At 43.3% G+C, this 59,841-nt stretch overlaps 1 protein-coding gene across 1 annotated transcript; it reads right to left on the bottom strand.

Annotated features, from left to right (window-relative positions):
* Window positions 1-15,515: 15,515 nt before the first annotated feature.
* On the bottom strand, window positions 15,516-58,701 carry LOC121286323 (interferon regulatory factor 6-like). Its single transcript, XM_041203398.1, has 9 exons — window positions 58,368-58,701; window positions 36,570-36,770; window positions 35,062-35,266; window positions 30,677-30,714; window positions 29,726-29,765; window positions 27,328-27,618; window positions 25,238-25,630; window positions 17,164-17,282; window positions 15,516-16,643 (listed from the first exon to the last, which is right to left on the bottom strand). Exons 2-9 carry the CDS (start codon window positions 36,744-36,746, stop codon window positions 16,446-16,448), a joined length of 1,461 nt encoding a protein of 486 aa, XP_041059332.1. The 5' UTR covers window positions 36,747-36,770; window positions 58,368-58,701; the 3' UTR covers window positions 15,516-16,445.
* Between the last annotated feature and the right edge of the window lie 1,140 nt (window positions 58,702-59,841).

The raw sequence follows: 59,841 nt of genomic DNA, 5'->3' as shown, positions 1-59,841 counted from the left end.
CTGTCTGTTCCTTTGTATCTCATGTACTTATCCAGCTTACCCTTAATTGCACCTATGCTATTTGCATCAACTGCTTCATGTGGGAGCAAAGTTCACATTCTCACCGCTCTGGCTAAAGAGTTTTAAGAAGCTTCCTAATGCGACCTTGCAGCTCCTGGCTGGGCCTGGGCCTTGCAACATTAGTTTCAAACTCCATTGACTCACTCGCAAGATTCATTGAAGGCTGCACCACTCTCCCCAATCTATGTTGAAGTAGGACAGTTGGGAAATCCTCCTTCCCCAATGTGTGAATCCATTTGGGAGAGAGAAAAAGCTAAATTGGGGCTGTGCCAAGGGAAGAGCCTCTGTAAGGGCACTTCATATACCCCCCTTCCAGGGCACTTCATACACCAGACTTGCTCATGAGTCACTGAACTGGTAAAGGGAGTCTCCTTCCTTCAGATCAACATCAGGCAATTCACTTGGTACTTCCTTATGACAGCAATTTCACTTATCTGTTTTAATTTCTATTACTTTGGCAAGGTATAAGCTGGCTCTTCAGCAATGTTAAGACTTTTCTTAAACAGGAAGGGCAGTGAAAGAAACTAAGATTTTGAGTATTTAAGATAAATGTTATCCCATTGTCTTTCTAGTAGTAAGTCCTGAAGGAAAGTTGAACTTGTTTTCTTTGGCGAAGGGGAGATTATAGAGAGGGTCTGTCTGGTTGTTGCGGTAGGTCAATCATTGTGATTTCACCCATGGGACTTAGATTCCATCAAACTGAAATAGGCTTGAATCTAAGATTTCTCTCTCTGCTGGCTGTAGTGATTGTGTTTATGATAAATTGGGGATGGTCTGAACCCTATTCCTCATAGAGGCACAGTCTCTTATACAATGGGTAGAGATGCATCTGAGCTGCATGAGAAGAGTGGTGGGGTCTTTAATTGGGAGGAAAGGGTCTGGTGCAGAGGATAAGTGGTGACGTGATACTAAGTAAAAAGAAAAGACTGGAAATACTTGGTTGAATAGGGCAGCATCTGTGGAGAGAGAAACTGTTAATGTTACACATCTGTGACCATTCCCCTGAACTGAAAAATGTTTCAGATATAACCGATTTTAAGCAGGTGCAGAGGCAGAAAAAGGTAGAGGAGCAAAAACAAAAGTGATTTAAATAACAAAAGACAATATGTTGCAAGGTAAAAGGAGGTGGTAATAAGTAAAGAAACAAAAGATAAGTCTTGAAGTCAAAAAGCAAAATCACTACCAGCACCTGCTATCTGAAAAAAATGGGAACACTGATCATGACCTGGAATTATTGAATTCAGTGTTAAGTCTGGAAGGCTGTAAAGTGCTGGATTGAAAGAAGAGAACCTCTTCCTTGAGCTTTGTTGAAACGATGTAGGAACTGAGGATAGAGAATTTAGGATGACAAACGACTGGAAGCTCAGGGTCACACTTGGGGGCTGAACAGAAGTGTTCAGCAAAGCAATCACCCAATGCGTTTGATCTCGCCCAGGGTGAGGAGACTGCATTGTATGCAACAAATACAGCATACTGAACTGAAATAAATACAAGTAAATTGCTGTTTTTCCCGAAAGGAGCATTTGGGGCCTGGAGCAATGGAAAGGGCAAAGGTAAAAGGGCAGGTGTTACATCTCCTGAGCTTGCATGGGAAGGTGCTGTGGGAAAGGGAGCGGTTGATGGAAGATTGAACCAAGATGTCACAGAAGGAACAGTCCCATCGGAATGCTAAATGGGATGGGGTAGGGAAGATGTGTCAGATGTTAGTGAACATGAACATTTTTAAATTTTTTTAAATACAACCCCCGCCCCCTTTGCAGGTTCCTACTGAGGTTTTGGTTCTGCAAAAGCTGGAATCCTGTAGTATTCAAACTTGTGTTCTTTCTTCCTGTGTGATCTGAGGCAACATTTTTTGTGTGTGGAGGGTAGGTGGGCTGGCTATTTGACCTCAGGGATATCACATTTAAGCCTGATTCAGTCCACCCCTACATATACGCATCTGACAGCTCAGTGGAGCAGGAGCCCAATTGTGGTATGCTGCTGCATTGCTAACTGCACAAGACCGAGATTGTAACCTTCCTATCCACTAGGCTCATGAGCATACTGGACATTTATAAGAATGAAATGCATCAATGTAAACCAAGCGGTAACATGAGTGTGTATTAATAGGCAGGGCTTCAGTTCATGTTCTTTGAACTAGTCACCTTGTTTAATGTAGATGCAGTTTATGGTGTTAGGATGAGGAGATGGATGTTCACCGACTTAATTTTTTTTGTTCTGTTGAGCTACATTTACCCGCTGTGATCTTCTCTTCCATGGCTAGCAGTACATGAGGTAGCCCATTTCTTTCCACATGGCAGACCTTTGCTCTGGGTTGTTTCCATAGCAAAATCCTTTAAAAGAAAGCTTACATCTATATGCCGCCTCAGAGAGCCTCAGGACATTTCAAAGTACTTTACAAAAAACACTTAATTAGATGTAATGTAGTCACTGTTGTAGGTAATGCAACAGCCAATTTGTGCACAGCAAGTTCCCACAAAGAGCAATGCGGTTGAGAGATAAATATTGTCCAGGGCCCTGGGGCTAAGTCCCTAGTTGCCCTTTGAAGAGTGTAATGAGATCTTTTACATGCACCTTCGAAGGCAGCTGGAACCTCAGTTTCTTGTCTCGTGTGAAAGATGGAACCCCTTGAGTGCAGTGTTCCATCTACTGCACTGGGAGTGTTGGCCTAGATTTTTGTGTTTGAGTTTCAGGAGTGGAAATTGAACCCACAATCTTCAGGTGGAAAAGCTACCAATTGAGCCATAGCTGCCACACCTTGGAACAGGTTGTTAGTCCGACTCTCCCTGCCAAGAGCAACTGCTGGATCAAACTCATTGTTCAGAGCCGGGAGCTTTTGTCTTGCTCATTCAGAAACTGGAACCCCTGTCTCCGCTCAATGGATCTACTTGGAGCGGAGTTCAAATTCTGCACCTGTCTCAGGCCGAAATATAACCCCTACACTGAGGATTACTCAATTGTCAGGTCTACCTGATAGCGTTTGAATGAAGTGAAGCCAAGTCATTGAGATATTGAAAATCATTGCCTGTCAGGCTGATGTCTAATGCTCTGAACCATTCCTGTACTCTTTCTGTGGAGTAATGTCTCTGATAATGGTTTTCCTTGTACTTATTGCCACTGGTTGAATACAATTCCCTGGAGATAATCTGCAGGTTTGGAGTGGCAGCAGGCTAATCCACCTGGCTTGGTTTGTACAGGGGAGTGGTGGTTGGGAAGGGAGGATACAGGTATACCAGATCATGTGCTCACCAAATATACACATACGCAAAAAGAGTAATGCAGCCAGGGACCTTCACACTATGCAAATCAGATCACATTGGTTTCTCCAGAGCTTTCTGGACGTGTCCTTTTATCCTTTCAGAATCAAAACAACCTGACTATGCTGCTCAACACTTATCCTGTTCTTTAAGAACAACAGTTGATTAATTTTCAATTCAATGCAAGTAATCGGTGTAATTTTGAATTTTATAATAGTGAGCTAGGATGTGAAGTCTGACACACCTTCCCTGCTTATCGACAACTAATTTCTTCCAGGGACCTTTCAATAGCCATTAGTCCCCCAATTAATTCCAATTAGATAAAAACAAAAAACTGCGGATGCTGGAAATCCAAAACAAAATCAGAATTACCTGGAAAAACTCAGCAGGTCTGGCAGCATCGGCGGAGAAGAAAAGAGTTGACGTTTCGGGTCCTCATGACCCTTCCACAGAGTTCTGTTTTTGTTTTTAACTCCAATTAGATGTCTACCTGGGATAGCTAAAATAATAACCAATGCTTTTTTTGATGTGCTTTGTAAAAAAAGAGTGCATTGAGTACCAATTTGTACCCCACCATTAATAGCCATGCCTTCAAATACCTAGGCCTCATGCTGTGTGTTTCTTTCCCTAACCATCCCTCCCCTTCTTCTAATATCCTCTTTGCTGTCCCCTATCCATGTCTCTACAATCGTTCTTACAGCGAGAAGCCAGCAATCACATGTCAAACCCAAGCCATATCTGCAAAAGCTCCTCCTTGGGGATGTTAACTTGTGGGTAAATGAGGGATGAATGGCTCCCTTACGGCACTACTGTATAGTAATTATGTACAGTCCTCAGGGTGTGATAATACTGCACTTGTTTCAGCAGGTTAATATGTGTATAAATAGGGGGCAGTTGGCTGGCTAACAACTAGACAGTCGCATTCCTGTCTTTTTGTCTGTCAGATCATTGTCAAAAACTTTATTTTAATCACTGATCAAACCTGAAATACAAGAGGTGCCTGTTGCTGTCACAAGACTAATTCATTGCCCAAGGCAATGCTGAGGCCCTGTTCCTCAGCTAGTTAGATATTTTATGAAGTTCAGACAATATTTATTTTGCATCTTGCAGCTGGGAACCTGCAGGATGATAATCTTCAGTGACATCCCATCCACCCCGAAAATTCACAATAACATCATGCAACCCTGGATCAGGCAGGGACTGTCAATCACCCTGTTGAAGCTAATGAAGAATAAATCAGTCAATCCAATCGCTTCAGTCCCCTGATGGGAGGATTAAGTTAAAATTGTCTACACACGTTGCACTGAGTAATGAACATTCCACACTGCTGTAATATTGGACAGCAATGGACCAAACAAGTCAGCAGAAAAGCGACTGCACTGTGTCCAACTCTGCAAAATGGGAGTCCCTTAGATAGAATAGTTTGCACCACATAACAGTCTCCTCGCAAAGTAGCTAACCTTGCAAAAGAGTAAGTAGGATAGAATGGGTCACACTATGTAACCGTCTGCAGTGTTCTCCCGAATTACAGTTTTTACTCTAGAATCTTTCAAATGGGATAGCAGTACAGGTCAAAACAAAACAGATTAGAAGAATCCTTTTTTTAACTCGTACCCAAAAAGAGAAAGGGAAAAAGGACCTGATACATAACACACTGGCTTAAAAAAGAGGAAGTTAAGAATTCCCCAAATGCAAAACAGATTTGAGTGAATTGACATTACAATGTTACTGGGTGGACAACTGCAAACATGTGTAAGCTGAAACTATGTGCTTAAAGGCAGAGTCAGGTTTAGAGGGAAAGTGAACAATTTAGATTTAAATAGTTTTTTGCTTTTATCTTTTTTGTTTTAGATTTAAATAGTTGTTTGGTAGTGCAGAACTTGAGTCTTCCTGAAAAAAAGACATGTCGAAGATTTTTGTCTTGCACTCATCAATACACTTTGCAAGAATACCAATATAAACAACAATTTATACTATGAGAAGAGTATGCTGATTGGTAGAGACATTGCCATGGAGAACACCAATGATGGTGAGGGACAGTTAACTGCCAAGAATTGTTCGAAATTTAAACCAGGGAGCTTGACCCTGATTGGTCGAGGCATTGCCCTGAGAAATGAGTCAGCGAATGGCTGTCACTCATTTTGTTTAGCTGAAACAGGTGTACATGTTCTTTCTGTCTGCAAAGAACAGGACTTTGAATTAATATATTCGGCTTCCCGTACACGCAAATTAACCACACTGCAAGGCTGCCTGACAATCTTAAATTGGTTATCAGCTTAATTCTTAGCACACTGAGGATTATTTAGCTAATGTCCAATTGAGGAATCACATCTAATGTGACACTGTGTTTTGAGTTTTGCAAGCACGGGCTGGTTGGGTACGGTCTACCATGCTTGCGAACAGCGGCTGGGACATGCTGTTTGATACGATCTGCCAGTCTTTGGGACGTATGGCCTACATATCTAGCATCACACTGTCCATTTGCCAACCAATTAGCACTCTATTCTCATACAGTATAAATTGTTGTTTTCCCCTTAGCAGCAGGCCATTAGCAGTGAGGAGAGTGTGAGAAGCAGCAGAGCCATTAAAAGTGAGAGAGTGAGAGGAGCAGCATGGCCTTTAACAGTGAGGGAGTGCAAAAAGCAGTAGGGCCATTAACAGTGAGAGAGTGAGAGAAGAGTGAGAGACCATTAAAGAGCGTGGAGAGAGAGGCGAGAGACCATTAAAGAGCATGGAAAGCAGCTGATTGGTCAGTATTTCTAGTCTTTAAAGTAAAAATAAGGTCTTTAGTTTGTGTTAGGTCTCTTTCCTTTTTCTTAAAAATAGCTTAAGTATCAGATCGATACTGGTATGTAAAAAAAATTACCAAGTGTTACAAAGTGGGGGATTCTTCGAGTCTAAAGAGCAGGGACACAAGAGTAATTAATTAAGTAATTAAATAAAATACGATAGCGATGGCAGGATGGGTGATGTGTTGCTGCTGCAGCTTGTGGGACCTGCTGGACACCAAGGTGATCCAGACTGAACACATCTGTAGTAAGTATTTGCAGCTCTAAGAACTTTGGATCCAAGTTAAGGAGCTGGAGTCCGAGCTGTAGACATTGCACCACATCAGGGAGGGGGAAAGTTACCTGGACGCTTTGCTCCAGGAGATGGTCACACCCCTTAGATTAAGTAATTCAAATTTGGTCTGTGATCAGAGACAGGAGGGTGTGACTGCAGATGAAAAAGGAATGGGGACCCAGGGGGTAGTGTTTGAGGAGCCTCAGCCCCAGCAACTGTCCAACAGTTACGAGATTCTTGAAAGCTGTGTGGACGAGAGTGGAGACTACAGGGAGAATGAGCGAACTGATCACAGCACTGTGGTACAGGGAGCCATTCAAGTCGGGAGAGGGAATAGGAACGTAGAAGTGGCAGGGGAAGTATAATTAGGGGGATAGATACTGTTCTCTGCAGCCATGAGTGTGAATCCCAAAGGCTGTGTTGCCTGCCCGGTCCTCAGGGCTGGAGAGGAACTTGGAGTGGGAGGGGAGGGATTCAGTTGTCGACAGGACTAGAAAGGAGGTTCTGCTGAAAGAATTTGAACAGTTAGGAGCTAAATTGAAAAGCAGAACCTCCAAGGTAATAGTCTCAGGATTACTATGTGAGCCACGGGCAAACTGGCATAGGGTAAATAAGCGTGGCTCAAAGATTTGTGTGGGAGGAATGTGTGGGGCATTGGCACCAGTACTGGGGTAGAAAGGAGCTGTTACAGTGTGACAGGCTTCACTTGAACTGTGTTGGGACCAGTGTCCTGGCAAATCGAAAAACCAGGGCTGTAGAACAGGCTTTAAACTAAACGGAGGGAGGGTTCTGAAGAGGGGATATGTAGGCTAACAAAGCCAAAGGATATGGCAGCATTGCAGGGCAGCTATTTAGGTAATGATACCCAGAGTGTGACAGAAAGGGACAGAATGCACAAACATAAAAAGCAGCAGCAAATAGTGTCAGAGGGGAAAAATGATAAAAAGGCAAAATTAATGGCTCTTTACTTAAATGCACATAGAATTCGGAACAAAATAAATGAATTAATGGCACAAATAGAGATTAATGGGTATGATCTCATAGCCATTACGGAGACATGATTACAAGGAGATCAAAGCTGGGATCTAAATATTCAGGGGTATGTGACTTTTCGAAAGGACAGGCAGGAAGGAAAGGGTGGTGGGGTAGCTTTGTTAGTACAAGATGGAATAAATGATCTTGGATTGGAAGATGTAGAATCTATATGGGTGGAGGTAAGAAATAACAAGGGAAAGAAGACACTGGTGGGTGTAGTATATAGGCCGCAAAACAGTAGCTATACTGTAGGACAGAGAATAAATTGGGATAATGAGGGCATGTAAAAAAGGCAGCAGTTTAATCATGGGTGACTTTAATCTTCATGTAGATTGGGAAAACCAGAGGTAGCCACGATCAAGAATTCATAGAGTGTATTGGGTCCAGTTTCTTAGAACAATGTGTTGTGGATCCAACCAGGGATCAGGCTATTTTGGATCTGATAATGTGTAATGAGGCAAGCTTAATAAATGGTCTCAGAGTAAAAGATCCCCTAGGAAACAGTGACCATAACATGGTAGAATTTAGCATTCAGTTTGAGAGTGAGAAACTTGGGTCAGAAGCAACTAAACTTAAAATAAGGGTACTTACAAATGAGTGAGGGCAGAGTTGGCTGGAGTGGGCTGGGAAAGGAGCTGAGCAGAAAAGACAGTTGGCGAACAAGGGCAGACGTTTAAGAACATAGTCCATGACTCACAACAAAGGTATATCCCAGTGGTAATTAAGGGTTGTATGTTTTTTCTTTCAATTTGATACTATATGGCAAAAATTAGTGGTAAGCCAGGGGATTGGGGGAGTTTTAAGAACCAACAAAAGATGACCCAAAAATAGTAAAGAGGGAGAAGATAAACATTGAGGGTAAACTAGCAAGTAATATAAAAACGGACAGTAAAAGCTTCTTTAAATATTCTTTAAAGGAAGAGAGAGGCCAAAGTGAACATAGGCCCCTTCGAGAATGAGGCTGGGGAAATAATAATGGGGAACCAGGAAATGGCAGAGGAGTTGAATAAATACTTTGCATCAGTCTTCACAGTAGAAGATACTAATAGCCTTCCAAAAATACTAAATAATCAATGTAAAAGGGTGGGGGCGGGGGGAGGAAATAAATACAGTAACTATCACTAGAGAAAAGTACTAGGGAAACTAATGGGGTTAAAGGGCATTAAGCCACCTGGACCTGATGGGTTGCATCCTAGAATATTAAAGGAAGCAGCCATACAAATAGTGGATATACTGGTAGTAATCTTCCAAGAATCCTTAGATTTTGGAAAAGTCCCTGAAGATTGGAAAACTGCCAATGTAATGCCCTTATTCACAAAAAAAACCAGTTATCTATAGGCCAGTTAGCTTAACATCCATAATTGGGAAAATGTTGAAGTCTAATATAAAGGATGTAATAGCAGAGCATTTAGAAAGGCATAATATAATCAAGCAGAGTCAACGTGGCTCTATGAAGGGGAAATCATGCCTGACAAATTTATTAGAATTTTTTGAGGAGATAACAAGCAGGATACATAAAGGGGAACCAGTAGATGTAATATATTTGGATTTCTAAAAGGTGTTCAATAAGGCACCGCACATAAGGCTACTCAATAAAATAAGAGTCCCTGGTGGTGGGGGTAATATATTAGCATCGATAGAGGATTAGCTAACTAATAGAAGACAGAGTTGGGATAAGGGGGGCATTTTCAGGATGGCAACCTGTAACTAGTGGAGTGCCACAGGGATCAATGCTGGGACCACAATTATTTGTAATATATATGAATGACTTAGGTGAAGGAAGTGAATGTACTATCACCAAGTTTGTGGATGACACAAAAATAGATGGGAAGGCAAATGGTGAGGATGACACAAAGAGTCTACAGAGGGATATAGACAGGTTAAGTGAGTGGGCAAAAACTTGGCAAATGGAATATAATGTGGTAAAATGTGAGGTTATGCATTTTTGCCGGACGAAGAGGAGCTGAATATTATTTAATTGCAGAAAGACTGCAGAAAGCTGCAGCACAGAGGTATTTGGGAGATCTTGTGCAAGAATCCCAAAAAAAGGGAACATACAAGTTCAGCAGATAATAGGGAAATGGAATGTTGGCCTTTATTTCAAAGGGAATGGAGTATAAAAATAGGGAAGTCTTGCTAAAACTGTACAAGGCACTAGTTAGACCACACGTAGAATACTGTGAACAGCTTTGGTCCCCTTATCTAAGGAAAGGTATGGTGGCATTAGAGGCAGTCCAGAGAAGGTTCACTAGGATGATCCCAGGTATGGAAGGCTTTTCTTAGGAGAGGTTGAGTAAGCCTGTACTCATTGGAATTTAGAAGAATGAGAGACGACCTTATTGAACCATACAAAATTTTTAGGGGGCTTGACAGGGTAGATGCTTAGAGGTTGTTTCCCCTTGAGGGAGAGTCTAGGACCAGAGGCATAATCTCAGAGTAAGGGGTCGCCCATTTAAGACAGAGATGAGGAGGAATTTCTTCTCTAAGAGGGTAGTGAATCTGTGGAATTCTTTACCGCAGAGGACTGTGAGGGTGGATTGTTAAATATATTCAAGGTTGAGATAGACAGATTTTTAATCAGTAAGGGAATCAAGGGTTATGGGAAAAAGGCAGGAAAGTGGACTTGAGGATTATCAGATCAGACATGATCTCATTGAATGACGGAGCAGACTCGATCGGCTGGATGGCCTACTTCTGCTCCTATGTCTTATGGTATTCTTGCGAAGTGTCCCGATGAATGCAAGACGAAAAGCTTTGACGTCTTTTTTCAGTAATACTCAAGTTTATATTTAACTACTTTACGCAGAGTGTGGGGAATGTGCATAGTCAGTCATAATCTAATTGAATGGTGTAATAGGCTGGAGGGGCTGAGTGGCCTCCTGTTCCCATCTAAGAAGGAGCTTCTAGTGAAAGCAGGATATGTGATGGAGTATAGTATGGGATTCCTTGAAACAGCACTGGTCCCTTCCAGGCTTGCGTATCACTATACAAAAAAGCTATTTGGCCCATCGAGCCAATGTAGCATCTGCACAGTTAACACTTCACCCCCATTATATTACCACAGGATAGAAAACTCCAGGGAGTTTGCTGATGCAGACAAGATCAGGCCCCACTCTGTCAGAAAGGAAGGAAGAATGCCACTCCACTGGTCGAGATTAATTTGCTTTGTTTCAATCCAGCTCCAAGTATCCTGTCTACAGAAATAAGCAATGGGAAGCCTACAAGGAGGAGATAAAGCCATGTAAATCACTGGTAAGGGCTCAGCTGGAGCAGTGTATTCAATTCTGGGCACCAGACTTTATGAAGGATATTAAAACCTTGGAGATGACACACAAGATATTTACTAGAATGGAACAGAGCTGAGGGAGCTGGAGCTATCTGTACTATACCTCACTGTTATACAGTGCCAAGACCTGCACCCACATCATACAGTGAAAGAACTGTACCCACTAGTAGTGTATCCCAGTGTTACACAAAGATAGATCTGTACTCACCAATACTGTACCCCAGTGTTGCACAATGACTAACTTGTATTCATCAGTACTGTATCCAAGTGTTATACAGCTCAAAGTGCTCCCTCCAGACACATCCCAGATTGGAAGGACAGGATCACAAACTATTCTGTGACTGAGCCTCACCGTTCAAGTAGTGCCACTGACAGCATCCATTCCCTGAAAGGCAGGTCAGCCGAGCAAGTACTAAATGTCAGTGAGCTGCATCTTCCAGCCCCCACAGCCCTAATTCCCCATACATTCACCTTGGAGTGCGAATTAATCCATTTTTCTGCGTCCGTGTGTACTGGGTAAGCTAGCAGCCTGTGGAGATTGTAACATTTAATGTGCAGGATGCTCCAATGCTTGTTACATTTGTTCCTGTCTAGTAACAAAGGTGGGACCCTTTGGGAAAGTTTTGATAACTCACCCAGATCAGTTCAAGAGTCAGTTCTTTTGTTAGTCAGGCACAGTTAGTCAGATACAGTTGAAAAATAAGGTGTCTATCTCCATACAGCTGAAGTGCTGTTGTTAGCTCTGAGGAGCTGAGTTGGCAGGCTCCAGGTAAAGAAAGCTCGGGAGAAGCGCTGGAGAGCTGAAATTATACCAGCAGTTAAAGGCTGGAGTGCAGACACGGGAATCCAGGGGAACGTAGTCTAGGGAAGACAAGATTGAAACCCTGGGAGGTATTGTCATTGAGGAAGTCCCAATCATTGCGACTTTGAGGGAGTTTTGAGGCTAGATCATTGGAAGTGCAGAAGTGGAATCCCTTGTGAAGGAGACAGATTTTTAAATGAGATTTTGTGACTGTGTCCCTGACATCTGGGTGGGTTGCTGAGAAATCCAATGGATCTGTCTTAACCACATCTGGCATTTGATGTGTACTGTGGGGCGTTCAACCACATTTTGTCTGTTAACTCATATGTACCCCATTAATTCTGAATGTTAGAGCATATGCTATATATATTGTAGATGGTTTTACTTTTCTAACTTTGTAAAGTTTATTTTGTTTATTCAAAACCCGTGGAATCTTGTTCCTTTAATCTCTTAGCAACAGTCTTGCATCTTAAACTTTGCCTACTTTAAACAAAAGTTACTGGTCCCTAACTGGATAATACCAAAAACTCGGGGAGTCTAGTCCAAGATTTTACCATAAAATTGGAATTTTGAATCCACAGACAGGTACAAGTGCTGGTACTTGCTGAGGCCAAGGTTGATAAGCTTTCCATAGTAACTTTGACTATACTGATTGAAAATCAGAATAGTTTTGTCAATTGCTCAGACTTTTCTGGAGAGAGATTTACCCCTGAATGATTTGCAACAATTAACCAAGGCTAGGTCAATTGCATTTGCAGAATGGTTAGAGTTAAAAGTAGGGGCTAGGAAAACAGACATAATTGAGGTAATAGCACAGCATTTGGGAATGGAAGAAGGAAAAGTTAATCTGGATAGCAATTCAGTTGAGTTAGCTAGGATTCAGTTGCAGATGAAACAGCTCAAGATAGAATGAGATAGAGAAATGAAAGCACGAACTTGAAAAAGAGAAAGGTGAAAGCTTTGATCTTGAGCTCCAGGGAGAGAAAGAGATCAGACAGTATGAACTGGCTAAAGAAAGGCTCATGCTAAGTGGTTTAAGAGAAGCCAGTCCAGTCAATCAATATGATATCGTGGAGGATAAAAGTGATGTAAAAAAACCAGTATATTTTTATTGCCATAAGGCAGGATGTCTCAAAGCCAATTGTCGGAAGCTGGACGGTAAACCAATGGCACTAATAGGGATCCTTAAGGAGAATTCAGAAAAGGAAATGGGTGTTAAAACAATGGCAATAGTATAAGTGAAACGTGTTCCCTCAGAACCTACTAGAATGGTGAATGTGGCTCAGGATAGTCAGGGGATTCTTCCTTGAATGCTGCTAAAGTGAGCCAGGTTTCTGGAGATTTTAGAGGTTTTGTCTCGAAGAGGGAAATGTTCCTTTACTCCTCCAACAAAGCAAGTAAATAAATTAATATTTTGAGAGCTGCTGGGGCAGATCAGTCATTGATGGTAGCTGATGATATGATTTGTGTTCCAGCTGGTTTGCTGAAAGGGAAAGTAATAGGAACTTATGAACCTGTTCCCTTTGTGTTTACAAAGTGACTTAATAAATGGAATTGTTACGGTGTGAATTGTTTCTAGTTTATCAAGGAAGGCATAGATTTTGTACTGAGTAATGATTTGAAATTCTTAGCATCTCCGAGAGTTTCCAGAGGGCCAACTGAGATGAGAGACACAGATTTGCAGGAGGAACATCCTGAATTGCACAGTAGCTACAGTCCAAGCTTGTAAGGACAGACTGGATGAAGTGGAAAAACCGCTAGCTCAGGACCAAGAAAAATTAATATCCGAAATGCAAGAATGTCAAAGGCTGAGAGAGGAATTAGGCTAAGGAAAAACTCATCAGTGTAGAGACCCAACTTTCACACACTAAAGATTAAGTTGCTAATGAAAATCAAAAACTGGTGAGAACATTTGGTCACAAGAAGTAGAACACTTGAATGAGGACTTGAAAAGTCTAAATGATACATTTGTAGAAGCAAATTCAACAAAGACAGATCTTCAAATAAAACTTGAGAAACTTCAAGTATTAGAAGCCTCTATTAAGTATCGTGAAAAATGCCTGGAACAGGAAAAGGGGTTGCTGATGAATCAGAAAAGTTGGCTGAATGTCAAATTAAAAACCAAGGTTGATGAACTGTTGGAACTTTGTCATGAAAAGTGCAGTGAAATTTTGAACTTGGATGCAATCTGAAGAACAAAAAGGAAGAGATATGTGGTATGGAAGAGCAGATCCAGACTTCTAAAGGTAGTTAATGAAAATTTTAAGAAACAAATTGAGGATCTAATGACTGAATTGGAAAAGTCTATGGAGCAGTCGGTAACCATGGAGGAAAGATTCTGAAATGAGTGAATGCCCATGTGCAGTTTTCAAAATTGTATAAAGGTTCTACAGATGACTCTAACAAAGACAACTGAATTCAACAAAATAGTTGCTGAGATGAATGAAAAGATTAATCAACTTGGAAAATGATAATAAACAAATATTTGGATAAAATTGTAAAAGAAATGGAGACGTAGGTTCCACTTTTCAAGAATCAAGAAGAACATGAACATATGCAGAAGGCTGTGGCTCATCTCTTGCATATGCTGGAAAATGATGAGTAAAGGGAGTAAAATTCCCTCAGTGCAGGTTTATTTATCTGGTGTTGATCAAAACAATGAAACAAGAAAACATATTCTGAAGGAAGTGATTGAAGAAGATAATTTTGAGGCTCATTATCATATGGTTTTTGTGGCAAACTTAAAGGACACATTGAAGGCATGTTTCTATCAACAGATAAGAGTAATATGGAAGAACATAGAGTTTTTCTTAAAGTTGTGAAACTTATGTGAAAGCTATTTGTATTACATAGCGTGTCTAATATGCATCCAGATGTGAAAAGGGAAAGTCTGCCAGAGTGTTGGTTGGCAGTTATACCAGAAAGGTTGAAAAACCCATGATACAAAATAGAAATACAATTTGGTCAAGATGTTTTCAAAGAGAACTTTAATATGTCTTCACTATCCTTGGTTGATTATGAAAAGATTAGGGGAAACAACCATATAATTATTGGTGTTCTAATCAGACTTTAAAGAAAGTGTGTGGGAGAAAAGGCAGGTTCTGAGTTCTGTTAGCACTATGCTGTTTAAATCCTGCTAATCCCGATTGTGTATAAATGAAAAGGTTAGCTATACAGTCTGTACTAAGTTATTTGTTGGAAGATGATGATAAGAACTTGTATTTTCAAAGCCATTTTAAAGAAACCTTCACTATAGTGAAGCTTTCTTTCTTCCAAGGAAAATTATGTGATAGAATCCATTTTTCTCTAATCATGTGTGCTGAGTAAGCTAGCAGCCTGTGGAGATTGTAACATTTAAAATACAGGATGCTCCATTGCTTGTTATATTTGTTCCTGAGTAGTAATTTGGGAGAATTTTGATAGGTCACCCAGATCAATCCAAAAGTAGGTATTTTTTAGTCAGGCACAGTCGAAAAAGAAGTTGTCTACCCCCATACAGCTGAAGTGCTGTTGTTAGCTCGGAGTTGGCAGGCTCCAGGTAGAGAGGGCTTGGGAGAAGACCTGGAGAGCTGAAATTATACCAGTAGTTAAAGGCTGGCGGGCAGATTCAGGAATCCAGGGGAACGTAGTCTTGGAAGAGGAGATTGAAACCCTGGGAGGTGAGCAGTTGTTGAGGTAGTCCAAGTTGGAGTGACTTTGAGGGAGTTTCAAGGCTAGATGTTTGAAAGTGCAGAAATGGAATCCTTTGTGAAGGAGAAAGATTTTTAAATGAGTTTTGGTGACTCACAGTGTCCCTGGTGTCTGGGTGTATTGCTGAGAAATCTATGGAATCTGTCTTAGCCACATCTCTACTTTGATGGGTACTGTGGAGTGTTTGATCACAGTTTGTCTGTTAACTCATATGTATCGCATGTTAATTCTGAATGTTAGAGCATAAGCTATACATATTGTAAATTGCTTTACTTTTCTAACTTTGTATAGTAAAGTTTATTTTGATAATTCAAAATCCATGGAATTTTATGCCTTTATTCTCTTAGCAAGCCTCTTGGATCTCAAACTTAGCCTGCTTTAAACCTTTAAACAAAAAGTTATTGGTCCCTAACCAGATCATACCAAAAACTTGGGAGTCTGGTCCAGGGTCATAATACAAGACACAAATAATCCAGAAGTTCTAAATTTACCAATAGACTAATCTAAAAATGAGTGTACAAAACACTTAAAAAACCAAAAGATTTATATATCAGGAACATTCCAAACAAAATATGGAGAACATAGGGGGTTGGTACCATGGAGAGACACAGAGAAAACTGGATGGTTCCTGATTCTGCTGTTATCAACTTTGCAAGTTCTGAAATCCAAACCAAACCAGTGATCATAACAGTAGCAACCACCGTTGGTTACACAAGGAGTGATATACAGGGAATCCCCTCTGGAGGATACAGTCAGCGTCCTGTGATGTGAAATCTACTCTCCTCATCATCCTCAAAGTTTAAAAGATTGCAATATGTACACACAGTGAGATCTGATCTCTAAACAAAAAGGAATTGGTCATCTCTAGACACAATCCTAGGCCTTAAAACCATTGACAGGTGCTTTTTATTAAAGTTAGGATTAAGAATGAGTTGTCTCTGAACAGTTGTTATGCCGTCCAATCTGATAGAAGCAGGGTGAAGCAGCCCTTAATTCTTTAAAGAGAAGGCAATAATAAAAAGGCAAATGCACAAATCATGCTGAAGAAATAAGAAGAGCTCAGTCGTCCTGTACACTCCCACTCCGAGTTCTGCATTAAGAGCAGAAAGCTCGAGGGTTTGCCTCACTGTCTGCCTGCGCTCGATCTCGGTCTCTTCCTCAAAGGATGTCAGCAGCAGATTTAGAGCCAGGGCCTGAGAATTATGGCAGCATTCTGGGTAGTTTACTTCCTCTTGCTGTGCGCTTTGTAACCTCACTGTAGGTTGGCAGGCTGCATCGGCCATTGGCCCTGGCCCTGTTGGGACTGAAGTAACCGATGGAGTTCTTTAAACTGAAACACCACGTTGTCCTTGAGGTCCGGGTTTGAGATCTGCAGACGGATGCTTGTACTGTCGAAAGACAACTCCCCGGAAAACATCTCGAACATCATCCGTGCCACAACTGGAATCACCTGAACCATGCCAGAGAAAGGGAAAAGATCGAGTGTCAAATCATCATATTGTATATTGAAAAGGAAATTCACAACCAAAAGACGGATTCTGCATCAGGACATCTTTTGCAGTAGGAATCTCACCATTGGGACATCCCAGAATGGCTAATTCACCATCACAGCACCTCTATAAATAGCAAAATCTTTTGGGACGAAGATCTTTTCTTTGAGGAGTGTCTTTAAACAAGGGCCCCCTCATGGCAAGAGCATCCGGACATGGGGATCCCTCACAGGCAGAGTCTAGATCTCAGGATGCTCCCTGGGAAGGGTGTCCACATAGTGGAATCCCTCATGGGGAGAGTGGGATCCTCCCCAGGGAGGTGTCCACTCTAAGATGACAGCAGCCTCCCGATACCCCACCCAAGGGTCCGTTCTTTGTGTACGTGCCCAGAGATGTCAGCAAGCTCCAATAGGATCCGCAGGGTTCCAAGCTCAGAGAATCTGACCACCCACCCTGCCCCATCCCATCTTGCCCTGTTACCTGCACCATGATCAGCTTCTTTTCCTTGGGTTTACCATCTGGCCATTCCTCACCAAAGCAAAGCTGGATCTCGTAGAGCGGGGCAACACTAGTCTGTCCTTTCTGGTACATTATCAATTCTGTGTAAGGAAGGGACAACATTGAAAGGAGAAAAAATGTTTTAAAAATGTGCTCTTTCACTTTTAAAATTCTCATCTTTGTTTTCAAATTCCATTATGGTTTGTCCATCCCCAATCTCAGTAACATACTCTACCCTACAACCTTCTGAGATCTTTGTGCTCCACTGATTCTGTCTCCTTGTGCACCCCCAATCTTAATTGTTCCAACATCGGTGGCCATGCCTTCAGCTGTTTGAGCCTTAAGCTCTGGAATCCTCTCCCTAGACCCCCTTTCCTCCTTCAGACACACTAAGTCCTGCCTCTGAACAAGCTTATCATCATTTGTCATTTGTAAGAGATCCTAGGAGCGTGTCAATATTTGCTGGGGGCGAGGATGACGATGAGGAAGAGAAAGACAAATTGTATTTATATAGTGCCTTTAACATGATAAAACATCCCAAGGCACCTCAAAGGATTGTTATGAAACAAAATTTGACACCAAGCCACATAAGGCAATATTACAGCAGACGGACAAAAGCTTGCTCAAAGACGCAGGTTTAAAGAATTGCCTTAAAGGAGGAAAGAGAGGCAGGCAGGTTTAGGGAGGAGATTCCAGAGCTAGGGCCTAGGCAGCTGAAAACATGGCTGCTAATAGTGCAGCAATTAAAATTGGGGGTGCTGAAGAAACCAGAACTATAGGAGTGTCGCCATCTTGGAGGTTTGTGGAACTGGAGGGGCAAGGCCAAATAAGGATTTGAAAACAAGGATGAAAATTTTAAAATCCAGGTGTTGTTTAACTGGGAGCCAATGTAGGTCAGCAAGCACAGGGGTGATGTGTGAACTAGACTTCTTGCGAGGTAGAACATGGGCAGCAGAGCTTTGGATTACCTCAAGTTTATGGAGGATAGAATATGGGAGGCTAGCCAGAATTGCATTGAAATAGTCAATCTGGAGTTAACAAAGGCTTGGATGAGGGTTTCAGTGGCAGATGAGCTGAGGCAGGGGTGAAGTCAGGTGATGTTACAGAGGATGTGGCTGGAAGCTCATCACAGGGTTGAATATGCAAATAGTCTAGTTCAGGCTCTGACAGTTGCCAGAGAGAAAGATGGAGTCAGTGGCTAGAGAACCGAGTTTCTAATGGAGACCGAAGACAATAGGCGAGATTTTAAGTAATTAAAGAACCCATCCACTTGCACAGAGTTAAAAATCGGGCTCAATGGTTTTGGTTTTCCCAATATTTAATTGGAAGAAATTTCTGATTATCTGGATGCCAAACAGACAACTTAGCAATGGTGGAGGAATTGGAGAGAAATGGTGAAGTAGAGCTGGGTGTTGCCAGTGTGCATTTGAAAACTAACTTACCCTTTCCCTGCCTCTACACTTGCATTAAACCTGTTACATCTCCAACTTTTCCCAGTTCCGAAGAAAAGTCATTGACCTGAAACATTAACTCTCTCCACAGACCTGCTGACTATTTCCAGAATATTCTATTCTGTGAAAATGTACGTTGTAATTTTAGATGGTGTCACCAAGGGGATAGCATGTGGATGAGAAATCAAGGATATTTCCTTGGGAGACATCAGAGGTAATGGTGTAGAAGCAGGAAGAGAAACCACTGCAAGTGATACTCTGGCTATGATTAGATAGAGAACCATGTAAGAACAGTCCTTCCCAGCTGCATGACAGCAGAGAGCGGTTTGGAGGAGGATGGTAGAATCAACCATTTTGAAGGCTGCAGGCAGCTCCAGAGGAGGAAGAAGAATAGTTTGCCTTTGTCACAGTTGCACAGAATGTCATTTATGAGTTTGATAAATATTGTTTTAATACAATGGCAGAATCCTTGGGAGTGAGTCCATATTTGCAGGAGATCCTTAGGAGTGAGACCATATTTGCAGGGGTTCCCAGGATTGAGTCAGTGTTTACAGAAGATCCCTGGTAGTGAATCAATATTTACAGGACATTGCTAGGAGTGAGTCTATATTTGCAGGGGATCCCCAGGAACGAGTCGATACTTGCAGGGGATCCCCGGAGTGAGTCAATATTTGCAGAGAGTATCTAGGAACCTGTCAATATTGGAAAATAAGATTTCCTGTAACCCTAACTCTCTTCCACATTTCTTATAAACATGAAATTTATTGCCACAGGGAGACTCTTGATTGGAGCATCCTCCCTGTTTGCTGCTGTGAGATTGTAAGGTTACCTGGAAAAATGACCTTTGTACTGTGTTGAAGGTGTAACCCCACCATGCTGCTGCTCTTGCACCTATGGCCATGCTTTCCTACCCAGAGTCAGAAGGTCGTGAATTTTCTAGTTCAGAAATTTAAGCACAAAATCTAGACAGGCATTCCCCATGCAGGACTGAGGGAGCAACTCAGTTTTAAAATTCTCATCTGTGTTCAAATCCCTCCATGGTATTGCCACTTCCAATCTCTGCAACTTCCTCCAGCCCTAAAATCCTCCAATATTTCTGTGCTCCACCAGTTTTGGTCCCTATGCATCTCCAATTTTCTTTGATCCATCATTGTTGGGTGTGCTTTCAGCTGTCTTGGCCCTAAGCTCTGAAATTCTCTCACAAAAACTCTCAGTCCATTTATCTCCCTCCTGTCCTTTAAGATGCTCCCCAAAGCCTACTTTTTGACCAAGTTCTACCTTAATATTTTCCTTATATGGCAGAATGTTAAATTTTTTGTAGTAATTGCTCCAGTGAGATGCCTTGGGATGTTTTACTATGTTAAAGGTTTCCATATAAACATTGTTGCCATCTTTCAGATGAGGCCCTATCTGTATGTCCAAGTGAAAGTAAAAGATCCAATGGCACTTTTCAAAGTAGAGAAGGTGAGTTCTCTCCAGTGGTCTGGCCAATATTTATCCCTCAACCACCATAACTAAAAAGCAGATTATCTTTTCATTGTCACATTGCTGTTTGCAAAACCTTGCTATAAGAAAATTGGTTGTTGTGCTTTCTACATTACAACATTGGCTACACTTCGAAATAAGTACTTCATTGGCTAGAAAGCACTTTGGGACATCCTGATGTTGTGTGAAGTGCTAGGTATACTGATTCATTTGGGAACATTCTTCTGAGATTGGGGCTAAAGTAAGTTGTTAGGATGAATGACAGTGATGTTTACGTTGCATTTAATCACATTATACCTGAGACGGAAGTGTTTGACATAGATACTGAGTGCCCAAAATGGGAAATATTCAATTATCAACACCGTGTCCCTTGTCAATGTATAAATAATCACACTGCATGGTAATCACCTTGTTAAAGACAATTGCTAGTTAAACAGGTGATGGGCATTGATTATCCCACCTAGATAGAATAAAAAGATACAGCTGGAACACTTTGTGTGGAAGCTACTTGCACTGAGGAGCTGTCTTGAAAATAAACCAGCTTGAACCAAAAGACCAGCCTGGATTAATTCTTCCACTTATTGTGACTAACACAGTAGCAGAGGATAAACTTTAAGCTTTGGTGATTGATTGCTGTGTATGAAGTTTTTTGTCTCAATTCTCTGAGGGGAGAAGGAGTGTACTGTTGCTGACAATTTAAGTTAAGGAATGGCTGAAGAACGGTGTAAAATCGCAAACTTTGACCATCCACCAATTTTTTTCTGAGTCTGAACCTTATCAGCAATGGAAGGCTGAAGTTGAGATGTGGACCTGGGTTATTTCATTACCCCGGAAGAAGCAAGGTATGGCATTGATGTTTTCATTACCAGCCAAAAGTAAGATAAGGAGTAAGGTATTTTTGGAGTGGAAAGTGAATGATTTGGATCATGAAAAGGGATTGAACCTTCTGCAACAATTTTTGGATAAGTTTTACAAAAAGGATGAGTTATTGGAAACATATGAAGCTTGGACCATCTTTGATAGGTTTAGGAAATCAAATGATCAGTCCGTAGAAGAATATATCATGGATTTTGATAAATGATCCAGGAGACTACAGGGAATTGAGCTCAAAATTCCAGAATCGGTATTGGTGTTTAAATTACTGGACTGTGCTAGCATTTCCCACGTCAATGATCTTTTACTACTAACAGGGGTTCAGTGCCGGAGGAGAGAATCTCTCCTAGATCAAATGGCTGCTGCCCTAAAAAATTTCTGGGGTAACAGTCGTTCCCAGCCACTTTCTTAGCAAATGCAAACAACTATTCTGTGAAACAAAGGGTAGAGGTTTCAATGGTAGCCAAATTTTGAGGTCGACCAAATATTAGATGAAGATTCCAATACAAAGATGGGGTTAATGACAGGAGGTCTGAAAATGATCGTTACCCTAGCCATTTTGAGAGACGGGACAAAAAGCATGTCTGGGATGGTGACCATAGGTGTTTAAACACAAAAAATGCACGGGAAATGGTTAATCGGTGTTCCAGTGTGATTCCCAGTATCATTTACACGACGAACTGCCAACTATATTTTTGAAGTTATCCACAAGATGGATTCATCTGAAACTGAAAATGATGATGGTGACTGCCATGATGGAATTGTATTGATCAGAGTTTGAATCAGTGATGAGTATCTTGATGGTAGGTTCCTTCAACTGTGCAGTTCTGGACAGTGGTTGCACTTCCACAGTCTGTGGCATAGACTGGCTTGACTGCTAACTGGAGTCTCTTGAGGCAGATCGGTGGAAGGTCACGGAGTATGAAAGCTCTACCTGCTTCAGGTTTGGAGATGACAATACATTAACATCCTCCAAACGGGTGGTCCTCCCTTGTAAGATAACAGGGATTAATTTGTTTATCAGTACTGATGTGGTTTCTAGTGAGATACTGCTAATGTTAAGTTGATCTGTGGTGAAGACGACTTGGATGATGTTGGATATGAAGAATGATAGAGCAGTCATGTTTGGAAAAAATACGGATCTATATTTTACTTGGTCAAGCCATTACTGCTTGCCACTAAGGAAGCCAAAGATTTCTCATCAAAGAGTTCATGAAGTTTTGTTAACTGCTGAGAATAAGAATTTGGTGGACAAAAAGATCATTTGGAAATTACATAAACAGTTTGCACATCTGGCACCACAGAAACTGAAGACGCTACTTCAAGGTGTGGGAGTGGTCGATAAAGGATATGATGATCTTATTAAACAAATCACTGCTCAGTGTGAAATTTGTCTTAAATATTGTAAGACACCACCATGTCCTATTGTGAGCTTGCCACTAGCCAGAGAGTTTAACGATGCAGTGATGATGGACTTGAAAGTTTGGGACAAGGATGGAGGTTTTTTTTTAACTACACTTCATAGATATGGCAACCAGATTTAACCTATCCATTATAATACATAGTAAAGATGAAAGGAACATTGTCGATAAAGTCATGGAGAAATTGGAAGGAACAAGTTTAGGAACACCAACGAAGTTCTTCACAGATAATGGTGGGGAACTTGCCAATGATGAATTTTGAGATAAGTATGAAAATTTAAACATCATAGTTATGCACACTGCAGCTGAGAACCCATTTAGTAATGGGCTTGCAAAAGAAACCATGCAGTAATAGACATGTTACATAAAATATTGGCTGATCAACCAGATTGTAAATTGTGAATGGCGCTAGCATGAGCAGTGCATGCAAAGAACTCTTTGCAAATGGTTGAGGAGTACAGTCTGCATCAGTTGATGTATGGAAGAAATCCAAGTTGCCTTTGGTGTTGTCAGATTCTACCCCTGCTCTAGAAGGGACTAGCACTAGCTCCACCTTTTTTCTGCTCATCTGGATGCTTTGCATGAGGGCTGAAAAGTTTTCATTAAAGCTGAGGTTTCGGAGAAAATTCGGCGATCTCAACACCGCATAATAACATCGGGAATACAGTTTAGACAAGCAGACATGGTATATTATAAAAGGGAAGGCCGGAACGAGTGGAAAGGACCTGGCAAGGTAATGGGGAGTGATGGGAAAGCAGTAATTGTACAACATTCCAACAAACTGTTAGGGTACATTCTTCGTGGTTAATCAGTACTGACTATACCTTTACAGGTTCTGAACAGGATATAGAAAGCAAGGAGGCATGATGCACTACACACACGCACACACGGTAGTTATGAGGAGCAGATGATGGCAGATACAGGGTTGATTATGAACAAAGTAACACAGATACAGGATAACACAATTTGTCCAAAATGGCAACTACCCAAAGTAGGAACAAAGGTAACATACATGCCACCATCATAGGGAGAGCAGGAAAGACCACTGGTAAATACAACCGTTGGCTAAATGTGCAGGATGAAGGACAGGAGACAAGACCTACCGATTGACGAACCGAGGTAAAGATGTGGAAACCCAGAAAGCGCTGTATGAGTTCTGACAGTGGACCAGAAGGTGGTCGTGACCCTAGAAAAAAATGACAGACTTGCGAACGGGGTTCTGTTCGCATGGGAGAAAGATCATATAGTAGTATTCCAGAAAGGGAGAGGAATGTGAGTAGAGGCCGTAGCTTAACAAGGACTGGAGAGCAAGCTAGGAATCTCAATGGAAGTAGAGGTCTTTATAAACTGAAATAAGCTGATAAGGAAACTAAATGGAAAGAATTAGAAAGTTGGAAGGAATTTGGGTTTTTTCTGAAAATACCTGAGAGGACAGCCAGCTTTATCTCTCAGATGGATCTGTACAGAAAAGGTATTTCCAGACGGCACAAATAAGGCCAAAGTGACATTAGTAGCTCAAGGCTCTGAAGAGAGACTAGGGGATCAGGATGTCAGAATGGACTCGCCTACTGCGGGAAAGTGAGTTTGAAGATTTTTTAAGCTATTTTGGCATCATATTGCTGGGAGTGCTAATCGATTGATTATAAAGGCTGTGTTTTTGCAGGGTGAGAAATTTCAAAGCAAAGTTTTTTTTTTAAACTGCCCAAAGAAGCTGGTGATGTAGAAGGAAAGCTGTGGAAATTAATGACTCGACCTGACGCTAGTTATGATGTATTTGGAGCTGAGTACCATGATGAAACATGCTACAGTTGAGGAAGTTCTAAGAGCAAATACAACACTAAAAAAAATTAAACTTGTGTGCTCAAGTCTCCAGCCTTGGGTGAACCAGAAGGTATGAGGTTAGTCATTTTTAGCAATGCTTCACATGCCAATCTCCCAGCCGGGTACTCTAGCACAGCAGGGTTTATCATATTCTTGATGGGAAAGAATGAAAAATGTTGCCCGCTCGCTTGGGAGGCCAAGAAAATAAAAAGGGTAATGAAAAGCATCTTAGCTGCTGAAGCGCTGGCATTAGTAGAAGCAATAGAAACAGGGGTTTACTTATCCAATCTACTGACAGAAATATTATATAAGGGGCAACGTGGGAAAGTTTGCCCATAGAATGTTATGTTGATAACCAGTCTCTTTGAGACAATGTTCATTTGACAAAAAGTGTCACTGGAAAAAAAGGCTAAGAATAGACCTAGCCAGCATAAAGGAAATGTTAGAGATGAGAGATCTAATGGACTGATATAATGGATTGACACAAGTCACCAACCATCAGGCTGTTTTGCAAAAAGAAGTGCCTGCCTAAAGAAATTTATTAAATGTATTGGAAGAGGGGCATCTTATGCTATAATGATATATATATATTTGGTAAAGGAAATACAGCAGCTATAGATGTGGAAATACATTGTTTCCTTCTGTTTGTTTCAAACTGAATTTTTTTTTCAAAGCTTTAATTTAAAAAAAAGGGGAATCTGTCAATATATAAATAATCACACTGCATGGCAATCACCTTGTTAAAGACAATTGCTAGTTAAACAGGTGATGGGCATTGATTATCCCACCTAAACAGAGTAAGAAGTTACAGCTGGAACACTTTGTGTGGAAGCTATTTAGAAGTCAGTAACACTGAGGAGCTGTCTTGAAAATAAACCGCTTTAACCAAAAGACCAGCCTGGATTAATTCTTCTACAACAACCACTTATTGTGACTAGCATCCCTGACCTTTTTTCAGACACACAAAATAAAATTAACAATTTTTTGAAAAATTGGCCAACTCACCACTGAGGAAGTTTTCCAAACTGAAGAGTTTGATCTTCTTCTCCCTCTCAAGAGGGTTAGGTCCTGGTGCTCCAATAGCGCAGGGCCCAGACCAGTACACTTTACACTGGCACAGGCGGATGGCATAAATGTCCTGCCCATGGATCTCCAGGATCAGACCTCGGTCCATGACATCCAGCAAGTGATTGGTGTAAAATCGCTGTTTCTCGTGAGAGACCTGGTCCGTGCTGGGGAAACGGACCTGCTCCAGGGTGATGGGTCCGAAGAGCTCCACTTGGTCTGGGATAGGGCCTAGGTCCCCATAATACAGGCGGCAGCCATGAGGGTTGCTGACGGTGATCAACGATCCCATCTGTTTGCCCCGGTATTGGAACTTCACATCCAGGTCAGTCACTGCCCCAGAGGAAGAGACAGAACCTTGGTTAGACTACACTTGGATTACCGTAAACAGTTCTGGTCTCCATATTATAAAAAGAATATAGAGGCACTGGAGAAAAGATTAATGTTACCAGAACTGAGAGGTTATATCTATCTGGAAAAATTGAACAGGTTGGGTCCCTTTCTCTAGAAAAGAGAAGGCTGAGGGTTGACCTGATGGAGGTCCTTAAGATTATGAATTGGTTTGATAGGGTAGATATGGAGATATTTCCATGTTGGGGAGACCCCAGTCTAGAGACCATAAAAACAAGGTAGTCACTAATAGATCTAATAGGGATTTCAGGAGAAACTTCTTTACCCAAAGATTCATGAGAATGTGCTATCACATGGGGTAGTTAATGCAAATAGCATAGCATTTAAGGAGAAACTAGATAAACGCATTAAGGGGAAAGATGTAGAAGGTTACGCCTGTTGGGGTTAAGAGGAGTAGGAGGCTCGTGAGGAGCATATACAGTGGTATGGGTCAGTTGAGCCAAATGGCCTGTTTCTGTGCTGGGAGGTGGTGGCATAGTGGTATTGTCACTAGACTAGTATTCCAGAGACCCAGGGCAATCCTCTGGGGACCCAGGTTTGAAACCCATGGCAGATGGTGAAAAAATCTGGGGTTAAAAGTCTGATGATGACCCTGAAACCATTGCCGATTGTTGTAAAAACCCATCTGGTTCACTAATGTCCCTTTAGGGAAGGAAATCATATTACATGTGACTCCAAACCCACAGCAATGTGGTTGACTCTTATTAGGCTCTGTAGGAGCACTCTTGCCCCTGAGTCAGAAGTAGATTTAAGTCCCACTCGAGACAAGCACATAATCCAGACTAAGACTCCAAGTGCACTGTTGGAGATGGCGTCTTTCAGATGAAATGTTAAAAGAGACATCACTGTTTTAAAGAAGAGCAAGGGTTTTATTGGTCTCAACCACCTCACTTTTAAAAAAAAAAAAACCTGGTCATACATCTCATTGCAATATGTGAGAGCTAGCTGTATGCAAATTGGCTGCTGCATTTCCTACGTTACAATAGTGACTACACTGTAAAGGTACTTAAACTGAAGTAGTGTTTTGGGACATTGAAATGGTAAAAGGTACTATGTAATTATGTCCTTTCTTTAAGCTACGGGAGAGGTTAGAACTCTGCAGGGCTTCATTCCTGGCAAATTACTTGATAGATGTTCAGCAAAGGCAGGATGAAACTCAACTGTGACACAAACAAACTCCACACACCTTAACAGCTTAAAAGAAGGAAACTCATCTCAGTCCTAATCAAAGGACTGGATACAATTTATAGCACAGAAACAAGCCTTTCATCCCAAAGTGTCTATGCTGGTATGTATACTACACATAAGCTTTCTTACACCCTATCAGCATAATTTTCTATTCCCATCTCCTCCAATGGGTAGGATTGTGTCAACTGTTGGTTCTATTCCCTACAGGATATTCAGATTCACCGCCTCCAATAGAACTGAATATCAAGCAGGGTTTATAACAGTTTGCCAATGCAATAATGCCCATTTAGCACGTGAAAGTAAAATTTCCACTCCTAAATGTTTTAAAGACCCCATGTTTGATTCTTTATGAAGTAACATGCCTCCTGAATGCAAAGCAGCGATGTCCATGTTATACAGAAGGAAGCCAATGAGAAGAAACAATAACTTACACGGCAGAGAATTGATAAACATTTCAGATGTGGTCATTGATGGGAACTGGTCCACTTGCTGTGCTGGGAGCGGATTAAGAGTTCCTTGAGCGATAGGAGGGGCATTTGGTTGAATGAGGCCTCCATGAGCAAGGTTGGGCTGAGAGAGTTCACTGTGATCAAGATTTGCATGGGTGAGGTCCCCTTGTGGAAGTGTCGGGTTAGAAAGTCCTCCATTCATGCAAGAATCGGGCACCGTAACTTCCTGTTTCAGCCAGGTCTGTGTTGGGTATGGTGGTAGGCTGGCATTATCTGGCACAAATCAAAAAGAGAGGAAATGTAAAAGTGAAAATATTTTTCTTAAAAAGCAAGATGAAGGATTTAGTGGAACACTGGGTCAAGCACTGGCCTTAGTGTTTGACAGGACAATGCAGAGGGAGTTTTACTCTCTGTCTAAACCATGCTGTTCCTGCCCTGCGGTGTTTGACAGGGCGCTGTAGAGGAATCTTTAACCTGTACTTTAAGTGACCTGGGAGAGCTTGTTACTGACACTAATTGTGCAAATTCATTTAAGTCCATTATCCAGGACAGGGAGGCAGTCAATGTTCACTGGGGAGAACATTCTGAAGGACTCTTTAAATCATATTGCCTTTAGCTTGAACGCCCTAAACTCCATTCCTCAATACCCCATCTGGCTCAGTTTTAGCACCACCCCAGTCCGGGGCGAAGTTGAAAAAGCCAATTGACAGCTGAAAAAAATCTGGAGCAGATGGAAAACCTGCCAAAGTTTTGAAACACAACGGAGATACACTCCTGGCATTGGCTGCACAATCTCAAATCCCTCATCTGGGAAATGGACAGCATGCTGGGGACTCTCAGAGTCGCCATTATTATAACTATACTGAAGAAGGGAGATAAGTCTATTTGCACTAACTATATAGGAGTCTCTCTGCGGCGTGCCACAGGGAAGATCATCACAAGGATCCTCCTCAATTGCCTCCTCTCAACTGCTGAACAGCTCCTTCCAGAGTCACAGTGCAGTTTTCACCCATCGTGAGGCACCACAGACATGATATTCACTGCTCAGAAAATCCAAGAAAAATGCAAGGAACAGCACCAGCCGTTGTACGTGGCCTTTTTGGACTGCACAAAAGCCTTTGACTCTGTCAAATGTGAAAGCTTATGGAGTATCTTCCCCAAATTTGGTGCACTCAGAAATTTGTTGCCATCCTCAGCCTACTCCACGATGACACACAAGCTGTGATCCTCACCAACGGAACCACCATATACCCAGAAAATTACCCCAAAGGCGTGGGGATAATTCATAGAACATACAGAAAACTGTTCAACCTACGCTGCTTTCAATCCAAAACCACTCAAATTTCAGTCACCGATCTTCAGGATGCAGATGGCGCTTGTGCGCTCTCTCCAAAGCTAAGCTCTGTATCTTTGTCGACTCCTTCTCCGAAGCATATGAGAAAATGGGCCTTTCACTAAACACCTGAAAAACGAAGGTCCTTTTCCAAGCACCTCACACAGCTCAGCACCATCACCACCACCCCCCCACCCCGCAACAATGAATTAAGATCGAGATCCTGGAAAATGTGGGCCATTTTCCATAACTTGGGAGCTTCCTCTCAAATGAAGGCAGACATAGATTACAAAACTCATCAGCGCCTCTGAATCTGCCAGCTCAGCTTTCGGCCAACTGAGGAAAGAGTACTTGAGGACCAGGATCTCATCCTCAGCCCGCCCACGCTCCTATGTGCTTTGGAGACTTGGACATCCTCAAAGCACTGGAGAAGTATCATCAGCTGTGCCTTTGTGACATCCTCCAAAGCTGGTGGCAAGAAAGGCAATCCAAGAGCAGGGTCCTCTCCCAATCTAACATGCCCAGCATTGAGACACTGATCACTCAAAACCAGCTTTGTTGGGCAGGTCATGTCACTCATAAGCCTGACACCAGACTCTGGAAGCAACTGCTCTACTCCATACCCAGTGGCTTGAGACTCCCAGGAAGACAACAGAAATTATTTAGGGGTCTCCTCCAAATATCCCTGCCAATTCACTGATATGTGACTGACTAAAATGGAGAAGGTTCATTTGGGAAGGCACTGAACACATCGAGAGACCTCGCTGGGAGCATACAAAGGCAAAGTTGAAACATCAGAGAGCACACACGGCTCTCAACAACTTATCTACTTGATCCTCCAAGCAACACCTGCCCTGCATGTGGCAGAGTCCACAGATCGTGCATTGGACTTACCAGTCATCTCAGAACCTAATGAACTGGAGTGAAAACAAATCATCCTAAATCGTGAGGGATTGCCTAAGAAGTAACCTCAACCCACACCAAGTAATTCACTTCCCTGTTTCCTTTGCCAAGAATCTCAAAAGCAAAGGTGAAGCCCGTTCTTACCTTTTAAAGTCATTGATGGGAACAAAACTTGGAGCTGTTGCTGCAAAAATATAAAGAGAAACAAATTTGTTATGGTGTTGAGCTTTAAGACATTGTGAAACATTACTTCTTTTTAAAAAATTGCAAGTCACACCAAGAGCAGCCTACGTGTGATCTGAGCCCTACCCATCAGCAAGATCCCAGCTTCTATTCTATGTGTAAGAGTGATCTCAGATGGGGTACTAGTCAGACACAACAATTGGCCTCAATGTCCCTGGGTTAGGAAGAGGATCACGATGGCTTCGTAGGAACAGGAAGAGACCATTTAACTACTTGAGCCTGTTCTACTATTCTATTAGATCATGGCTGATCTGTACCTCAACTGCTCCATATCTCTTGATATCCTTTTCAAACAATAACCTATCAATCTTCGTCTTGAAATCTCCAATCTACCCCCAGCATCTAAAGTCTTACAGAGGAGAGAGTTCCAGATTTCCTGTTTGTGTGAAGAAGTTTTTCCTGATTTCACCCCTGAACGGTCTAGCTCTAACTTTAAGGTTGTGCCCCACTGTTCTGGCATCTCTTACCAGAGGAAGTAGTTTTTCTGTATTTGTCTATCTGATCCATTAATCATTTTAAACACCTCTTGACCTTCTAACTCAAGGGAATGTAAGTCAAGGTTTGAAATCCTACCCTAATAATTTCATTCTATAAGCTCAAAGTTTGAGGCAGTTTCTGGAAAGGGTTTACTTTCAACCCTATAGGTGAACCCTGCAGAGGTTAGAAGGGATCTTACTCCAAGAGACCTAGAAATGCAACATTTCAAACTGCAGGACCGGAGTCGACAGAATACCAGTTTCTTTTGGGTGGGCATGAAAATCACAAAACCTTACAGCACAGAAGGCGACAGTTCGGCACTCTGTGCTTGAGCTGGTGCTTTGAGAGAGTGGTTTTAATCCTTAATACACTTACCTCCTCCTCCTCATCATCCACTTCATAGTCAATTGTCTCTGAAAGAAAGAGAAAGACTCATGAGATAATAATTAAAGGAATGGTCGATTCAGTCACTCATCTTTGGAAGGAATTTGAATTCTAACGAAGGGTCAGATTCAAAATGGTTAGCCGGTCTTTTCCTCTGCTGCATATTTCCAGTTTGTCTTTCCTTTCCACTCCACCCAAAAAGTTTCCCTTTTGTTCCCCCCAAAAACCTTTCCATGTAGGTAATTAGATTCAATTTCAGGAAAGTCAAAGGCCGGGATTTTCCGGCCCCAGCCAGAAGTCCATTGACTTGCGGCAGGACCGGAAGATCTCGGCAGCGGGTGCGTGTGGAAAATCCCGCCCAAAGATAGTACAAGCTTCAGCTTCAGCTAGCAGGTAAGTACTGTGGTGCTTCAATGCCAGTGCTGAATTATGGAAATGATTCAGGGCAGGGTTCTACAGGAGACCTGGAAGTGACAGGAGGAAAATAAATTTACCTAGCGGGTTGTTTCATCTGGAACGCACTGCCTGCAAGGGTGGTGAAACACATTCCAATAGTACATTTATATGTATATTAACTTGAGATAGATATTGAAAAAGAAGAATTTGCAGGGCTATGGAGAAAGAGCAGGTGAATGGGCCTAATTGGATAACTTTCAAAAACATACACAAGCATGATGGGTTGAATGGCCTCCTCCTGTGATTTATTATATGATTCTATGAGAAACTTTCAACAGGGAACTGCAACAAAATCTGGCACTGATATATATACATCTGGCCACTTAGCAACAGGGATACAAATCAGATATAACATGTAGTACAGATAAACATCTCATGAGGTTGAGACTGGTGATTGCTCAGAGCACAAAATGGGCTAGAGAGACGCAGTATACACTGATACCATCTTCTGTATGGTCCAGCATTCCCACATCAGCAAGTGATATTTGCTCTGAATTTCAACTTCACTGTGGAGGGATAAAGAACTGACCTCAAATTACCTCAAACAGGGTCCCACATGCAGGAGTTTGGATTGTGGACTCTGTCACAGACAGCTTGTGGGGGGGGTGGGGATGGAGAAAGGGAAGGAGAGCAAAGGAGCGAGAGAGAAGGGAGGGAGCGGAGGGAGGGAGCGGAGGGACGGAGTGAGCGGAGGGAGGGAGGGGGCGAGGGGAGGGAGCGAGCGGAGGGAGGGAGGGGGCGAGGGGAGGGAGGGGGCGAGCGAGCGGAGGGAGGGGGCGAGCGAGCGGAGGGAGGGAGGGAGCGAGCGGAGGGAGGGAGGGAGGGAGCGAGCGGAGGGAGGGAGGGAGGGAGCGAGCGGAGCGAGCGGAGGGAGGGAGGGAGCGAGCGGAGCGAGCGGAGGGAGCGAGCGGAGGGAGGGAGCGAGCGGAGGGAGGGAGGGAGGGAGCGAGCGGAGGGAGGGAGGGAGGGAGCGAGCGGAGGGAGGGAGGGAGCGAGCGGAGGGAGGGAGGGAGGGAGCGAGCGGAGAGAGAGCGGAGGGAGAGAGAGCGGAGGGAGGGGGAGAGAGTGGAGGGAGAGGGAGGGAGCGAGTGGAGGGAGAGGGAGGGAGCGAGTGGGGAGGGAGCGAGTGGGGAGGGAGAGAGAGCGAGGGGAGGGAGCGAGAGGGGAGGGAGGGAGAGAGAGAGCGAAGGAAGAGAGGGAGAGCGAAGGGAGGGAGGGAGAGCGAAGGGATGGGGGAGAGAGCGAAGGGAGGGGGGGAGAGAGCGAAGGGAGGGGGTGGGGAGAGCGAAGGGAGGGGGTGGGGAGAGCGAAGGGAGGGGGTGGGGAGAGCGAAGGGAGGGGGTGGGGAGAGCAAAGGGAGGGGGTGGGGAGAGCAAAGGGAGGGGGTGGGGAGAGCAAAGGGAGGGGGGGGGAAGAGCAAAGGGAGGGGGGGGAAGAGCAAAGGGAGGGGGGGGGGAGAGCAAAGGGAGGGGGGGGGGAGAGCAAAGGGAGGGGGGGGAGAGCAAAGGGAGGGGGGGGGAGAGCAAAGGGAGGGGGGGGGGAGAGCAAAGGGAGGGAGGGGGGGAGAGCAAAGGGAGGGAGGGGGGGGAGAGAGCAAAGGGAGGGAGCGGGGGAGAGAGCAAAGGGAGGGAGCGGGGGGGAGAGCAAAGGGAGGGGGGGGGAGAGCAAAGTGCGGGGGGGGGAGAGCAAAGGGGGGGGGGGAGAACAAAGTCGGGGGGGGGAGAGCAAAGTCGGGGGGGGGAGAGCAAAGTGGGGGGGGAGAGCAAAAGGAAGAGAAGGGAGGAAACGAATGAAAGAGAGAGAGATGGGTGGCAGTGAGAAGAGAGGGAGAGATGGAAGAGATAGAGGCTGGAGGGAGAGAGAAAGTGAAGGGTGAGTGAGAGGGAAAGAAGGGAGGGAGAGAGAGGAGGATGGGAGATGAGGGAGGGAGAAAGAAGGGAGGGGGAGTCAGAAAGGGGAGAGAGAGAGAGACTAGGAGAGAGAGATACAGAGAGAGGATGGATTGAGAGCGAGAGGGTGGAGAGAGAAGGGCTAGAGAGAGAGGGTGGAAAGGGAAAGAGAGATGAGAGTGAGAGAAGGAGGAGAGAAGCTGGAGAGGGGGGAGAGAGGGAGAGAAGGTGGAAGGGGGAGAGAGAGAGAGTGGGGGTAGCGAGAGAAGGGAGTGAGAGAGGGGGAGAGGAGGGCGAGAGGTGGGGAGAGAAGGGGGTTAGGCAATCTCCTGGTGGCTGACGGGGTTGGCACAATGTGCACTCTCAAGCATCAAAGGTACACAGGCAGCAATAAGAGGATAGAAAGGATGAATGTGTGGCTGAAGAGATGGTGCAGGAGGGAGGGCTTTAGTTTTCTGGATCACTGGGTCTGTTTCTAGCGACAGTGGGGCCTGTACAAGTCGGATAGGTTGAACCTGAAATGGAACGGGACCAACATTCTTGCGGGGAGGTTTGCTACTGCTGTTGGCGGGTGTGGTTTAAATTACTTTGGCAGCGGGACGGGATACAGAGTGGAGGTACAGTAGGGGGTGATGCATAGCCAAATATAGAAGAGAAACTAAGTCAGTCTGGGAGGCAGAGCAAATATAGACCTATTAAGGCACAAGGGAATAATGCAACGTTGGATTGCATCTACTTTAAGGCAAGGAGTCTTACAAGTAAGGTAGATGAATTCAGGGCATTGATTAACACATGGGAATATGATATTGTTTCTATCACAGAGACATGGTAGAGGGAAGGGCAGGACTGGCAGCTCAATATTCCAGGGTATAGAATCTTCAGGCTGACAGGTGGGAGTGTAAAAGAGGAGGTGGCATTGCACTATTGATCAAGGAATCAATTACTGCAGTAAGGAAGGATGGTATCTTAGAAGGTCCCTCAAATGAGGCCGTATGGGTAGAACTTAAATACAAAAAGGGGGCAATCGGTTTGCCTGGAGTGTACTATAGGCTTCCAAGCAGTCAGGGGGAGATAGAGGAGCAGATATGTAGACAAACCTCAGAGAAGTGTAAAAATAATAGGGTAATAATAGTAGGGGATTTCAACTTCCCTAATATTAACTGGAATAGTCTTAGTGTGAAAATCTTAGAGGGGCGGGATTCTTAAAGTGCATCCAGGAGAGCTTTTTAAGCCAGCATGTGGAAAGTCCTACAAGAGAAAGGTTGGGACTGGACCTAATGTTAGGGAATGAAGCCAGGCAAGTGGTAGAAATGTCAGTGGGGGAGCATTTTGTGGATAGTGACTATAACTCTGTAAGGTTTAAGGTAGTTATGGAAAAGGACAAAAATGGACCAGAAATAAAGGTTCTAACTGGGGGCAGACTGATTTCAATATGATAAAGCAAGATCTGGCCAAAGTGGACTGGGAGCAGCTATTTGTAGGAAAGTCTACATCAGACCAGTGGGAGTCATTCAAAAAGGAAAGAGAGAGAGTTCAGGGCCAACATGTTCCCGTAAAGGTGAAGGGTGGGACCAACAAGTCTTTGAACCCTGGATGTCAAGGGATATAGAGTATTGGATAAGGTAAAAAAAGGAGGCTTATGGCAGATGCAGAGGGCTGAAAACAGCAGAAGCCCTAGAGGAATATAGAAAGTGTAGGAGGGTACTAAAAAAAAAGTAATTAGGAGAGTGAAAAAGGGGCATGAAAAAGCACTGGCGGGCAAGATGAAGGAAAATCCCAAAGCATTTTATAAATATATTAAGAGCAAGAGGATGAGGATAATCAGGGAAAGAGACGGGCCCATTAAGGATCAAAGTGGCAATCTGTGCTTGGAGCTGGAGGATGTAGGTGAAGTTTTAAATGATTACTTTTCACTATGGAGTAATTGCACAGTTTTACATTTGCCTTAAGTTTGAGGGTGGTATAAATCAAAGGGAAAGAAGAGGGTTGGGAGGGCGTGAGCAGGACTCTGGGATTTCACGTAACTTCTACCTGGAGTGATGTTTCCCCCATTGGACTGCTGAAGATCACACACTTGGTAGATCTTGTATGGCTGCACGGGGGTCTCCTTGGTGCCATCATAAATCAGTTTGAACTCCCGGCTCTTGTTGAGGGCACAACGGAGGTTTGCTTTCCATTTGGCAGGATCTGGCCCATCAACCCCTTGGTGATATTTGCCCGTCTCCACCGCCCAAGCCTAGGTATGGAAAGAACACGGTCACTCAGGAAAAATAAACAAATACAACTTTGCCCATCAGCTGTGGCTCTGCGTTAACACTCTTGTCTTCCAGCTTCTCCATAAAACCTCTCTCTCTTTGACCAAGCTTTTCGTTACCCCTCTTAAGATCTCCGTTTTCAGCTTGGTATCCATTTCTGTCTGATTGTCAGAGGGGTCATCTTTCAGATGAGACGTTAAAAATCCTGTTCACTTCCTCAGCAAGATGCGATAGAGCCCACAGCACTACTTTGAGGAAGAGGAGGGAAGTTCTCCCTGTTGTTCCAGCCAATATTTAACCCTTGACCAGCATCACTAAAATAAATTGATGATCTAGTCATTATTACATTGCTGTTTACAGGAGGTTGCTTTTGGCTATTTGGCAATTTGGCTATCGCTTTTCCTACATTACAAAAGTGACAATACTTCAAATCCTACCACCGCAGCCCACACCCCCTCCCCCAAAACCCCTGGCTGTAAAGCACTTTGGGACAGCCTTTATTTTGTTTCTTTACATATTATAACATGCCGTTAATGTAGCAAAACATCACCAAGGTGTTTCACTGGCTGAGTATAGTGCAAGGCGATTTAGATATCAATGGAGAAAATTTAACGGGAAGTGGGGAACAGTGGGGATGGCGGGGGGGGGGGGGGGTGCGGGTGACTAAAGATGAGATCACAGAGGTCAGTCCAAACAGGGTGAAATTTTAGTTCTTCTTACTTCTGCAATCTCATCTTTTGTAACTGTTCTTGTGGTTATGTGTGAAGACTTCATGATCTGTGTTAAGGATGTCACTGAAAATCATGGAATTCCACCTTTAACAGCACTGTGCATATACCTACAGCCCATGGACTGCAGTATTCAAGAAGGGTAATAAATGCTGGCTTTACCAGTGATTCTCACATCATATGAACAAATAAAAATATAACTATTGAAGGAAGTAAGCATTTAATGTTAGATCGCTCTACCTGCCCCTGTCCTGACCCAGTCTAGAGTCCTAGAGTAGCACTTTTAACCTACCACATCTATCAGAGGAACTGATGAGATTGGACGCAGTGCTGGTTGTATTTCCCGCCTGTTTTTACTCTCCATTGAAGTCAACGGGAAGTAATATTGGGTGAGATATAAAATCAGCCTTCTGGTTTCATGCCCAGTGAGTTAGGTTAAAGTCACTCCAGCCTTGAGTCTTTTCATTACCTGGGGACCCCGGGGGAAGAAGAACAAGTTACAGCAAAATTGTTCAGCACAAAGCAAACAAGGAACTACCAGAGTCGTCCACTTCACCTTGAAAATAGTGTTTTCATCGTCCTGGGTAGGGACGTGCCTGGTGGCATGCCGCCATGGGATCTGAAAATGTTTCCGCTGGTCATCCAGCCACTGAAGCCCAGGATAGTGCCCGCTGTCCACCTGTGCCAAGAGCCATGGTTTCAAACGAATCCTCCGTGGCTGCATGGCCATCATTCTAAACTCCTTGGAAATTCCGAGCTGAAACCAAAGAAGACAACGACACTGAAAATTACTCAAACATTTACAACAACAACTTGCATTTATAGCGCACTTTTAACCAATGTTCCCCCTAATTTTTCTCTGTTGTGAGCAGCCTGTTATTATCACACTGCTCAGTACATTCCAGACTCTTGCACAGACAGCTTAGAGGAAACATCACATTTAACGCAGTAAAACATCGACAAGTGCTTCACAGGAGCATTCTGAGAGAAAACTTGACATCGAGCCACATAAGGATATATTAGGACAGGTGATCAAAAGCTTGACCAAAGTGGTATGGTTTAAGGAGTGTCTTAAAAGGAGAAATGTTTAGGGAAGAAATTCCAGAGCTTAATGCCTTGGCCACTGAAGGCATAACCACCAATAGTAAATTGAAGGAAATTGGGAATGTGCAAGAGACCAGAACTGGAGGAACTCGCGAGATCTCAGACAGTTGTAGAATTAGAGGCCAGTGATTTGTCATTTGAAACCCTTTTTCTTTTCAAAAACAGGTCAAATCTTTAACAGGAAGTAACAACTTCCTATGCAATGATTCAGATAAATTAAAAGTGAAGATACTATTTACGCAGAAGTGACTTTTTCATGGCAAAAACAGCTAACTTTGGAAGTCCCTTCAATTTCAAGTTGACAAAACCCATCTGTGAACACTCAGCTTGAATAATCTTTTCAACTCAAACTTTCATTTTTGCTCCATACCAAGGGAATTAAATCATACTTCTCTTTTTTTTTAAATGAAACTGGCATTTTCTGTTTCTGTTTAATACAAAAACAAAAATACCTGGAAAAACTCAGCAGGAACCTGATTCTGATGAAGAGTCATTCGGACTCGAAACGTTAACTGTATTCCTCTCCATAGATGCTGTCAGACCTGCTGACTTTTTCCAGGTATTTTTGTTTTGGATTTCCAGCATCCACTGTTTTTTGCTTTTATTTTCTGTTTAATGATCAGGTGAAGGGGCAAAGCCCACAGCATAGGACACCAACGAGGAGCTAGGACAAGGAGAAGCTGGGTATTACAGAATGATATGCAATTATATAACACTTGCTCATTTTTCTCAGAAACATCTCAAAAGTGCATCAAATGCAATGAATTAAATAGAAATCACATCAGTCTGTGTTAATGTTTATCCTGCACACCAGCAATGTTCCCAATCTCATGTGTCCAGCCTGTTCCCCTTTTCTTTTATTCCCTTTTCCTTCAAATACTTGTCTTATCCTGTTCTTAAATATTGATACAGTCTCTGTTTCAATCACTAACCCTCAGTGCAAAAATAGATTCCTCCTAGTTTGTGGGCTAAATCTCCTACATTTAATCTTAATGTCTACATCTCCTCAATCACTGGGAACAATCTCTTTCTACCTACCCTGTCACAACCCTTCATAATTTTAAACACCTTTATCAAATCACCCCGTACGCTCCTCTGTTCGAGTAGAAACAGCCCCCATTCTTCAAGTGGTTCTTTGTATTTGTATTTCTTCATGCCAAGCAGCATGCTTGTGAAATAAAAATATAGAATGTCAGAAATATTCAGCAGTTGATACTATCATCAGACTTTTAATTCCAGGTTTTTATTCAATTCAAAATTTCACCATCTGTCGTGGTGAGATTCGAACCCAGATCCCCAGGGTATTACCTTGTGTCACTGGAATACTAGTCCAGTGATAATACCACTCTGCCACCAAATTCAGAAGGACATATGGGGGAGAATTTTCTCCCCGTCGGACAGGCTGGTCAGGATTGGGCGTGGGTGGGTGCCAACTGTGATGCACACCCAGAAGCGCTCAGCGCTACTTGTGCAGGCAGTGGGAGGAGGCTGATTCGGGGCCTGCGCTCTTTTGCGCATGCGCACAAACAAGCGCAGAAATCTTCCTGAGGCACAGAGCTGCCTCAGGGAGATTAAGTTCATATTTAAAGTTTCAAATAAAGACAGATTAAAATTATATAGACATGTCTCCTCATATGACAGTGTCACATGAGCCGGAAGATGTTTATGAATTTCCATAAAAAATGTAATTTAATGAATAAACCCTTCATGAAACTTCATCCTGCCCGTGGATGAGGTTCCATGAAAAATGCGAAGGCCGCCTGGGCTCTTCAGCTGCCCGCCAACCTTAAGGTTGGACGAGCAGCCATGTCAATTACTTTAATTAGATTATTAACAGCCTTAAGAGGCCTTTGACAGTTTGGCGGGCGCGCAGCTGACTCCTATGCACGTCTGTTGAACAGAAGATCAGAATGACATGCAGTGACGTCGGGATGCATGCCTGACATCACCGCTCATCATTTTATGCACCGGAGAGTGCCGTCACCACCCCGCCCCCCGCACATCGAACAGAAGATTCTGGCCATGGGATCTTTGGCTTTTTGGAGGAATGCAGTGCAAATGTTAGGAAGCTATGCAAATCCTTTATAAAATTGGTTAGACCTCAGCTGGAGTATTGTGTTCAGTTCTGAGCACCACACTTTAGGATGTCACTGCCTTAGAGAGGATGCAGAAGAGATTTATTAGAATGGTACCTGCACGAGGGACTGAAGTTATATGAAGAGACTACAGAAACTGGGTTGCTCTCCTTAGAGCAGAGAAGGTTAACAGGAGTTATGATAGAGGTGTTCAAAATCATGAATGGTTTTGGTATAATAAATAAGGATAAACTGCTTTCAGTGGCAGGTATGTTAGTAACCAGAGGGTACAGATTGAAGGCGATTGGCAAAAGAACCAATGGGGCATGAAGAAACTTAGTTTTGTGATCTGGATCCCACTGTCTGAAAGGATGGTGGAAGCAGATTCAGTAGTAAATTTCAAAAGGAAATTGCATAAATACTTGAAGTGGAAATTTGCAGGGCTATGGGGAAAGCCTAGAGGTTTGTGATTAATTGGATAGCTCTAACAAAGAGCTGGCACAGTTATGATGGGCCGAATGACCTCCATCTGACCTATATAATTTTATGTTCATGTAGCAATAGTACTAGACTAGCAATTCAGAAATTGAGTGTTAAAATCCCATCTAGCACCTTGTCAGATAGCGGTAGATATTGAACTGGTTCATTAATGTGAGGGGAACCTGCCACCCCACCTCTGTATTGGCCTACACATTTCTCAGCCTACTTTACATGGTTGACTTGTTTCTCTATATTGCAGCCGCATGTACAGTTCAAAAGGTGGCAGTGAAGTGCTTTTGGAAATCCCAAGGAAATGAAAGGCACTGTAGAAATGAAAGCCTTTCTTTTTTAAAAAACGTTCCCATATCCATTGAAGTCAATCACAAAGGAGTCACTCGTAACACATTTAGCAGGCCGGCTATTTCAGGTAGAAACTTAGTCATCCTAATGGTCACAAGTTGTCACTAGTCACTTTTTAATGCATTTGAATTAATAGCTCTTTTTAACCAGGGGAAGGTGGTGGTGGCGTAGTGGTATTGTCACTGGACTAGTAATCCAAAGACCCAGGGTGATGCTCTGGGACCCTGGTTCCCATGGCAGATGATGGAAGTTTAATAAATAAAAATCTGGAATTAAAAGCCTAATGATAACCATAAAACCATGGTTGATTGTTGTAAAAACCCATCTGGTTCACTAACACCCTTTAGGGAAGGAAATCTGCCATCCTTACCTGGTCTGGCCTACATGTGACTCCTGATCTGCAGTGATGTGGTTGACTCTGAAATGGCCTAGCAAGCCACTAGAAAGTCAATAAGATCCAAACAGCACTTTGGATGTACCTATACCACAGACTGCAGTGGTTCAAGGCAGCAGCCCACCAATGCCTTTTCAAGGGCAATTAGGGATGGGCAATAAATGCTGACCTTGCCAGTGATGCCCACATCCCAGTTACTGTCCACTCCTTCGAGTGGCAAATGAGCTTTAACACCAGCAGACAATCTATAACTGGCAGGGCTGTATGTGTGGCTTTTCGAGTGTCGCACACATTCTCGGAACAGAAACAAACCCATCACCAGTAACATGAGTGGCTGTTCCCTGAGTCACAGGTCCCTCAGACTCACACAATGACTTTCCATAGGCTAAGGACATACGTACTTTAAAAATATGGAAATATCGCTTCCTATATTATAAAAATAATTTCCTTTGGGCTTCTGTTAGCAATGGTTGTGTGTAATTGAGTCAGATGGATTCCCAAAGGATGCCCAGTTAGGAGATCTTAGTTCGAGTGGCAAGAGGATAGCCCAGTGCTGAGGACAGGCAATTACTCAGAGTTCCGTGCTCTGTACAGTGGCCATGCCTGGAAAAAGCTTATGTGTGCATATTGGATGAAGACAGGATCAGGATTCACTGTGATGTCTCCAAGGTTCAGCAGCTGAGAGGAGTTACTGAGTCTGGCAGTGCTGGTTTAACGTTAGTCAGGACAGGGTCCTTATCTTCTTTCAGGTCCGATACAAGGTGGGCTTGCTTTGCTCTGAGTATATTGCATTCTATACCTCATCAGACATTGCTAGTAAAACATTCCCAGCTGACAGCAATCTGACGAGCATAATGGTATTCTAAAGAGAGATCCAGGGAAATAAGACCAATAAAACAGCTTCATGCCTGATGTATTTTTAGACGTAAAATGTTGGATTAATCAACAACTCATTCATCAAGTGTGACTCATGTTAAAATGAACAGTCTCTGTGCTCACTGTCAACATGATGAGATGATCACCTTCCAATTTGTGCTGCTCCCCTCTTTGCCGAGATAGAGTTATACTCATGCCAGCCAGTACCTTATACAAAAGGCTATTATTCATGGCTTTGCCATGACTGTGCATAAGCAATCTATTCAACTGTTGAGGCATCACAAATATTTCCCATTTTGCCCAATATGCAGAGACTTGAGCACATAACCTGAGCTGGTAATTCAGTTCGGTACTGAGGGAATTCTCACTGTTGGAGATGTCCAAGACAGTGCATCAACAATTTTTCTTCCCAAGGATAATCCCACAATGGAACTGGTAAAAAGGAAACAGTCACAGCTCCATCACTTGAAATCTTCAAGACCGATCTTTAGATTATTTCCGTTTAAAAGTTTTCATTATCAGGACTACCACCTCAGCAGGTCATGCCTGGTTTAGCTAGCATCACCCATATCAATGTTGGTGGAATACTGATATTAATATATGATGCCAACACAACTAAAACAGAAACAGAAGTCTTTCCAAATGAGATGTTAAACTGAGAATACCCTTTACCTGCTCAGGTGGATGTAAAAGATCCAAAGATTCAAAGAAGAGCAAGGGAGTTCTCCCCGGTGTCCACATAAACATTTATCCTCAACCAACATTACCAAAAATAAGCAAAATGGCCATTCACTCATTTACAGCTTGAGGGACTTGCTTTATGCAATTTGGCTGTTGTGTTTGTCAACAAGACATTCTGAGGATGTGATCATGTGCTATGTAAATGCAAAGTCTCTCTTTATGTTACTTCAGCTCATCTTATTCACAGGTTTGAATTCATGAATGATCCAAAATTGAATAAAATGTCAGCCATGGCTCAGATGGTAGAAATCTCACCTCTGGTTCAAAAGGTTGTGGGGTAAAGAGCCACTCCAGGACTCGAGCACAATAAGCAACGCTGACATTCCAGTGCAGTACAGAGGGAGTGCTGCACTGTCAAAAGTGCGGTTTTGAAGATAAGATGTTAAACTGAGATCCTATCTGCCCTCTCAGATTCCATGGCAGGAGAGTTATTCCCACTGGCCAATATTTATCCCATAATCAACATTGCAAATAAGAGATAATCCAGTCGTTATCACATTGTTGTTTGTTGGAGCCTGCTGTGTACAAATTAGCTGCCACATTTCTTACACTACAACAGTGACTACACTTCAAAAACACAGACACCCAATGATTGTGAAACGTGCTATATAAATGCAAATCTTGCTTTTCTTTCTTTCAATAATCACCTCCTAATTTTGAACATATCACTGGTCACAAGAAACAAGAAAAACATAAATGCTGTAAATCTGAAATAAAAACAGGAAGTGCTACAAATATAGGCGTTTGGCACATGTACAGATAAGACAGGTTACCATTTCAAATGAGGCTCTTTCCTCTGAGCATGTGTTCAGCAGGGAAACCAATCTAGTGGTTTATTTTATAAAAAGTTCCCTTTTCTCCCTCTCTCTGCTTTGTCAGACCTTATGGAGAACACACGAGGAGTGGGTAAACTGTACCTAAGTCTCTTTATTGCCTGTTATATAGTAAAGACCTGCAGTTCGTGACTTCCTCTTTTGCAAATTCACTTATCCATGCAAAAGTGTTTGTAGACCAATCTGCCCACTGTGGGCCCAAGTGTTCACTTACCTGCGGTTTTAAAAATAAAAAGTAGAAGCCATCTTTAGAAAAGGCCAAATGAAAGAAAAACTGCCTAAATAAAGTTTAAAAAAGGTGTCCATGATGTATTTTCTGCAGAAGAAAGCAAGCACTGCGCTTGCGTCCTCTGCTGTTGTTTGCACGTGGGTGTTCCCTGTTACTGCATTTTAATTTCTGACCACGGTCCACCTCCAGTCCCAAGTACTGTGTGACAAATTTTACACTTTTCTTGTTTTATTAAATTTATTAAAAACATAGTTTTATTGCTTTTGATCTATCATGCGTGTAAAATTTTAGGATGGCTGGAACATATCTAATTGACTCCCATTGTAAAGTGTGTTCGTTGTTTGCGATTTCGCCATTTGCAAGGTTTTGCAGGAACGTAACCCCCAACACCCCCCCCCCCCCCGCGAATGGCGGCACTTTGCTGTACAATTGTTATGATGTGATGGAGCTCTAATCTCCCCTCACTCCTTATCTCTGCATTTTGAAGTGGTTTAACCTCATTTTTGCCTGGCCCCTTTCCATCATTACCCAGATCATGGGTGAAATCTTGTCAAGGCATCAGGAGTCTTGTCTGCCGGCTGGACAGCTAGCAAGAGATCCATAATGCCTCTTCTCTGGAAGACCTGCCAAACTGACTTGCCAATCAGGCAGTGACAAGGCCAATGGTGGGCCTTCCTCTTGAATCAGGTTCCCAGCAGTGGAAGTCTTGTCTAGCAAGAGCTGCCGGCCTATCAGAGGTTGATAGCTCTTGTGCACAGCAGTGCTACAGAGGAGGCCATGGCTGCTGCCATACTGGAGTCCCAGGGTTGTGGAGCGAACCAAGGCCAAGGTAAGTGATGCGGTGGGGGTGGGGTGGGGAGGAAGTGGTTTCACGGGGTGGGAGTCATGGGAAGACTAGGGGGCAGGGGTGTTAGAAGAAAGGGAAGGGGGTTGGGGTTTTCAGTGCCCCCCCCCCTACCTTCAGTTCCCCTTTCTGATGTTCAGTCCCTCGATCAGGCACTGAGTGCCTTTGATTGAGGGACCGACCATGTCATCCCCCACCCCCCACAAACCCGGAGGTGACAAGCTGCCCACAGGGTAGCAGCTGACACGCAGGTTGCATGGTGACAGACCTGTCAGAAGCTAGGTTAATCTCAGCGGTGGTGGGAGGAGACTGTTTAGTGGCTCTTAATTGGCCAGTTAAGGATGTCAACTGGTGATGGGGTGGGCAAGTTGACCATGGGCTTTCCCACTCAGAACTTAATTTGGGTGAAGGCGGGAAGGTGGGGTTTGGGTACACCACCATCTCTTCTAAGTACATGCCCTTCCCATCTCCAAACTCACCACCAGCTAGAGTTCAAGATTCCACCCCATATCTCTAGCTTAGATGTGCTATGGATCCTGGGCAAAAATCCGTGATGTCCAGAATAAGGTATCACAGAACAGTACACAGAGAAGAGTTAAAACATTAAATAGCCATTCGATTAGATTCCAGCTTATAATTCACTCTTGGGTTTCTGTTATTCTACATACAAATCCACCAAACCCCTTGGTTTGATTCCAGCCTGTAACTCACTCCTGGGTAACCATTATTCTACATATAGACCTACCTGAACCCCTTGATTTGATTCCAAACTGTAACTCACTCCCAGGTGTACCTGTTGTTCTATATATAGACTATCTGAACCCCTTGATTAAATTCCAGCCTACAATTTACTCATGGGTATCCATTATCCTACATATAAATGCCCTGACCCCTTGATTAGATTCCACCCTGTGACTCACTGTCATTCATGTAATTGCTGGGAATGTGCACACCTGCCATAACAGGAGAGTCCTCTATATCATTGTGTGGGTGGGGTGGGATGCCTGAATATGAGCTCAGGTATGTGTGGAAATCCCCCTTACAACACTGCCCATTTGGAGCTACATGTAAATGTTTTCATTGGATTTTGGGTGTGTGAAATATGTGAGCTGATCGTGATGTGTGATATTTGTACTAGGGAATTAAACAATTTCCATGTTGGGTGCCCAGCCTCAGCAATAGGATTCCTGGGGCAATTATAGTACCATTAGGTTCATGCCCGAGCCTTAACCTCAGTAATGCTGCTCCTTCTGCACCAGACTGACATCTTCCATCTGCCAAAGTAGCTATTCTGTCCCTTGAATGAAACTAACTATCTTGGAACCAAATTAAGAGCAGCCTTAATTGGAGCATTGTGTACATTTCTGGACACCATACTTTAGGAAGAATGTGAATGTTTTAGAGAGGATACAGAAAAGATTTACGAGAATAATTCCAGGGATGAGGGACTTCAGTTATGCAGATAGATTAGCGAAGCTGGGGTTTTCCTTAAAGAAAGTTGAAAGGAGTTTTGATAGAGGTGTTCAAAATTATGAGAGGTTTAGACAAGGAAATAGAGAAAACTGTTCCCATTACTGGAAAAATTGAGAACCAGAGGATACCAGTATAAGGTGAATAGCAAAATAACCAATGGCGACATGAGGAAAAACTTTTTTATGCAGCAAATGGTTTAGGATCTGGAATGCACTGAGTGCATGATGGAGTAGATTGATTCATGGATTTCAATAGGAAATTAGATAAGCACCTGAAGAGAAAATATTTGCACAGCTATGGAGAAAGATTGGGGGTGTGCAACTAGCTGAGTTACATTTGCAGAGAACTAACAGGGACATGATGGGCCAGATGGCCGCCTCCTGTATTGTAACCATTCTCTGTATCAATAATATAAACTGGGAAAACACATGGTTTAGATTCAGGGTTTACCAATGATTTATTCTTGATCAATATGTAAAGGAAGCCATGAAAGTTAATGCTGATCTTGGTTTGCTACTAGTAAATGACTCGAAAATGGACAAGAGATGGAAGTCATCACAACTGAAGGAAAAGACAATGACCACAGAAAGACATGTTCAACACGATCTGGAAATCGGAAATACCAAGAGACCAGGAACCCGAGTCTAATATTTAAATTAGTTAAATTTAATTAAATGAGAAACCAACCAAAGCAAATAGTGTCTAACAACACTTCAGTAGAAGATTACTGGAACATCTGTAAAGGATAAGGCTGAGCATGCGGAATAGATATATCCTGATGGCCAATAAACTCCAACTAAGTAAACAAATTGAAAATGAGAAAGAGAAAAATGGCCTGCTCAAATCTTGAAGGGAGAAAAGGAGAAGGAATCCAGTTATGAATACAAATATATTAGAGATGATCAGAGAGAACTGGAAAAATGCTAAGCATCACAGTAAAACAATCTTGTAGCAACACAACAGCAAGAGGTCAGTCGAGGAACTGATGGAAGGTATAAAAGGTTTAAATTAGCTTGAAATTGAGGGAGAGCACCCGATACCAAATATGCTGAACGGTATCTTCCCTTGTGAATACTTGGAGGAAGTAATGAGCAAAATGCTTTCTCCAAACAAAGAATCTCAAGGAAAGGCAATGACTTTTGTTGCAACAGCGATGGAATTCTTAGACAAGAAAAGCACAAGTTAATCTCCAGGGATAGTTTCACATGTTCCAGAGCAGTGAGCACTGAGAAAGACGGTGGGTTGAGGTGGGGGGCCAATTTTTGAGGCACTGACAATCATTATGAAGGAGTCATTGGACATTTAGGGTGCAAGGTCATTTGAGACAGACCTTGGGGGGTGGTCACCCTGCCATTTTGCAAGTTGCTTGAGGCCCTGGTAAGAGTCCCGTGCTCAGGGTTACATGCCACAGACAATGGTGTAACCGCGAATTTTTGGTGGTAATGGGCCACTTACCAGGCAGAGAAGACCCTTAGGGAAACCATCTTATATATTCTTTTCCCTAGATATATTGATCACTGAAATTGAAAATGGGAGGCTCCTGCGAGCAACTGAAGAAGAAAGCGCAAGACCACAAGTACGGAGAAATGAGCAGAGGACCTCCCCTTAGATGGATCATCACTACTGCATTGGATACTGGTGAGGCCCATATTCAAAAAGGGGGCAAAACAGTCACAGACAACGACAGACTATCATTAGTCTTACATCCATTCCATGTATAATATGGATTGAGGATTATCTGTATAACAATAACCTAGCCAGCAGCTGTCACTATGGATTCAGAGGGCAAAAATTTTGCCTGACCAACCTATAGAACTTTTTTGAGAATGCAACAATCCAATTGGATGGCTATGAGCTCTAGGATCCATAGTACCTAATGGCTAAGAAACTGGGTGAAGGGTAGGAAACTGCAAATATTAGATAATTGTAAAGTGCTGCTCATAGGAAGAGAAAATAGACGATGCTCTGTGAGTGGAGCTGTAATATGTTAAGATGGATTTGGAAAAGGATCTATGAGTTTTAGGGCAGAATCGTCCCATATTTACAAATTGCGGTAGCAGGTGGGAAAAAGGATGTTTTATCTGCTGGCTGTAATGGCAGCTTTTCATGCAGTATTGTCCTATTCCCAGCGCATCCTGCCTCATTAATAACGCATTGACATGAAACATGCCGGTTCGCTGGTGGTGGGTTCGGATTTGCCCATCACGCTGTCACTTCAGATGTTCAGTAATATGGGCACCATATTTAAAGGGAGCCCCTGCACAGAGCTAGCACTCTTTAAGGGATCGGAAGCTGCTGCAAAGTCATGGCTGCCAAAGGGAGGAAACATGCTGCCTCCCAATTTAGCAACGCCTTCCTCAGGTGCCTACTAGATGCGATGGAGGCCCACCGTGAAGTCCTCTACCCCGGCTCTGGACGAAGACCAGCAAGCACCAATCCAGCATGGAAGGCAGTGGCAGTGGTAGTCAATGGCAATGCCCTGTAAGAGAGGACAACCAACCAGTGCCGAAAGAGGATGAATGTTCTCCTCCGTTTTGCCAGGATAAGTCACTCTTCTCATTACTCTCAACGCACACACTCAAAAACCATCACACATCCACAGGGATCTCATTCACTGCCAGTTCAAGGGACATCACCTTTCACTCTCTCACACGCACCTTCATCTGCCCTGGGAATTTGTCCTCATCCCGTCCATGGCAGCACTTACCACCCACATATGCCAGGCATCCTTATCATCTGGCCTGGCAAGCATCCTGCTTACACTCTCTCCATCTGTATTCATGCAGGGCAAGCTGGCACACAGCAAAAGGGAGAGGTCACAGACTGGTGGAGGAATGCCTGACATCAAGATCCTCACAGACTGAAAATCCAGCTGGCTAGCGATGATCTGGACAATTCCTGTGCTGACAGTAGGGTCAGCAGTACTCAGCCAAATGAGGATCCAGAAGTGCAACATCCATCAGACAACCATGCTGTGAGTCTGTTCCCCTGTTCTGCAGTCCCCTGCCATGCACAAATTATCTCTCCTTGCTTTCGAAGGCTCATCTGGGAAACAGCCGAGGGGTCCACGACCCAGATCCTCGACTCAAGCCCTGAAAGCACCTTGGAAGAAGAATCTGATGACACCCTAATTGAAAACCCATCATAGTGCTCACCCACACCATCCACCAGCACGGAGACACATGCCTCATTGGGACCTAGTTCTAGAGTAGCTTTGAGGTCACAACGTGGTGAGCACATCACACTGCCTGATCAACAGCAGGCACCGGGAAGGGCTTCCCAGGTTTCTGGCACTCAGAGGACTCCCAGAGGCCAGAAATCTGCTGAGTCCAAGTCAGATGATGAGCTTCTAGACTCGGTCATACCTTAGTTGCTTTAGCAGCAAAGGCAAGCTCGGGAACATCAAGAAGGAATGTCCATGGCACTCCTTAGATTGCAAAGCACGATGGAGGAGTCCATCTGCCTTCATTCTGAGGTGATAGTGCCAGCATGCCAGCGCACCAAGGTCAACATTGGTCGGATGGTGGCCACCATGATGACCTTTGTCCAGGATGTCGCTCCTGCACTGCTGCGTGGGCTGGACTCCATCACTGACACCATAATTGGCCTCCAAAAGTGTCAATGCGAGAGGGGTGCAAGGCAGCTTGATTTCACTCCAGCTTCCCCTTCTCCTCAAGAAGTCAGCCAGAGGCCCTCGGGCACCCATAGAGACAAGGATTAGCAGGTGCCCACCCCAGAACCATCCACCCAGATGACTCTGGTAGTGTCCAGCCCATCTGAATCTCTTCTTCCTGTGACCTCAGCAGCTCCAGTTCCACAGGCTGAGGAGGGCACCAGTGCCGCATAGCAAGACTCTGAAAGGAGGCCAGGGCCCTCCACGTCTCGGTCCTCCAGGGGATGCCCTTCAAGGTCATCACAGACAGGTCGCAGCAGTCATCGGCTGCCTCCGTGTCTGCTGTGGATGTTGGGGGAGCACCAAGACATAGCAGCAGGGTTAGGAAGGTGAAGAAGATGTAACTCTTTTGTTACAAAACAAATAAACTAAATTAACAAATTAAGGGACAAATTAAAAGGCAGTCCCTTGAAGGGAAACTGCAAAAACAAAAGACAAAATTTAAAGGAAATTTACAAATATTAAATCAAAATGTGGTTAAAGGGGTCGATAAAGCACCGCAGTCCCCTCGGTACCCGCCAAGCACAGAAGATCTTGATGGTGCTGGCGGACATCGCGTACTCCCTCTCCAGGGACACCCGGCCATGAACGAAGCCATGGAAGGGGGGCAGACAGTCAGGTTGGACAACCCCCTCGATTGCCCTCTGCCTGGACCTGTTGATGGCCAGGCCCAGGAGCAGGTTCACAAGGAGATCCTCCTCCTTCCCTGCCCCCTTTGCACCAGGTGTCTGTAGATCAGGAGTGCGGACTGAAGTGCAAATAAAACAACAGTAAAAGGTTTCTCAAGTAACTAAAAAGGCGGTGCAGCCTACAACAACTAACATAAGCGTGGTCTGAACAGGGGCATGCTCAGACAGAAGACCACACGCACCTGCACCACCTCGAGACCCAGAATGTGTTGAGGCCGAGCACGATCGTCCTCAGGTCATGGGTGGCATTGGCTGTAAGCCAAACATCCACCAACATGTGATGAGCCAACTCCAGTGGGAGCATCCAGCCCGCTTCTCTGTCACCCAGCACATGCGCGATCCTGGTCACCCTGGCAGCCACAGCCCTCTTCTCTGCCAGCCACTGAAAGTGGTGGAGGTGTGGATTCCTGAGCAGTGGCTCTCTGACGATAGCCACTACTCCTGACGGCGGAGAGCTGTAGCGCAAGGTGACCATGTTCCAGACTTTGATTGGGTCCTGGTAAAAGAAGGGCAACACCTACAAGGAGCCATGAAGGCCTCTCAGGTTTACAACAGGAGCTGCACGTCATAAAAGAAGATGTAATTCTTTTGTTACAAAACAAATAAACTATGTTAACAAAATCAGGGATAAAATAAAAGGCAGCCCCTTAAAAGGGAAACTGCAAAAACAAAAGACAAAATTCAAAGGAAATTTACAAACATTAAATCAAAATGTGATTAAAGGGGGCTGACAAAGCACCCCAGTCTCCATTGTGCCCACTGAGCATGGAAGGCCTCAACGGTGCCAGTGAACACCACGTGCTCCCTCTCCAGGGACACCCGGCCGTGAATGCAGCCGTAGAAGAGGGGCAGACAGTCGGGTCAGATTACCCCCTCGATCGCCCGCTGCCTGGATCTGTTGATGGCCAACTTGGCCAGGCCCAGGAGCAGGTTCACGAGGAAGTCCTCCTCCCTCCCTGCCCGCCCTGTGCACCTGGTGTCCGGAGATCATGAGCCTGGGGCTGAAGTGGAAGCAAAACAAAAGCAAAAGATTTTTAAAATATCTAAAAAGGTGGTGCAGTCTACAACAACTGATATATGCGTGGTCCACGGCCTCCACAAGGCCTCAAAAAACATAGGTGTCTTGGGAGTCCATGAACCAGCACATTCTATGGTTGTATAGGACCGCCACGTGCAACACCCTCCACCCCAGGTCCCTGATGGAAACGGGGAGGACGCTTCTGTAGAGGGACCTCCACCGCCAGATGGCAACAAGGCCCAGATGGCGGGTGAAGACAAGGAAGTGAAGGGTGCGCAGCAGCAGCCCATATAGGAAACTCCTCCGTACCGCGCTAAAGGGCACAGAGGTCATTGCTGCAAGATGACTCAGGTTGCAGTGCTGCAGCTCCCGAGGGGGGGCTCGGGGCCAATGTGGAAATCTGTCCGAATAGGGGTATGCTTGGACAGAAGACAACGCACAACTGCATGACCTCGAGACCCAGAATGATGTCGGGGCTGAGCACGACCGTCCTAAGGTCATGGATGGCACTGGCCGTGAGCCAGATGTCCACTAACGCGTGATGCACCAACTCCTGTGGAAGCATCCAGCCCACTCCTCCGCCACCCAGCATTTCTCCAATCCTGGTCACCCTGGCAGTCATTGTCCTTCTCTCCGACAGCTACCGAAAGTAGCGGAAGTGCGGATTCCTGAGCAGCAGCTCTCTAGACACTACTCCTGATGGTGGGGAGCTGCGTCGTGAGGCGACCATGTTCCAGACTTTGATCAGGTAAAAGACGGGCAATGCCTGCAAGGACAAGGAGTCAAATTCAAGTCTGCTGTGTCTGCTTGCTATTAAAATACTGACATGAAATGAAACTGGGCTAATCTCAATTCACTTCCCAATGAGTGCAAGCCAAAAGCACACACCTGCCCAGCATTTGACATGAACAGTAGGAAATTGGAAATTTCAACCAAACTACATAAGAACATAAAAAATAGGAACAGGAGTAGACCATTCAGGCCCTTGAGTCAGCTCTGCCATTCAATAAGATCATGGCTGATCTTCTTGTGTTTCGAATTCCACATTCCCATCTACCCTGATAACCTTTAATTTCCTTGCCTAACAAGAATTAATCTACCTCTGCCTTAAAAACATTCAATGACCCTGCCTCCACAGCCTTCTAAGGCAGAGAGTTCCAAAGTCGCACAACCCTCAGGGAAAAAATTTCACCTCATCCCTGCCTTAAAAGGGTGACCCCTAATTTTAAAAGAGTGCCCCCTAGTTCTGGACTCACCCACAAGAGGAAACATCCTTTCGACATCCACCTTGTCAAGGCCATTCAGGATCTTCAACCAAATCACCCCTCACTCTTCTAAATTCTGATGGAAACAAGCCCAGTCTGTCCAATCTTTCCTCATAAGACAATTCATTCATTCTAGGTATCAATCTAGTAAACTTCCCCTGAACCACCTCCCAATGCATTTACATCCTTCCTTAAATAAGGAGACCAAAACTGCATATTGCACACTGCATACAGGTGTGATTGGTGTGGGAAATTAAAGCGTCTTTGAGATTCTGGTTAAGGCACACAGGAATGGACGAGCATAGGGAGCTTCATTCTGCAATTGGCAGTGCTAACTCCTGTTAGATACTATTTTAGTAGAAAACCAGTGAACAGTAATCAAGGAAATAAAGCACAGACGAACAAGAAATAGTCACCCTCTGATAAAAGTTGTTTGAAGATTTTCATGGTGAGAACAATAACATTGAGTAAGATGATTTTATGGTTACACCAAGTAAAATTTGCTCTGAAACGAGCAGTTGTCACCTTAAAAGAGTTCCTTAGAAGGACTGATAGGCAGTATCAATGAGTCCAGTGCAGTACTGTTTTGATGGAGAGGGTCATCCTTCAGTTGTGACCTTAAGCAAGGTTCGTCTAACTGCTGAAAGATTTCATGGCACTTTCGGATGAACAACATAAAGTTTTCCTGATGTTTTATCAACAATCTTCCTTCAACAAATATCAACCAAAACCACACAACACACACACACATTAAATCGGTCATTCACCACTTGTGATTTGTTGAATATTGCTGGGAAATGGTGCCAGCATTCACAACAACAGGCCACTCCTCAGATTTCTCTTTTCTAAGAGCCCCAACCTGTTCAGTCTTTCCTGTTGGATATAACCTCTCAGTTCTGGTATCACACTGGTGATTTTTTGCACTTTTTTTCAATGCTTCTCTACCCCTTTAGTAAGATGGAAATGAGAATATAGGGGCCAGTAGCATAGTGGTAATGTTACTGAACTGGTAATCCAGAGGCCCAAACTAAAACTCAGGAGAAGCAGCTGGGTGAATTTAAACTCAATTAGTTAATTAATCTGGAATAAAATCCCTATGATCATGAAAATACCAGATTGTTGTAAAAGACCATCTGGTTCACCAATGCCCTTTAGGGGAGGAAATCTGCCATCCTTACCTGATCTGACCTACTTGTTGAATCTTAACTGCCCTCTGATATGGCTTTGTAAGCCATTGAACTGTAGGTGGCTCAACACTACCACCTAGGGCAATTAGAGATGGCAAGAAATGCTGGCCTTGCCAGTGATGCTCACATCCCAAATAAAAAAAAAGACATGTTTACTTCTGGTTGTAGTCAATGGCTGTTACATGCTCCCTATGCCCTACGCCCTGAACTCACATCTTTCTCTAGTTTCTCTCCTATCTCACCTCATGCTCTCTCTGAGCTCATCTTGCCCATGAGACCCACCTCCTGCTCCCTTGATCCTATTTCCACTAAACTGCTGACCACCCAACTTGCGCTCCTGGTTGCCATGTTACCTGATATAGTTAACAGTTCTGTCTCCAAGTGTTGTCCCTCTTTATTTCAAATCTGCCATCATCAACCTCTCCTCAAAAAAACAACACTAGACCCCACCATCCGTGCAAACGACAGTCTCATCTTCAATCTCCCTTTTCTTTGCAAAAACCTTGAACATTTTGTTACCTCCCAAATCTGTTTGCATCTTTCCCAGAATTCCATGCTGGAATGCCTCCAATCAAGTTTGTGGCCACAATATCTGTCACAGTACCCAAATGATTCTTATCAAAATCACAAGCGGCATCCCATGTGACTGTAACAAAGGTAAACTTTTCCACTTCATTCTTCTCAACCTGTCTGCAGCCTTTGGTTATCCACAACATCCTCCTCTGATGCCTCTCCACTGTCATCCAGCTAGGTGGACTGCTCTTACCTGGTTCAATTCTAACTAAGACACTGCTTGAAAACTACCTCTTTGATTAAGCTTTTGGTTATCTGATAACATCGCTGTTTTATAACATTCCTATGAAGAGCCTTGAAATATTTTATTATGTTAAAGGTGCTATATAAATATAAGCAATTGTTATTGTAAAGGGAGCAACAGCAATGATGGTTTATTTGGAAAATTTAGAAACATAGGAATGGAAAGAGCTGCTCCACTATTCAATTACATCCTAGCTGATCTGTATCTTAATTCCCACCTTGATTCTGTAACCCTTACTGCCATTGCCTAACAGATGCTGGTAATGATATTGCTGTTCATTTAACTAAGACTGCTTGCCACCCTATCACAGACCTTCCTTTTTGTGCTATTGAATTTACACTCCATGCATTCTAGGAACTCCTGGATGCTTTTTCTGTCTCAGACAAACATGTGCAGGAAGTGTCATAAAGCTGGGTGAAATCAAGCTCCATATTTTGGAGCTTGAGCAGCAGCTGGCTTCGTTGTAGTGCATCTGTGAGCCTGAGGTTTCTTGAGGTGGGCACCTGGCAACTTAAGAGTGTGCAGGCAGAAAGGGAATGGGTGACATCCAGATGGACAAGGAGGATCAGAAAGTCAGTGCAGGACTCACGACTGCATGTTACTCCCTAACCAGCATTCTGTTCTGAATACTGGTGAGGATGAGGTTCCTCTGATGAGTATAGCCAGAGTTAAGTCCATAGCACCATGGATGGCCCAGAAGTGAAGGGGGGTGTGAGGAGGAAGGTCAAAAAAGCAATAATGATAGGATATTCAATTGTAAGAGGGACAGGTAGATGTTTCAGTGATTGTAGATACGATACCAGGTTGGTATGTTGCCTCCCTGGTAACAGGGTCAAGGATGTCACTGAACAGCTGTCGAGCACACTGAGGGGGTTGGATGAACAGCCAGAGGTTATGGTTCATATTGGTATCAACAACACTATGTAGAAAGATGGATGAGATCCTGCAGGAAGGTTTGGGAGCGAGGAAAGAAATAAAAAGGTAGTACCTCAAAAGGTGGTAATCTCCAAATTATTATTAGTACCATGTGCCATTGAATACAGAAATAAGAAGAAATGTAGATGAATGCGTAGCTGAACAGTTGGTGCAAGAAGGAGGGTTATGGATTCCTTGGGCTTTGGGACTGATTCTGGGGAGATGGAACCTGTACAAGCCAGATAGGTTGCATCTTAACAGGGTTGGGAGCAATATCATTTTGGGGAGGTTTGCTAGAACTGCTGAGGAGTGTTCAAACAGGCTTGGCAAAGGTATTGAAACCTGAGTGTACATTCAGAAGGGAGAAGTGCAAAACTGAAAACGAAAGACAGTAAATTAGTAAGCAAGTATGGAAGGTAGAGGAAATAAAGGCTAGAAAATAGACAAAGGAGTTTGTCAGTGTTGATTGGTATATATTTCAATGCAAGGAGCCTAATGAATGAGCAGAGAGACAGATATACACTTGGAATTATGATACCATAGCTATTAATGAAACTTTGACTTAAGGAAAGTCAGGATTTGCAGCTCAATGTTCCTAGTTACTGGGTTTTTGGATGAGAAAAGGAGAGTCACAATATTGGTTAAAGATACAATTACAGCTGTTAGGAGGGATGATATGCTAGAAGGATCATCAAATGAGACCACATGGATTAAACGGGAGATCAAACGGGTAGAAATATTCTATAATCCCCAAACAGTCAAATGGCGATAGAAGAACAAATATATAGATATATTTCTGAGAAGTCAAAACAGTAGGTCAGGTATAGTGGGGGATTTCAACTACCTGAATATTAACTGAAATAGAGTCGGTGTTCAAGGCCTAGAGGGTGCAGAATTCTTCACCATATTAAAAAGTACTTGAATATGCCCTTGAAGTGCCATAACCTACAAGACAATGGATAAAGAGCTGGAAAGTGGGATCAGGGGTAGATACCTTTCAGCCAGCACAGATATGATCGGCCAAATGGCTAGCTTCCGTGTTATAAATTTCTATGATTCTTTCCTTCCCTCCCTCATTCACTGCCTCTGTACTTGTTTAAAACTTGGTACATCTCTAGTATTTTCCAATGTTGATGAAAGGTCATAGACTTGAAATGTTGATTCTGTTTCTCTCTCCACAGAAGCTATCCGACCTGCTGAGCATTTCCAGCATTTCCTGTTTTTAATTCCAATTTCCAGAATCTGCAGTTTTTAATGTAAAACTCTTTCAATCTTAGTTTGGTACAAATACACTACGGGGAAAAAAAATACATCACTCATCACACTTAATTCATTACCTCAGATTGCTCCCAGCACGACCAACATCCTAGAGCAATACAACTTAATCACTCATCCCTGACAAAAATTATGTTCGGAAAGTTAGAAACCAGAATCATACAATTGTATGCCCAAGTGAACATACTCACCGTTACACGTCACTGAAATGGCAATGGATAATATTAAATCATCAATCCTGTCAAGTCAAATTATTCTTGTAAACATCATCAATAGGTATGGTGCCAACCTGCTGATCTCTCCTTCCCTCATTTGTCCCTAGAATGACATACCCTTTCACTGACAGCCATTTAAAACATTCTCTCCTCTTTACTTTTGAAAGTGTTGAACATACAGGCACTGGCAGCCATATGGTACTTCCTCCAAATTGTCAATCTTTAAGTGAGAGCTGGTAGGCATTTCTATCACAGACAGCAGTAAACCTGTCGTAGGGTCCACCTCCACACTTCCCACAGACTGGCAGTAGACGGGGAATCCTGCCTGGATTGGGATTCTACAGTTTTCCTTGATGACACTAACCCAGGGTTGCTGAAGTCAATTATAGCTCTTCTAATTCAGCACAGACTGATATTGAATCAGGGAGCTTCTTGTCTGTATGGCCTGGATATGACCAGGCATCATCATTGCTAAGTAGGGCAGTGAAAAATAGTCCAACTAATAAATGATCCAATTACTTTGTGGCTAAGGGAGGGATATATTAAAAGCTGTAACAATTAAAACGGGCAAGACTGAGTTAGATAGATTTTTGATCGACAAGGGAGCCAAGGGTTATGGTGGGAGTGCAGATAGGAAAGTGGAGTTGAGACCACAATCAGGTCAGCCATGATCTTATCAGATGGTGCCATTGGCTCAAGGGGCCAAATGGCCTACTCCTGCTTCTAATTCTTGTGTTCTTGTGTTGGGCAGGCTTGATGGACCAGATGGTTTTTTCCTTCCGGTCGTTTTTATATGTCCATACATCTATATCCCCTGAAAAGAAGACATGTCAGGGAGAGACATTGCATTAAAGAAGGATCCCAAGGTTTGGATGATGGAAGTTTTCTCAATACTTGTAGGTAGAGATCCTCTTGGTTTCTGGGTAAGAGGGCATGGGATTAGAAGGTGTAGCACCAACTACCATCTTTTATAAATGCTGCTCAGTCTCACAAGGATTCTCGAGTGTCCTTGGACGATTACCAGACCCAGCTTTTATTTTCTCCTCCTCCCATACACATTTATCCCTCATTCTTACAGCCAATCAATCGCTTGAACCTTCCTATATTCCTATTTCCCTAAATCCCTTGTTTTCCCTGTTCTTTTCTTTTCTCCATAGCTCAAAACTTTTAACCCTTACCACTCCCTACAAACAGCAGGCCTTGAAAACCCAAACTTTATTTTATTTTAATTAATAAGTGCAAATTCTCTCATACTCTTATTAACCTTGGTTGGTACCCATTAAACATTTACTGCACACTGATTGTTATATATGCTATTTTTGGGATAGTTATCCATAGGGAGTATTATCACAAATCGGCAACAGTGCAGTCCAGCACAGTCAAGATCAACTACGCATTCAATTCTCATTGAATCCAGTAATCTGGTCCTCCTTCCTAACATTTTTGTAAAATAATTGAATTAAATAATACCGAGCGAGTCCCACAGTTCAATGGAACTGGCGTTAAATACGCTCTGGAATCCAGCAGTAAGTAGATATGGAAATTTTGTTTTCGAATTAATTCACTTTGATGGGCGTGATACATAAACAACTGCAAAAATTAACAAAATGACAGATCATTCAAACTTTAAATTATTTTTGAAAACATGAATTCAAAACATTTTAAACCTCTCCCAAAGAAGTGACGATTCCCAACATTTACTTGTCACCATGTTGTGATATTCGAATGTGACAGGTATAGCCACCATACACAATGATGCAATTGCATGATACTTGGGACCATATTAATAAAAGTGAAACAAACACGGAAGCCGCTGACTTTAGCTGCAAAACAAACAAATCATCTGAAGCCATACAACTTTTCTGAAAAATTGAGACTTATATTCTCTTACCGGGAATCCTGGATGAAGACGTGAAATTGACAAGCTGATCACACGGACATTGATTCGATCGATTCCGATGCCACCTCTCTTCAGGGTTTCTTCGGAACCAAGGATTTCTCCTTCTTCACTGGATTTTGACCCGTGATTTTATTTATTTTGTTGGAAGGACGATCTATCTCTTCCCACTTCGCGCTCAGATTTGTTCGTACCTCGACCTACCAGCTAGTGACAGTCAGAGCGAAAGTACATTTTATTCCTCCTTCAGCTCTCAGATAGGGGATGTGAGAGATTCAACCCCACTTCCTGAGTTTCAAACTGAGCTATAATAACTTAACCGTAAAATGACGCCGAGTTTACAGCTGTTCCTTGCAAAGTACCCACCCTTCCGGGTTCCCGAGCCACATTCATTTTTCCCAGTATCCGTCTAAAGTGAGAGGAAATTAACCTTCACCCCCAAAGGCACCTTGCAAATCGGGAGAGCATGTTTAGAACAGGGAAGAGAGAGAGAGAGAGAGAGAGCTCTCGGTAAAGCAGTGATCCAAACACTAAATCTTTTCTAACCCCCCCGCCCCCCAAAAAGTTGACAATCCTTCATAATTCTATGAAGTGCAGTGACTTGTTATGTTGCGCAATCGCCACAGGCAGGCGCCTTGCAATAAATTTCCACAAATCACCTTCTCTGACGCTCAAGAATGAGAGGGTCTCTCATCGAAAGATTACGTTTTTGAGAGGGATTGACAGAGTAAATGCTGAGAGGCTGTTTCTTATGGGTAGAAAAATCTGAAACTAGGAACCATAGTCGCAGGATGAGGGGGTCAGCCATTTAGGACTCAGGTGAGGAGAAATGTATTCAATCACTGAATCTTGGGAATTTTCTAACCCACAGGGTAGTAGTGGTTGCTCAGTTGTTAAGTATATTCAAGAACGAAAGACGTGCATTCATATAGTGCTTTTCAGACCATTGAATGACTTCAAATGCTTTATAGCCAAAGAAGTATTTTTGAAGTGTAGTAACTGTTGTAGGAAAAGAAGCAGCCAAATTGCACAAAACAAGATTCCACAAACAGCAATGTGATAATGACCAGAATCTGTTTTTGTGTTATAGATTTTGGGATAAATCTTGACCAAAACACCACGGAGAACTCCCTTGCTCTTCAAAATTCTGCCACTAGATCTTTTAAATAAAAAATAGGAGAAGTAGGTCATTTAGCCCCTTGAGCCTGCTCTGCCATTCAATAAGATCATGGCTTATCTGCATGTGTTGAGTTCCACATTCCCATCTATCACCAATAACCTTAGGTTCTTGTTAGGCAAGGGAATCGATCTGAAGAGTCATATGGACTTGAAATTTTAACCCTGTTTCTCTCTCCACAGATGCTTCTAGTCCTGCTGAGTTCTTCCAGCATTTTATTTTTTGTTTCAGATTTCCAGAATCCAGTGTTTTGCTCTTATTATAAGAATCTATCTACCTCTGCCTTAAAAA

Source organism: Carcharodon carcharias, chromosome 13 (genome assembly GCF_017639515.1).
Source record: "Carcharodon carcharias isolate sCarCar2 chromosome 13, sCarCar2.pri, whole genome shotgun sequence".
Classification (NCBI taxonomy): domain Eukaryota; kingdom Metazoa; phylum Chordata; class Chondrichthyes; order Lamniformes; family Lamnidae; genus Carcharodon; species Carcharodon carcharias.
The sequence above is the reverse complement of the archived record's forward strand: the minus strand, read 5'-3'. Positions and strand labels throughout refer to the sequence as shown.

Coding starts and splice junctions, on each gene's coding strand:
- LOC121286323 (XM_041203398.1), bottom strand. CDS start 36,746: ATGATGGCCATGCAGCCACGGAGGATTCGTTTGAAACCATGGCTCTTG. Junction 30,715..35,061: donor TGGGGGAAACATCACTCCAG/GTAGAAGTTACG, acceptor TCTTTCTTTCAG/AGACAATTGACTATGAAGTG. Junction 29,766..30,676: donor TGGATGATGAGGAGGAGGAG/GTAAGTGTATTA, acceptor ATATTTTTGCAG/CAACAGCTCCAAGTTTTGTT.